Source organism: Nicotiana tabacum, chromosome 20 (assembly GCF_000715075.1).
Source record: "Nicotiana tabacum cultivar K326 chromosome 20, ASM71507v2, whole genome shotgun sequence".
NCBI lineage: Eukaryota > Viridiplantae > Streptophyta > Magnoliopsida > Solanales > Solanaceae > Nicotiana > Nicotiana tabacum.
The window spans coordinates 9,251,507-9,323,595 of NC_134099.1; the positions used below are offsets into that span (position 1 = coordinate 9,251,507).

Below are 72,089 nucleotides of genomic sequence, written 5' to 3' on the forward strand. Positions count from 1 at the left end.
AACCTTAGTTGCAATTACATGATATACCACATAACTCAAAAATTTGTAGCAATAACTTCTAATCACATCAGCTGCACACAACAACCGAATACCGATAGTAAGTCTCTTATCAACTAAAGTCTCATTCCAACAATTTTATATACTACCAATGATGAATAAAACACGTAGAAAGTCAATAACCATTCCTCATATCAACTCTTCATGAAGCCACTCCTCCTTTGGCAAGGACCCTGGGAAATGTCTGAACCGAACATCGATATTATCCTTCCAACATGCCTAAACTGATTCCATTTGTATTCATTTTAGATCCCGACGATCTCATCTAATCTAACAAAACTACTATGGTGACATGACACATCAATACAATCTAAAGCCATAACTCGTGCAACCCGTACACCAATAAGCAACATTCCGAACATCCTCAAATCATGAAAAAAAATGATTCAAAGGAGAGAGCTGAACCACAAACTCACTAGTACCAACACATACAATGATGAGAACTTGTCAGACATCGTAGAAAGAGAACAAACGAATCCAAAACGAATGGTCATACCTCCACATAACTTCGCTGCAATGCTCGACCCTATCCAAACACTGATTCACATGAAATACCTCAAGTCACGATGTGTAACGACTCGACCGGTCGTTTTGAGCTTTTGCACTTTGCTCGCCAGTTCTCGAGCATGACTTGCCCCGTGTGATGCATTATGACTTAGGTAAATCGTTGGTTTTGGTTTTCAGGGAAATCGGAATGAATTTGGAAGAACAGTTCTCAGTTTGTAGCTTGAAATTGGAAATGTTTGACCAAGATTTGACTTGCTTGTATATGATCTCGGATCAAAATTTTTATTATTTAGCTAGCTCCGTTGGGTGATTTGGAACTTAGGAGCATGATCGATATGCATTTTGGAAGTCCATAGAAGGTTTAGGCTTGAATTGGCGAAATTGAGATTTCGGCATTTTTTGGTTGACAGATAAGATTTTGATATAGAGGTCAGAATGAAATTCAAAGAGTTGCAATAGATTACTTGTGTTATTTGGGATGTGTGTGTAAAATTTTAGGTCATTCAGACGTGGTTTGGTTGGGTTTTTGATCAAAAGTGTATTTCGGAAGATTTTGGAAATTTAGGCTTGAATCCGATGTGTTTTGGGTAATTAGATGTTGTTTGAAGTGTTTTGATGATTGGAACAAGTTTGAATGAGGTTTTGGGATGTGTTTGTGCCTTTGGTTGAGGTCCCGGGGGCCTCAGGTGAGTTTCGGGTGGTCATTCGAATCATTTTTGGAGTTTGTAAGTTGTAGAAATTGCAGGTTTACTATTGTAGAGAATTATCTCTTTGCATTTGCGAGTGGAGCCTCGCGTTCGCGTAGAAGGAATTGAGGAAGACCAGAATTCAGCCTTCGTGTTCGCGATAGGGGATTCACGTTCGCGGAAGGTTGGGAAGCAGTGCATCGCCTTCGCGAGATGGTCTTCGCGATCGCGTAGAGTAATTTGGGTCTGAGGGGTTGTAGGTCATTTGTTCATCGCGTTCGCGTAAAGGTGAGCGCGTTCGCGAAGGTGTAGGAGGCAGAAGCATCACATTCGCGATGGGTGTTACGCGTTCGCGTAGGGCAAACGTTGGTCAACGTAAGTTTGTGCTTCGCGAACGCAAGGCATTGACCGCATTCATGAAGAAGGAAGGTCAGACCTGGGCAGAATGTTTTTAATTCATTTCATCCGCGATTTTGGGGCTCATTTCCTCCATAGTTGGTCATTTTGAGAGCTCTTTGAAGGTGGGATTCAAGGGGAAACGTTTGGAGGTAAGAATTTCGGACTTAAAACTCAATTCTGTTGTGAAATCCACCTAGAACAAAATAGGAACTTAAGCTAAAAATAGAAGAACTAGGGCTTAGAATTTTGGACTTTTGATTGGGGATTTGGAGGACCATTTGGGGTCGTATTTGAGAACTTTTGATATGTATGAACTCATGGAGAGATAAAGAACCCATTGATGTAAAGATTTCTGAGTTTCGAGAAGTGGGTCTGACGCTGAGGTTTTGCTAATTTTGGGATTTTTGGTATTTTTTTATTGTTTTTGCTTGGGATTTGTTCCCTTAGTATATTGTGACGTATTCGTTCTGATTTTTGATAGATTCAACACGCGTGGAGGCCGATTCAAGGGGCAAAGGCATCGCGAGCTAGAGATTTAGCCGGTTCGAGGTGAGTAATAATTGTAAATGATGCTCTGAGGGTTCGAAACCTCGAAATGCACATCGTAGTGCTATATTGAGGAGAAACACATGATTGATGATGAGCGTGGAGTCGTGCACTATTGGGGATTGTGACTTGGTCCGTCCCGATTGATGGTTTTACCGTGTATTTGACTGAAACTTATTTGTTATCGTCATGATTTGGGTTGATTGCCATATTTGGACTTTGTGCCAACTATTTGAACCATTCGCGGATTTTTATTACAATTTCTTCACTATTTTGACTTATTAATTGAACTCAGTCATGTTATTTTCCACTGCTTTACTACTCAGCCATTTTTACTCAGTTTTTAGACTTAAATGATATTTTAAATGATGTTTTGGGTTGAGAAATATTGTTTTACTAATGCCCGAGAGACTTGTAAGTATTTTTGACTGAGTAAGGCCGAGGGCCTAGTTGTGAGGAAACACTGATACTGATTTGAGGCCGAGGGCTTGAGATATGTATGCCACGAGGTGGCTTGTTATTCTTGTTTATGAGGCCGAGGGCCTGAGATATATACGCTACGAGGTGGCTTTACTAATATGAGGTTGAGGACCTAGATTTGATGCCACGAGATGGCTTGATATTGAGCTTGGGCCGTAAAGAGCCCCTCCCGGAGTCTGTACACCCCCTGTGAGTGTGGGTACCCATTGTGATGTGAGATATAGCCCGAGGGGATGATATTGTTATATATGATAGCCTGAGGGGCTGGTAATGTTCTATATGATTGCCCGAGGGACTGGTACCATTCTATGTGATTCCCCGAGGGACTGGTACCGTTCTATGTGATTACCCGAGGGGATGGTATTGTTCTGAGATATTGCCCGAGGGGCAAAGTTTTGACATTAAGCCCAAGGGGCGAACCTTTATGTGTTTATCTTTCATAGTTACCTATCGTTTAACTGTTAAACTATGGTATTTGTTCCTGAGGGGTGGATTTCTATGCTTATCTGCACTAACTGTTTTGCATTCATTTGCATAATTGTTGAAAAAGCCATTTTCAAAAAATGGTTTAAACTAAGCTAAGATGTTTAAAGGGATTTTACAGCTTCACTGCTTTCTTACTAGTTTTTGAACTGCTTCTATACAGCATCTTGATTCGCTTTACGTGTTTCTTGCCTTCAGTCTTTATTTACATTTGTTACTCACTGAGTTAGAGTACTCACTTTACTCCCTGCACCCTGCGTGCAGATTCAGGGATTTATACACCCGATAGAGGGGTTTGGCTAATCGGAGGTAGAGTCATTGGAGTTTAGCAAGGTAGTTGCCGACGTTCGCAGCACTGCGTTTCCCTCTCTTCATTTTATTAGTTTGTATTTGTATACTTCAGACTTTCAGTTGTATTTATCACCTAGTAGATGCTCGTGACTTGTGACACCCCGATTAGGGCTGTGTCGGGTTGTATTTCCGCTACTTATTATCCTTAAATCATGTTTAGACTGCTTTTATATTGCTTAACTGTTTTAAAAAGTGAGTTGGGTTTAATTGGTTGGCCTTGTCTTCACGAGAGGTGCCATCACGACCGGGTTCGGGGTTAGGGTCGTGACAAGTTGGTATTAGAGCCTAGGTTACATAGGTCTCACGAGTCATGAGCAGGTTTAGTAGAGTCTCGTGAATCGGTACGAAGATGTCTGTATTTATCCTTGAGAGGCTGCAGAACCTTTAGGAAAACTTCACATTCTTGAATTTTTATCGTGCGTCCTTGATTCAGCTTGAAATGTAACTCTTTGAATTCCTTCCACGCATTCGTATGCGTGCATGAGCGCTCAGTATTAGATGTGCCTTGATGGCTTGTGGTTCCCTGATTGAGGGGCGAGATGTGATCTCTATGAGTTGATGTTGGGCCAGTCTGGAGGACTTGAGGCTGGATCCTTGCCAATGGTTTGAGCACCGAGGTGTCGATTGTGTGAGCAAGTATTTTTGAACTTATATGTTCGGTAGTGTCCTTGTTAGTGGAAGTGACGGCTGGGTGGCTATGTGATGAGTATGTTAGTACTGCGAGATTTATCCATATGATTTGGAAGCCATGAGAAGGGTCTGCTAGAGGATAGAAGAACTATTAGGTGCTTGAATTCCCTTTTGATTCGAGGTATAGCCATGAGTTGTTGGCGTGTGAAGGATCTTTTCATGTTTCCCAGTTGAGAGTGAAGTAAATTTCATATTGCGGTATGAGTTTAGACTCAGGAAGACTAAGTGACTGCGTATAGTTTATGACGGTGGAAGGTATACAGGAATGTTAGTTGGAGGCAAAGCAGGTGGGTTATCTCCTACGAAGTGTTTTGATGTTATGCGATCCCTATGTATCTGTTAGAAGATCTCATTTGCAAGTGAAAGATATGTGTTGTAATTTAAATTGGGTCACTTAAGTGGGTGGGCTTGACCGTTGCGAGAGTGAATGCGAGATTTGCAGGAGAGTTAAAATTCAAGATGATTTGTGTTTTCACAAGTTTACCAAGGATTTGAGTTTAATGTCTCTATGGTATTATGGCAGCAAGAGAGTGTACGCGTTATGAGTTATTGAGTGTTTTTTGACCTATGGATTTGATCCAAGTGGGGGAGTATGCTATGGAGTCATTGATTGCACGGTTATGTGCTATGTTGGTTCCATTTTAAAGCATTTAGGTGAATCAGTTATGGCCTACGGAGATTGAGACTGAGGATGGCTCGAGTAAAGGAAAATTCTTAACAAAGGTTATAAGATGCTTCACAGGTGTGTGAGAATCACGAAATGTCTTGAGTTGTCGTTGGTAAAGGAAGCTCGGTGCATAGGGCAGGAAGTTGCTTGGTTGTAATGGGATGATGTTACATTATGCGGTGTTAAAGTGCCAACGAAGCACGGATTATTCGGTTCGTTTGATCAGTCTAATTGCAGTTTGAATAGAGTGAATGACTCTCGAGAATGGTTCCAATATGTTCAAGATTCTACATGTAACAATGGCGTATTTTAAAGTTGTATATGTGGCTAAGACGGAGTTTTCATTGGAAAATGTCAAGACTTGTGGTGTTTTCTATAATAATTATGAGATTCTATGTATCAGTATCAGGAAGGTAAAGGTAACGGATTTAGATTCGCAAGAAGTTCTTCAGAGTAAAGTATGATAAATGTGGTGTTTTTGGAAATATTTAAGGAGTATTTAGCGGCTTATGAGCCTTAGACAGTGTGGTTTTATACTTGAGTCTCGTGTGGTAAGTCTGGGTTGAGGAATTGTGGTGCTATAGAAAGAAGGAATATCAGGTTGAAGATAAATCAGAAGGAAGCTTGGATAGATGGGATAGCTTGGTAGCAGGCCGGATCAGTACAGTAAGGATATGATTAATTCTTTGGGTGTTTACGAGGTAATGAGTTTCTACGGGTATTTCGCGGCAATGCTCTTGGGTTTAGTGGCATGCATAGGTTGCTTGAGTTAGGAAGATTCAGTCCTGACGGACTTGTTTGCGCAAAGGGGAGTCAGAGAGTTCTTGGTGGTTTCTACCTCGGTTGGAGATGTATATTTTTTGTGGGCATGAGGAGCATGGTATGTATAGTGATTCTCTTCTATATGGGATCAATGCAAAGTTCTTGACTAGTTGAGTATTTGTGGTTCAGAAGGAAGATGAAGTTCTCATGTTATCCTAAGATGATACGATATATGCGGTAGGTTGTGGAGGATTGAGAGTTGTGTGTGGAAGGTTACAGTTCAGTTCTGAATAGGAAAGTCATAAATTCTTAAGCAGCACAGGCAGTTTCAGATGATTAGAGGAATGAGCTTCAGATGATTAGGGGGATGATCTTCAGATGATTAAGGAAGTGGTATTGCTAATTGGGGTGATTTGATGAGGGTATGTATTTCAGAAAAGGCAATGTGATTAAGTTGATGGTGCTTCGGTAGTATTGCAACACTTTCTTATTAGATCGACTGCTGATATTTGAGTTTGCTTGGTGGCACAGGGGAATTTTAGAGTATCTCTCATGGAATGATTGGGTATTTGAGGTGTGGTATGCATTCAGGCGGCAAAATTGGGATCAAGTATGATAATTCGTGTGCTATATGGAGTGGGAGACTGTGAGTTCTCATGTTCAGGCTATGTTGTGGTTGTGGATCGCGTGTATCAGCACTGTTTAGTGACTATCAAGGTTTGGAGACCCGAACAAATTTTTTGTGCTGGGTATGTTAGATTTTGGATATGATATTGGGTTCAGACCAGTTGTCTCTGTGTTGTGTCATTCTGGACTATTATGCTAAGGCGGCGCTGTTGGCTATGCCGGAAAAGCCACGAATTGAGTGGCGAGGTTTGACGGATTATGTCCTATTAGAGTAGTTTTTATATTTTGAAAACCCAGCGGACGGCTGGGAAGGATTGTCTTTCTTATTTGGGCTCTCATGATGGGTGTCAGTGTAGAGGCTCCTCATATTGATTCAGTTCCGGTGGTGAGGGACTTTTCGGATGTGTTTCTTGTGGCAGGGCATGTCGCCGGGCAAGGTTGTTGATTTCGGTATTGATTTGGTACCGGGCACCGTATTATATGGCACCGGCAGAGTTAAGAAGTTAAAGGAACAGCTTCAAGATTTCCTTGATAGAGAGTTCATTGGTAGTCCAATGTGGATGCGTGTTCTAACTTGAGTCAGCTTGGTTGGTGCCAAATTGTATTGTTGAGGGATGTGTTGATTCGATTGTTATTGAGCCTATTAGTAATCTGGGGAGATCTATGAGCTATTTTTCTATGTTGCGACATGTTATGATTTGTTGGTTATAGGCACCTATGGTGCGGTTCTATTGGGGTTTAATAGTATAAGTCGAGTGGGAAGAGAAATTGGTTGTTGCTCGGTAAATGGTGTATCAGCTATGTCCTTTCGGGTTTGTGTGGTGTAGGTTATTTTCTGTACCGTGAGTATGACGATTTGCTTTGGTTCCAGACATCAAATCGTGCATGGTTGTCAATTTCGAGCAAAGTAACTTGAGGTGGTTCATATAGAGCAGTGTTGGATAGGATCGCACATCGCAGCGAAGATTAGTGGAGGTATGACCTTACGGGTTATATTCGTATATTCTGTTCCTATGATGTGAGACGGGTTCTCAGCCTTGAATTGTGGTGGTACTAGTGAACTTGGGGTACAACTCTCTCATTTGAGTCATTTTTCATGGTTTGAGTATGTTCGGACTATTGCTTATTGGTGCGCGTATTGTGCAAGTTGTGGCTTAGGCCTACATTGATATGTCATGTCACTGGAGGAGTGTGTTGGATTAGCGGAGATCGTTGGGATCATTAATGAGTGCGAATGGAGTCGATTTCATCATGTTGGAAGGATAATATCGAGCTTCAGCTCAGAAATTTGTTGTGGTATTTGCCAAAGGAGAAGTGGCTTCATGAATGGTTGATCTGGGAAATGGTTATGGCATACCGCGTGTTTTATTGGTCATTGGCAGTATATGAAAGTGTTGGGATGAGACTTTAGTTGATAAGAGTTTTCTATTGGTATTCGATTGTTGTATGCAACTGCTGTGATTAGAATTTATCGCTACAAGCGTTTAAGTAATATGGTATATCATGTGATTGCACTTGAGACAGAAGATATGGTTTGTTACAGCATGTTCGGACTTATTCACAGTATAAATGTGAGATTCTGATCGTACTGATGATTTTAGATGCAGGAAAGTGGTTCTATGGTTTATGGACTAGGATGAATTATGAAATTTCAGTTATATTGTGTTATCGAACCTATGTGACATAGGGTGACGTGGGATCACCCCTGGGTATGTGCATGGTGAGGTTATTCAGCAATTGGTTGGCTTTTGGAACAACTCCAGGCACGTTCGAGGACGAACGTATATTTAAGTGGGGGAGGATGTAACGACCCGACCGGTCATTTTGAGCTTTTGCACTTTGCTCGCCAGTTCTCGGGCATGACTTGCCCTATGTGATGTATTATGACTTAGGTAAATCATTTTTTTTGGTTTTCAGGGAAATCGGAATGAATTTGGAAGAACAGTTCTCAGTTTGTAGATTGAAATTAAAAAGGTTTGACCAAGATTGACTTGCTTGTATATGATCTCGGATCGGAAGTTTTATGATTTGGCTAGCTCCGTTTGGTGATTTGGGACTTAGGAGCGTGATCGGTATGCCTTTTGAAAGTCCGTGGAAGGCTTATGCTTGAATTGGCGAAATTGAGATTTCGGCATTTTCGGGTTGATATGTGAGATTTTGATATAGAGGTCAGAATGAAATTTCGAGAGTTGTACTAGTTTCGTTGTGCCATTTGGGATGTGTGTGTAAAATTTCAGGTCATTCGGACGTGGTTTGGTTGGGTTTTTGATCAAAAGCGTATTTCGGAAGATTTTGGAAACTTAGGCTTGAATCTGAAGTTGAGCCGAGGGTCTCCCGAAAACAGCCTCCCTACCCTTCCGGGGTAGGGGTGAGGTGTGTGTACATCCTACCCTCCTCAGACCCCACTAGTGGGATTTTACTGGGTATGTTGTTGTTGTTGAGGCTTGAATTCGATGTGTTTTGGGTATTTTAATGTTGTTTAAGGTGTTTTGATGGTTGGAACAAGTTTGAATAAGGTTTTAGGATGTGTTGGTGCCTTTGGTTGAGGTCCCGGGGGCCTCGGGTAAGTTTCGGGTGGTCATTCAGATCATTATTGGAGTTTTAAGTTGCATAAATTGCAGGTTCAGTATTGCAGAGAATTATCTCTTTGCGTTCGCGAGTGGAGCCTCGCGTTCGCGTAGAAGGAATTGAGGAAACCCAGAATTTAGTCTTCACGTTCGCGAGAGGGGATTGACGTTCGCGGAAGGCTAGGAAGCAATGCATCGCATTCGCGAGATAGTCTTCGCGATTGCGTAGAGTAATTTGGGTCTGAGGGGTTCGAGGTCATTTGTTCATCGCGTTCGCGTAGAGGTGAGCGTGTTCACGAAGGTGTAGGAGGCAGAAGCATCGCGTTTGCGATGGGTGTTACGCGTTCGCATAGGGCAAAAGTTGGTCAATGTAAGTTGGTGCTTCGCGAACGCGAGAAATTGACCGCGTTCGCGAAGAAGGAAGGTCAGACCTGGGCAGAATGTTTTTAATTCGTTTCATCCGCGATTTTAGGGCTCATTTCCTCCATAGTTGGTCATTTTGGGAGCTCTTTGAAGGTGATTGAAGAGGGATTCATGGGGAAACGTTTGGAGGTAAGAATTTCGGACTTAAAACTCGATTCTATTGTGAAATCCACCTAGAAAATCATGGGAACTTAAGCTAAAAATAGAAGAACTAGGGCTTGGAATTTTGGACCTTTGATTGGGCATTTGGAGGATCATTAGGGGTCGGATTTGAGAACTTTTGATATGTATGAACTCGTGGAGAGATGAGGAACCCATTGAAGTGAAAATTTTTGAGTTTCGAGAAGTGATCCCGAGGCTCGGGTTTTGCTAATTTTGGGATTTTTGGTATTTTTCGATTGTTTTTGCTTGGGCTTTGCTCCCATAGCATATTGTGATGTATTCGTTCTGATATTGGATAGATTAGATGTGTGTGGAGGCCGATTCGAGGGGCAAAAGCATCGCGAGCTAGAGATTTAGCCGGTTCGAGGTGAGTAATGATTTAGAGCTAGAGATTTAGACAAGAGGGGTTGCTCTAATGGTAAGCAACCCCCACTTCCAACCGAGAGGTTGTGAGTTCGAGTCTCCCCAAGAGCAAGGTGGGAAGTTCTTGGAGGGAAGGATGTCTGGGGTCTATTTGGAAACAGTCTCTCTACTCTAGGGTAAGGTCTGCATACACACTACCCTCCCCAGACCCCACTAAGTGGGATTATACTGGGTTTTTGTTGTTGTTGTTGAGGTGAGTAATGATTGTAAATGATGCTATGAGGGTTCGAAACCCCGAATTGCACATCATAGTGCTATATTGAGGAGAGACACATGCTTGATGACGAGCATGGTGTCGTGCACTATTGGGGATTGTGACTTGGTCCGTCCCGATTGATGGTTTTACCGTGTATTTCACTGAAACTTATTTGTTATCATCATGAATTGGGCTGATTGCCATATTTGGGCTTCGTGCCAACTATTTGAACCCTTCAGGAATTTTTATTACTATTTCCTCACTGTTTTGACTTATTAATTGAACTCAATCATGTTATTTTCCATTGTTTTATTACTCAGCCATTGTTACTCAGTTTTGAGACTTAAATGATATTTTAAATGATGTTTTGGGCTGAGAAATACTGTTTTACAAATGCCCGGGGGCTTGTGAATATTTTTGACTGAGTAAGGCCGAGGGCCTAGTTGTGAGGAAACACTGATACTGATTTGAGGCCGAGGGCCTGAGATATATATGCCACGAGGTGGCTTGTTGATATTGTTTATGAGGCCGAGGGCCTGAGATATATACGCCACGAGGTGGCTTGACTGATTTGAGGCCAAAAGCCTAGATTTGATGCCACGAGATGGCTTGATATTGCGCTTCGGCCATAAGGGTCCCCTTCCGGAGTCTGTACACCCCAATGAGTGCGGGTACCTATTGTGATGTGAGATATAGCCAGAGGGGCAGATATTGTTCTATGTGATAGCCCGAGGGGCTGGTATCGTTCTATGTGATTGCCCGAGGGGCTGGTATTGTTCTGAGATATTGCCCGAGGGGCGGAGTTGTTAACATTGAGCCTGAGGGGCGAAATTTTATGTGTTTATCTTTCATATTTACCTATCATTTACCAGTTAAACTATGGTATTTGTGCCCGAATGGAGGATTTCTATGCTTTACACTAATTGTTTTGAATTCATTTGCGTAACTGTTGAAAAAGCCATTTTTCAAAAAAAAGTTTAAACTGAGCTAAGATGTTTTAAGGGATTTTACAGTTTCACTACTTTCTTACTGGTTTTAGAACTGATTCTATACAACATCTTGATATGCTTTATGTGTTTTCTTGCCTTCAGTCTTTATTTACATTTGTTACTCACTGACTTGGAGTACTCACTTTACTCCCTGCACCTTGCGTGCAGATTTAGGTATTTATACACCCGGTAGCGGGTTTTGGCCGATTGAAGGCAGAGTCATCAGAGTTTAGCAAGGTAGTTGTCAATGTTCGCAACACTACTTTTCCCTCTCTTCATTTCATTAGTCTGTATTTGTATACTTCAGACTTTTAGTTGTATTTATCCCCTAGTAGATGCTCGTGACTTGTAACACCCCAATTTGGGTTGTGTCGGGTTGTATTTCCGCTACATATTATCCTTAAATCATGTTTAGACTGCTTTTATATTGCTTAACTATTTTATAAAGTGAGTTGGGTTTAATTGGCTGGCCTTGTCTTCACGATAGGTGACATCACGACCGGGTTCGGTTAGGGTCGTGACAAGTTGGTATCAGAGCCTAGGTTACATAGGTCTCACGAGTCATGAGCAGGTTTAGCAGAGTCTCGCGGATCGGTACGGAGACGTCTGTATTTATCCTCGAGAGGATGCATAACCTTTAGGAAAACTTCACATTCTTGAATTCTTATCGTGCGTCCTTGATTCAGCTTGAAATATAACTCTTTGAATTCCTTCCACGCGTTCGTATACGCGCATGAGCGCTCAGTATCAGATGTGCCTTGATGACTTGTGGTTCCCTGATCGAGGGGCGAGATGTGATCTCTGTGAGTTGATGTTGGGCCAGTGTGGAGGACTTGAGGCCGGATCCTTGCTTATGGCTTGAGCACCAAGGTGCCGATTGTGTGAGCAAGTATTTTTGAACTTATATGTTCGGTAGTGTCCATGTTAGTGGATGTGACGACTAGGTGGCTATGTGATGAGTATTTTGGTACTGCAAGATGTGTCCATATGATTTGGAAGCGATGAGAAAGGTCTGCGGAAGGATAAAAGAACTATTAGGTGCATGAATTCCATCTCGATTCGAGGTATAGCCCCGAGTTATGGGCGTGTGAAGGATCTTTTCATGTTTCCCAGTTGAGAGTGAAGTAAATTTCATGTTGCGCGGTATGCATTCAAACTCAGGAAGACTAAGTGACTGCGTACAGTTTACGACGAGGTATACAGGAATGTTAGTTGGAGGCAAAGCAGGTGGGTTATCTCCTGCGAAGTGTTCTGAGATTATGTGATCCTTATGTGTCTATTAGAAGATCTCATTTGCAAGTGAAAGTTGAAAGTTATGTGTTGTAATTTAAATTGGGTCGCTTAAGAGAGTGTGCTTGACTGTTGCGAGAGTGAATGCGAGATTTACAGAAGAGTTAAAATTCTAGATGATCTATGTTTTTACAAGGTTACCAAGGATTTGAATTTAATCTCACTATGGTATTATGGCAGCAAGAGAGTGTACGCGTTGTCACACCTCCTTTTTACTTACACCCTGTAGAGGGTATAAATACAAGAGAGTTTTTTCAACTAAAGGACAATCAAAAAGGGATTTGTTTATTTAAAGATTCAGAGTCACCACTTGGGATAATTTATGGTGTCACAAGTCACCGGTTTAAAATCCCTAATCGAGGAAAGTTGACTCTATTTACGGCCTGCGAGCACAGAAATACGGGTAAGGAATTCTGTTAACCCGGGAGAAGGTGTTAGGCACTCCCGAGTTCCGTGGTTCTAGCACGGTCGCTTTGATCATACTTGGCTTTATAAATTGTGCAATTACTCGTTTTAGAATTCATGTGCATCTACCCTTTACCTCTTTTAAATATTTAAAGAGTTAATTCAAGGTTATTTAAAACATATCGCAAGCCATGCCACATGAAATGCACCCGCGGTTCACGACACATTCTATTTAACCTTATTGTAATTAGAGCCGGGTCACATGAAATTAACCCTCGGATATACATGATACTCAATTTATTATTAAGAAAGCTTGTTTGGAGTTGCGCGAACGTATACTCCGAATTGATTTTAGAATCGTAATTATGTTACGCGAACGTATACACAATCACGATGGTATTTTTTATTTATATTAAGACAAGAACGCAAACTTAACCTCAATTCTACTTTACCTCATCTAGAATCCAAGTCCAATTTCTTCACGTTTTGCAAGTTAACTCCCACAAATCCGGTGCTGGGAAGCCTTAAGCAATTGTCTCTTAACGAAGTGGCAAACCCCATCCGAAACAAATTATTTTCTAAGCAACGTGCAAACAAGAATTACTAATAAAGTGAATATTATCAAGACATTCAAAACAAAATAGTGATGTAGTAACCCATACCATCAACGAACAGAGCACTCGAATTCAAACAATTGGTCTATATTCTAAAACATTTAACCCGCAACTCGCTTCATCTCATTTGAGATTTTACAAACTATTTTAACTTGCTAACTTGCCACTCATAAAACTCATCCCATACTGTACGCACTCTCCTTACCCTATCGTTGTTCTCCATTTACTCTCGTACAAATTAATATCTCTAGTTATATATAAGACTGCATACATTACCTTGTTAAAAAAACTTACATATTGGCTTTATAATGATGAAATCTTCTAATAATCTTTCCTCCAAAAGTATGGATGTTACCACCCAGAAGTACAAAGATATCATATTATCACAAGGGCGCGAGGTTCAGCAAATATGAATGGAAGGAAATGAGAAGTCAACCATCCTCAAATCAAAACAATAAAACTTCAACCCAAGCACATCACCAAACAGAGAACGACAGATTAATGGAAACACACTGTTAAACAAAACAGAGTTTAAGAAAATGAGAAATACGATTATCTAGATCTGTAGCTATGCGTTACAGCCTTTTAACACCCCTACAATTAAACACCCAAACACTTTAATTCCGAACTAACAGGAGGAAAAAATGATAGCAATATCTAGTAACACCGTAAGAAAAGAGAAATCGGACATTTGTTCTAATCATTTCACAGGCATCTAATCCACCCAACAATGACACCACAAGGTAAGAGGCAAATCAGAGAAAGAAACGGAGTGACTAATTAATACTAACATCTTCTTAATCACATACACATTCAAACTTGCTGAAACAAAGACTTCATTGAACATTCACATGAATCGATTAAATCTGGAAGAGATAAACCAACGTTGCAAAGATGAACCTGAAGTTTATACGCAGTGAATGAAGCAACAATTACAGCCGGACATCGACGCGGCTTCAAACAGAATCGTCACAAATCGAATCAGATTTTCGGACTTAAACCTTCAACGGCAACCTCCAACGATCTGAACTCAGAAATGGCTCCAAACTTTGATTAATTCCATCGTTCCGAAATCATAAACCCGAAGAAGAAATCTAAAACTTGAAACAAAACTTTTGAAAAAAACTAGTGGAGATGGAGTAAGGGTCTGCAATTTTCAAAGTTCATGCGTGCTTGGGGGGGATGACCAAGGAGATAAATTTCAGAGAGGGGTCTCCTCTTTGCACTGTTGCGGCTAGTTTCGGTTTTCGTTCCTCAAGTGAAGGAGAAGATGAATCCGATAAGGGGGGGTCCGTGTATGATGCGCTGGCTTCTCTTGCCTTTTTTTTGTTTTTCAGCCTTCCCCTCTTTTTTCTTTTTATATTGCAGGTTTTTGGTAGGGTTTTTAGGTTAAGGGGTATGAGCCTAGGAATTATGGGCTTGGCAATTGTGGGCTAGGTCTAAAATTAAGCTAAAAATAGGTTGCTCGAGCCTAAGTTCTATTCTTTCGTTGCGAACGCGATTAAAAATACGGCCCATTTATTAATTATTACTACTATTCAAATAATTATTAAAATAAAACTAACCATTAAAAAAATCTATTTTTGGTATTTTCAAATATCATATTAAAATAAAAAATACAATACTATTGTTGTATATATTTGTTTTTACGATTAAAAATGACTACGAAACATTAATGAACCTATTTTTGTAAATTTTGTTTTCTTGTAATAAAATAGAGTAAAAGAGTCAAAAATTACTTAAAATATCTATATTATGTCTAAATTAAATATTTTAAGCTAATATATAAAAAATCTTGGGGAGGGTCAAAAATCACATGTCTACAGCTGCCCCTCTTTGACTGGAAACGTACAGAGTTTTCAGACAAAGACTGACTATACAGGTTTTTGACCCGACTCTTATTTGGAGAGACTAACTGGTATCTGGGTTGCCTACATGTCCTTGGCTATAAAGAAATCAGGCCATGTGTAGTTCAGAAATGAGTGAGATGACGGAGTATGCCGAGGTGGAGCTCCCGCCGAGGTGTCGTTTCGCCGAGGTTCCGGTCCGCAGTCCTACTATTACATCAAAATCAAAACATGAAAAAGACTAGCTAAGCCTATCAATTATGAGTTACAAGGTTCCTATCTATAAGTCTTCTGAAGCTTGATCTTGAGTCTTGAGTGGTTCTTCATGCAGACTTTAGATTTGAACCTTAACGCTCGCCAGTTGCAGGTGCTAGCTCGCTCTTCTTCAGATTTTCGGACCAAGACCAGACATGTAGTGCTTGTGGCCTTGGTCATGTCTTGAGCAACACACATCCTTCATCAACTTCTGCATTTGGATTACCTTGTTGCCTTTCTCTCTTTTCCTTTATTGACTAACTTCTGTTGATGACTCGCATTCTTGATGCGAGCTTCTTTCGTTACTGACTTGAATTGCATTATGAATTGAATTCCCTTTTTTCCAGATGGGCAACTGATTGCTGAACTTGAACCCTCTTATCTAGTTACTTGATACTGTTTTCCCTTGCACCTTGAACCATTTTCCCCTGAAACTTGAACTGTCTTCCTTCAAAACTACTTTCCCTTGAAACTAGAGTTGTCTTCCTTCGACACTGCTTTCCTTAGAAACTTGAGTTGTCTCCCCTTGTTCTCCAGGTGGGCGCCTGATTACAACAAAATAAACAAAACAAAGAAATTTTTCTGCCCCAGATTGCACTAGGAAGATTTGTGAGTTGTTCACAAAATTGTAAACCACTTGCATAATAGACTAGGAAACTATAAACTAAGCTTGACTAAAGTAAAAACTGACCCTATTCTCTAGGCGGAGCCCCTGACTGCTAACTTGAAATGTATTTCCTACTCTCCAGGCGGGTCTTGACCGCTGAACTTGAAATGTATTCCCTGGTCTCCAGGCGGGCTCCTGACTGCTAAACTTGAATGTATTCCCTGCTCTCCAAGCGGGCTCCTGACTTCAACTTGAAATGTATTCCCTACTCTCCAGGAGGTCTCCTAACTTCAACATAGACAAAACAAAGAATTTGAAAGCTAAAACTTAAATTGTACTCCCTTGTTCTCTAGGCGGGCTCCTGACTGCTAACTTGAAAGTATTCTCTGCTCTCTAGGCGGGCTCATGACTTCAACTTGAAATGTATTCCCTGCTCTCCAGGCGGGCTCCTGACTTCAACATAGACAAAACAAAGAATTTGAAAGCTAAAACTTAAATTGTACTCCCTTATTCTCCAGGCGGGCTCCTGATTTCAACTTGAAAATATTCCCTACTCTCCAAGCGGGCTCCTGACTTCAACTTGAAATGTATTCCCTGCTCTCCAGGCAGGCTCCTGACTTAAACATAGACAAATCAAATAATTTGAAAGCTAAACTTAAATTGTACTCCCTTGTTCTCTAGGTGGGCTCTTGACTGCTAACTTGAAAGTATTCCCTGCTCTCCAGGCGAGCTCCTGACTTCAACTTGAAATGTATTCCCTGCTCTCCAGACGGGCTCCTGACTTCAACATAGACAAAACAAAGAATTTGAAAGCTAAAACTTAAATTGTACTCCCTTGTTCTCCAGGCGGGCTCCTGATTTCAACTTGAAATGTGTTACCTGCTCTCCAGGCGGGATCCTGACTTCAACATAGATAAAACAAAGAATTTGAAAGCTAAAACTTAAATTGTACTCCCTTGTTCTCCATGCGGGCTTCTGACTACTGCGCTTGAAATACTTCTCCCTGTTCTCCAATCGGGTACCTGATTTTAACAAAATAGACAAGAACAAAGAAACTTTTTCTGCCCCAGTTTGGTAACTGGGCACATATCTGAGTGTTAAACTGAATCATATTACCAAATATTACTAAGAATTTGAAAGTTAGGTCCCATTATGCAGGGGGTCCTCACAACTCTTACTAAACGACAATTTTAAATCTAAGTTATATCTTCTACAGATGTGACTTCTACTAAATCTTGCTATCTAAGAGAATCTTTAAACTACTCCTCATTATCCAGGAGGGTCCTGAAAATCAAAAGTCACGTTTTATCTTAAGAGTGACAACTTTTATGGCTGAGTTATACTACCCTACAGCAGAACTTACACTAAATGTTATTATCTAATCGAAATCTTAGAGCTAAGTCCCATTATTCAGGAGGGTCCTGAAAACTCCTAATTGAATCCTATCTCGGACATGCAAACTTCTAAGCTAACTTATATTCTTTTGGGATACATTTATACTAGGTTATGTTATTTCTGAACTTTAAACTAGGTCCCATTTTCCAGGAGGGTCCTGAAAGTTTACGATCATACCTGTTTGGTGACTGCCTTTCTCCACGGAGGGTTTCTCTGAAACAAACAAGTTTTCTTCCCCTGTTTCAAATCAAATAAAAATCTTATCAGTTTAAAAATGTGGTGGTTGGTTTGTGGCCTTGACTTTGAGAGCGGTTGCTCCTTCACTTCTCATGATAACTGATTTCCCCTCGAGGACCTTGCTTGCTTATGGACTAGCCACTTTTTCTGCCATCCTTATCACAGAAAAAGCCCCTTCTCTGTTTTGACCCAGTTCCTTCTATCTGTTGCACTGCTCATAAACTGACATTTACCAACCTTTTTGTGTTTTACCGAAAATACCTTTGATCCGTCCACCTAACACCCTCCATCTGTTGCATCGTGCTCTTGTGTTGACGTGTACTGCACCTTTGTGTTTCTCATGAATTCCAAAGCACGCTAATTTCCATCCACTCAGTACGCATGTTGTTTTTCCTGACTTAAATCACTGGCCCTAGCTTTGAAGTCTATTGTTCCCTCACTTATCACGTCAACTTTGATTTCTTCTTGGAAGACTTTGCTTGTCACTAGTTAACCACTTTCTTTGTCTCATCACAGGGAATACCTTTGACCCGTTCACCCAACATCCTCTATCTGTTGCACTGTTCACGAATTGAAATATACCAAGTCTTTGTATTTCTGATGGACCCCAAAGCATGTTGGTCATTACCAACTCAGTGTGTTTGTTGCTCTTTCCTGACCTATGACACTGTGACGTGCTAGCCAGATCTCGTTTTGTGCAATTGGAAAGCTGGTGGCAAATTTTGAAGTCATTTCTCACTTGTTCTGACCAAACATACTCAGGAAGAGGAAGTAAACAAGACACAAGGAACGGAGTAAAGGACAAGGGAAAGAGGTGATTCCTAACAAGAAAACTACAAAGTAGAAACCTATCAGATGTGGATACCAACTCTAATGACCATGACATGCACATGTGGCCTATTCTATCAAACAAATCTGATGTTCAACTCTTGTTATACCTCTGAACCGTGAAACTAGGCTTCCATGCTCCGATTATCCAATCTAATTCACAATCCTTATTCGACTTGTAGTGCCCGAAGGGTTTTTACCATCAAGCCTCTCTCATTTTGTTCTTCCTCTCAACTTACCGTTGTCATGCCGTGCCCGTGAGGGTTTTAGCCAATAGGACTCTCTCATTTTAAACTTCTCTCAGCTCCTGTCGCCTTACGGTGCCCGTAAGGGTTTTCACCAATAAGACTCTCTCATTTTCATTATTTTTTCCGCTTGGACCAGAGTGTTGCCCTTGATATGAATCACCTCCACTTTCTTGACTTGGAGTCTCTCGAAGACTGATCGGAAGGTCTTTCTTTGGACCGTAACGTGGGCTTTTGGATAGGGTTAAAAAGAAAGGATATCCGAGGCTCAAAACAATTCACATGGGTTCAAAATTACAACTTTTGGAACCAGATTTTTACAACAACCACAACTTCTGCCCCAGTTTCTTGCTTGAGGACTTTTGGATTTTCTTTTGATGGGACTGAACCATGAGGCTGCCTACGTATCCTTTAAAGGAATCAGGTCGAACGTAGTTCATGTCATAAAAATTACTTTGTTGTTGTGTTTTTTTTTTCTTTTCTCTTTCTTCTGTTTTTTTTTATCTTTTTCTTTTTATTGTTTTTCTTCTTCTTTTCTCTTTTCTTCTTTTTTCTTTTTTTTTCTCTTTTTCTTTCTTTCTTTCCCTTTCCTTTTCTTTCTCTCTTTCTTTCTTCCTTTTCTTATCTTTCATGCTTGTGTTTCTGATATTCGCTACTGATTCCGAAAGAGGGGTATGAAAGAAAATAAATAAGGCTCAAAAGGGATGATGAGGGATAAAGTGTTTAGATAGCAGAACAAAATGTCTTCATCATTCAAACCTTCAAAACATGCCAAGTACAAATAGCACAATTAAACAAACCAAGGAAAACATTCGTAACATCTTTTGGTTGCGCCAGACTTGATGATCGTACCAACACATTCGCCTTCTACATTTGTTATATACAAAGTACCATTGGACAACACTCTCACTCTCATTACCACGAACGGCCCCCTACAAATTTGGGGCAAACTTGCTTTTATCTTCAAATTGATGCGGCATGATGCATTTCAATCGGGGTTCTTTATGTTCTATCTGCCCCAGTTTCACACAATTCGGGCTTGAAGTGATCTCAAAATGCCTTTACTTATTTCTCTCAAGTGTCCCTACATCTTCAACATTGTTTCATTGCTTCGTGATTAAAGTGACTTTTAAAACCAGGCTAAGAATTACGCGTGCATATCACGTCACTAGAATCAACAGGAAAAGGACTATAAAAGGAAAAGAGAACTAAACAAAAATGACTAGAAATAATAGAAAATAGAAACTTGCATTAGACAGATGGTGAAAGGGTTTGGATAACAAAATAGACAAACTAGACTGGGGTTACAAACCTAGAACAAACCTACAAAACACTAAGTGAGATAATATGACTAAAAGAACTAGACAAAATAAAGGATAGAAGGATTTGAGTCACAAGACGATGTCCGGATTACAACCCTGCAATAACCCGGACAACAGAAATGACGACAAACTAAACCACCAAAATCTCCTCTCCGGCTGACCAAGAACTGGAGCGTATTTCCAATTACCAAGCATGGAATCTTAGCCACTGAATTCTACATCAGCAATACTAGGACCTTCACAAGTCTTCATCACATTATTCTTAACAAATTGCTTTTGGGTTCCTTTTGCCAGCTCGTTCTTAAGATCAACCCCTAATAGCGCTGAAAGCTTAGTAGCACGTGGACCTCCAAAGCTCCCAGAAGAATTATCACATTCCTTTTCAGAATAAACCATACCCACCATATGTGTCTCATTATGCACAGGCGATGGACTTTGGCTAGTGTCTGCTGCATCTGGATTTTGCACGACAATGCCACCTGCATCAATAAGCTTCTGAATTGCTTTCTTCAGATTCCAACACTTCTCTATGTCATGCCCCGGGGCATCTGAGCAATATGCGCACCTTTGAGAAAAATCAAACTTCTTTGACAGAGGGTTTGACATTTTTATATGAATCGGCTTCAACATGTCCAAGTGCTTCAACTTTTGGAACAAACTAGCATATGATTCTCCAATAGGGGTGAAAGCCTTTTCTTTTTTCAGCAACCTCTCATTCTTAAATGCTTGATTGGGCCGAAAACCTGATTTAGGGGGTTTTGGCAGGCTCGTGAGGGCGGGTAAGACATTTGGGGAAGTGGTGTGGGCCATCGCGGGCCTTGTGGGTGTGGAGCATATGGTAGTGCATTGTGGACAGGGTACTGGGAAAGTGATAGTGCATTGTGGACGGGGTACTGGGAAAGTGATGTACGACTTTGGGAGTTCTGTGGGGAGAAATAGCATTGGGGAGGATTACAAGCATATCCATGAGGCCGACATTGAGGCTGAAAGCGTTTAGCAAGAACGACCACTGGACCCTGTCGTTGGCGGGGCTCACCAACATATTTTCTATCAATGGGAGGACTATCCCGAGCAATTTGTTCATTCCATCTGAGCCAAAAATCCCTAAAATGTTTCTTGGGTTTCTTTTTTATTTGAGATAGGGAGGAGCGGTCTGGGACAACACCTGATCTGTATTAAAAGTATCGAACAAAATCTTGAGTCATGTCACCCAATGTAGGCCACTTACCAACATCTTGACGATTATGCCATTCCAAATCTACCCCAGTCAGGCTCTCACTGAAGTACGCCATCAACAAATCATCTTTCTCGCCAACACTTCTCATTTTACTGCAATAATCCCTCAAATGGGCTACCGGATCCCCACACCCATCATATAATTTAAACTTTGGCACTTTAAACCCCGCAAGCAGACAAACGCCGGGGGACATAGACAATTCTTTGTAATACATGCTACCCTGATCTCTCATTCCTTACTTGTTATTTAAGGATTGTTCTATGCCTTTCGGCCTCCTAGGTATCCCATTTCACCCTTTTCTTCCTATGAACTTTTCATTTTCAACATGAGGTTCATCCCGCGGGACCTGCTTGTATGAGTTAGGAACCTTGTGGGCAACCTTTGAGGGGTACTATTGGGCATCGTAAGCTTTGAGTGGGTGTTCATTGTTGGGGATGGTGGATAAGACAGGAGGACAATTTTTGGGAAAGGTAATTGGAAGATGAGTGACAGAGCTACTAGGGTGGTTGGGAAAGCCATGATAAGCGGGTGGATTTGGAGAGTATGGGGGATCATCTGGCACTGGGACCGGTGTTTGGGTAAGGGTAGCATTTATGAAGCTAGGTGGTGGCGGGGGTGGTGCCTTCCCAGTCATCCAGGCCTGATACATGTCCGCCATGTGTTGTTTTAACATCTTTACCTCTTCAACCAACTCATTGTCCTGTTCAACCGACTGCTTCTAGGCACCAGTATCAACCAACTCAGTTCTGTTGTTGTCTGCCATTGCCTTTTGACTTTGTGTTGTAGAGAAGAGTTACCACTTTAAAAACCACAAACCAACCACCATTCTGCTATGAATATAACAAAATGAAGCCATCACGTTAGCGTTAGGACATTTAACATAAGATAATCTCACTTTATGTGCAATGCACCTAGCCACAGTTATCGGTTCTAAAAGGACTTCGATGGGTACAAAGGTCAGTTGGCATCATCCCAATTTGTTTATTTCAACCTCTCTTTATTTTTTTAGCACTTCTTAGCTCGCTCATTTTCCTTTCCCCTTTTCTTTCTGAGTGTCGCTCTTTTCTATCTTCCCAATTCTCACATCCCATAATTTCACCTCTTTTTTTTTCTTCTTTTTTTCCCCTTTTTCTCTTTTTTTCTTTTAATAATAAAAAAAATAATTTGATTGAACCCTATGTAGGTTGCCTACGTATCATGACGCTGCATGAATCAGATCTTTACGTAGTTCGGGAAGATCGAAAATAAAGTAAACAAACCAACGTTCTCTTTTTTCCCTTTTTTGACAATCTGATGAGAAAGGAGAAATAAAAGAAGCAAACCTCTTTTTGAATTTTTTTTCTTTTTGAAACAAATACTCTGCGGAAATTATTAAGGAACAAACCCTAGAAGAGAATCTTTTTTTGAACTTGCATTTGATATCCCTAAAGAAGGATTTCGAAGCGAGAAATGAACAAGATAAAAGATATTTTTGGATTTTAGTTTTTGATTACCTAAAAGGGAAATTCTAATGATAGACAAAAGATAAAGTATTTTTCTATGTACAATATCCTAAAGTTCTAATGAAAATAAAAAGATTTTTTTTTTATTTTTCACTAATTTCCCAAAGAAACACCTCAAAAGAAAATCTTTTTGGATTTTGGAATTAACACCTTAAAGAAAGCTTTTAAAGAAGTACTAAAATAAAATTCTCTCTTTTTTTTAATTTTGGTCCTAATATACTAAAGGAAACATAAAAACAATTCATTTTAAATCCTAGATATTAATTGCCTAAAGGAAAAACAACCTCGATTTTTTTTTCATTTCTAGAATTAGCATTCTAAAGAAAACTTATAACGGAAATATAAATGCAACATCTCTTTTTTTGGATTTTGAGTTACAACACATTTTTTCAAATATAAAGCAGAAAATACAATAACAAAAGACTTGACATTACTGTACAAAACTAGAAAGTAAAAGACGACATAAAATGAAGAACAGACTCAAAATATAAAAATAAAACAAATCTCCTTAAGCAACTCCTGACTGAGCGATCCTGACCGGATAGTGTCTGTCATGCTCAAACTTCTGTAAATAAATCCACACATGTATGAGAAAACTTTAACCAACACTATGTGAAATAATAATACTCATAATTGGAACTATTTTTGCAAAATGACTTATTTGGCCAAAAGGTGGCTAGAAGTACAAAATTTGGCTAAGACCCCGCAAAGCCAAGAACTTAAGATTTACTAGGAAGACCGAACCCTATGTGGGTTGCCTACGTATCCCGCCCCGAGAGACGAGAATCAGGTTCGCGTAGTTCGAGCAAATTGGATACGGGTGAGAATAATAAAAAAACCCATTAATTCATAGAAATCACATTTTTTCTTGATTTTTCTTGAAAAATGACGAAACATGCAAAATCTCTTTGGATTTTATTTTTCTCTTTTTTTTTTTTATTTTTAAAAAATGATGAAAAAGTACAAAATCTTTTTTTGAATTTTTCATGTTTTTTTTTGTCTTTTTCCTTACAAATGTAACAAAAAAACATAACTAGATCCTACTTGCATTATTTTCACACTTCCCTTCAATTTGTTTTTCTTTCTTCTTTCTTTTTTCATTGTTTTTCCCCCTTTTTTTCTTTTTTTCACTTCTTCATTTACTCTCAGTTATCATTGGTCCGCCAAATGAGCCTTTACCCTTGAATAAATGCAACATGTAGCACATAGGATGCATAAAATGGTCTGTTATTTTGGGTACACCTGTCCTAGACGAACCCAACCCCTATGTTGAGTCCCTTAAGTCAAATGCACATGATGCAAACAAACGTTCCTACCGGGGATCCGGCATGAGGCTGTATTATTCTAGGTTTAAATCCTGGGGTTTTGGTCTAGACTTGGGGTACCTGAGCGGACAATTGGGGCCGAGGAGGGGGCGACGTACCGGGAGCACTGAAGTCTACCCGGCCTTGCTGCTTTCCCAGCCTCATTCTGTTTGGTATAATTTCTATAGAAAAAGCAGGCTACGCGAACGTATGCACTATTTCCAGAAGACTTAGAGGGGTGGCGTAAGAAGACAGTAATATACAATTCAAACAATAATAGAGAAGTAAACAAATGACATTTAGTACAAAAAATTCACAAAATACAGTAATATTAGCAATAAATGAAGCCAAGTGAAAATCATTAACAAACTCGAATTCTTGAACCCTGAACCAGAGATTCTGGGTTTGATCCCCAGCAGAGTCGCCAGAACTATCACACCTCATTTTTACTTACACCCCATAGAGGGTATAAATACAAGGGAGTTTTTCCAATTAAAAGACAATCGAAACGGGATTTCTTTATTTAAAGATTCAGAGTTGCCACTTGGGATAATTTATGGTGTCCCAAGTCACTGGTATAAAATCCCGAATCGAGGAAAGTTGACTCTATTTACGGCCTGCGAGCACAGAAATTCGGGTAAGGAATTCTGTTAACCCGGGAGAAGGTGTTAGGCACTCCCGAGTTCCGTGGTTCTAGCACGGTCACTTTGATCATACTTGGCTTATTAAATTGTTCAATTACTCGTTTTAGAATTCATGTGCATCTACCCTTTACCTCTTTTAAATATTTAAAGAGTTAATTCAAGGTTATTTAAAACATATCGCAAGCTATGCCACATGAAATGCACCCGCGGTTCACGACACATTCTATTTAACCTTATTGTAATTAGAGCCGGGTCACATGAAATTCACCCCCGGATATATAAAGCCATGATACTCAATTTATTATTAAGAAAGCTTGTTTGGAGTTGCGCGAACGCATACTCCGAATTGGTTTTAGAATCGTAATTATGTTACGCGAACGTATACACAATCACGATGGTATTTTTTATTTATATTAAGACAAGAACGCGAACTTAACCTCAATTCTACTTTACCTCATCTAGAATCCAAGTCCAACTTCTTCACGTTTTGCAAGTTAACTCCCACAAATCTGGTGCTGGGAAGCCTTAAGCAATTGTCTCTTAACGAAGTGGCGAAACCCCATCCGAACAAATTATTTGCTAAGCAACATGCAAACAAGAATTACTAATAAAGTGAATATTATCAAGACATTCAAAACAAAATAGTGATGTAGTAACCCATACCATCAACAAACAGAGCACTCGAATTCAAACAATTGGTCAATATTCTAAAACATTTAACCCGCAACTCGCTTCATCTCATTTGAGATTTTACAAACTATTTTAACTTGCTAACTTGCCTCTCATAAAACTCATCCCATCCTATACGCACTCTCCTTACCCTATCATTGTTCTCCATTTACTCTTGTACAAATTAATATCTCTAGTTTTCTATAAGACTGCATACATTACCTTGTTAAAAAAACTTACATATAGGCTTTATAATGATGACATCTTCTAGTAATCTTTCCTCCAAAAGTATGGATGCTACCACCCAAAAGTACAAAGATATCATATTATCATAAGGGTGCGAGGTTCAGCAAATAAGAATGGAAGGAAATGAGAAGTCAACCATCCTCAAATCAAAACAATAAAACTTCAACCCAAGCACATCACCAAACAGAGAACGACAAATTAATGGAAGCACATTGTAAAGCAAAACAAAGTTTAAGAAAATGAGAAATACGATTATCCAGATCTGTAGCTATGCGTTACAGCCTTTTAACACCCCAACAATTAAACACCCAAACACTTTAATTCCGAACTAACAGGAGGAAAAAATGATAGCAATATCTAGTAACACCGTAAGAAAAGAGAAATCGGACATTTGTTCTAATTTCACATGCATCTAATCCACCCAACAATGACACCACAAGGTAAGAGGCAAATCAGAGAAAGAAATGAAGCGACTAATTAATACTAACATCTTCTTAATCACATACACATTCAAACTTGCTGAAACAAAGACTACATTGAACATCCACATGAACCGATTAAATCTGGAAGAGATAAACCAACGTTGCAAAGATGAACCTGAAGTTTATACGCAGTACATGAAGCAACAATTACAGTCGGACATCGACGCGGCTTCAAACAGAATCGTCAAAAATCGAATCAGATTTTCAGACTTAAACCTTCAACGGCAACCTCCAACGATCCGAACTCGGAAATGGCTCCAAACTTCGATTAATTCCATCGTTCTGAAATCAGAAACCCGAAGAAGAAATCTAAAACTTGAAACAAAACTCTTGAAAAAAACTAGTGGAGATGGAGTAAGGGTCTGCAATTTTCAAAGTTCATGCGTGCTTGGGGGGATGACCAAGAAGATGAATTTCAGAGAGGGGTCTCCTCTTTGCATTGTTGCGGCTGGTTCCGGTTTTCATTCCTCCAAGTGAAGGAGAAGATGAATCCGATGAGGGGGGTCCGTGTATGCTGCGCTGGCTTCTCTTGCTTTTTTGTTTTTTAGCCTTCCCCTCTTTTTGTCTTTTTATATTGTAGGTTTTTGGTAGGATTTTTAGGTTAAGGAGTATGAGCCTAGAAATTATGGGCTTGACAATTGTGGGCTAGGTCCAAAATTAAGCCTAAAATGAGTTGCTCGAGCTCAAGTTCTATTCTTTCGTTGCGAACGAGATTAAAAATACGGGCCCATTTATTAATTATTACTACTATTCAAATAATTATTAAAATAAAACTAATCATTAAAACAAATCTATTTTTGGTATTTTCAAATATTATATTAAAATAAAATTACGATACTATTGTTGTATATGTTGTTTTTTAAGATTAAAAATGACTACGAAACATTAGTGAACCTATTTTTGTAAATTTTGTTTTCTTCTAGTAAAATAGAGTAAAAGAGTCAAAAATTACTTAAAATATCTATATTATGCCTAAATTAAATATTTTACGCTAATATATAAAAAATCTTGGGGAGGGTCAAAAATCACATGTCTACACGCGTTATGAGTTATTGAGTGTGTTTTGACCTATGGCTTCAAGCCAAGTAGGGGAGTCTTCTATTGAGTCGTTGATTGCACGGTTATGTGCTATGTCGGTTCCAGTTTGAGACGTTTAGGTGAATCAGTTATGGCCTACGGAGATTGAGACCGATGATGGCTCGAGTAAAGGAATTTTTTAAACAAAGGTTATAAGATGCTTCACAGGTGTGTGAGAATCACGGAATGTCATAAGTTGTCATTGGTAAAGGATGCTCGGTGCATAGGGCAAGAAGTTGCTTGGTTGTAATGGGATGATGTCTCATTCTGCACTGTCAGAGTGCCAACGAGGCACGAATTCAGTTCGTTTGATCAGGCTAATTGCAGTTTGAATAGAGTGAATGACTCTCGAGAATGGTTCCAATGTGTTCAAGATTCTAAATGTAACAATGTCGTATTTTAAAGTTGTATATGTGGCTAAGGACTGAGTTTTCATTGGAAAATATCAAGACTTGTGGTGTTTTCTATAATAATTATGAGATTCTATGTATCAGTACCAGGAAGGTAAAGGTAACAGATTTAGATTCGCAAGAAGTTCTTCAGAGTAAAGTATGTTAAATGTGGTGCTTTTGGAAATATTTAAGGAGTATTTAGCGCTTATGAGCCTTAGACAGTGTGGTTTTATGCTTGGGCTTCGTGTGGTAAGTCTGGGTTGAGGAATTGTGGTGCTACAGCAAGAAGGAATATCAGGTTGAAGATAAACCAGAAGGAAACTCAGATAGATAGGATAGCTTGGTAGCAGGACGGATCGGTACGGTAAGGATATGATTAATTCCTTGAGTGTTTATGAGGTAATAAGTTTCTACGGGTATTTCGCGGCAATGCTCTTGGGTTTAGTGGCATGCATAGGTTGCTTGAGTTAGGAAGATTCAGTCCTGATAGACTTGTTTATGCAAAGGGGAGTCAGAAAGTTCTTGGTGGTTTCTACCTCGGTTGGAGATGTATATTTTCTGTGGGCATGAGGAGCATGGGATGTATAGTGATTTTCTTCTATATGGGATCAATGCAAAGTTCTTGACTAGTTGAGTACGTAGATATTTGTGGTTCAGAAGGAAGATGAAGTTCTCATGTTATCCAAAGATGATACGATATATGCGGTAGGTTGTGGAGGATTGAGAGTTGTGTGTGGAAGGTTACGGTTCAGTTCTGAACAGGAAAGTCATAAATTCTTAAGCAGCACGTGCAGTTTCAGATGATTAGAGGAATGAGCTTCAGATGATTAGGGGGATGATCTTCAGATGATTAAGGAAGTGGTAATGCTAATTGGGGTGATTTGACGAGGGTATGTGTTTCAGAAAAGGCAATGTGATTAAGTTGATGGTGCTTCGGTAGTATTGCATCACTTTCTTATTAGATAAAACTGCTGATATTTGAGTTTGCTTGGTGGCACAGGGGAATTTTAGAGTATCTCTCATGGAATGATTGGGTATTTAAGGTGTGGTATGCATTCGGACGGCGAAATTGGGATCAGGTATGATGATCCGTGTGCTATATGGAGTGGGAGACTGGGAGTTCTCATGTTTAGGCTATGTTGTGGTTGTGGATCGCGTGTATCAGCACTGTTTAGTGACTATCGGGGTTTGGAGACCCGAGCGAATTTTTTGTGCTGGGTATGTTAGATTTTGGATATGATATTGGGTTCAGACCGGTTGTCTCTGTGTTGTGTCATTCTGGACTATTATGCTAAGGAGGCGTTGTTGGCTATGCCGGAAAAGCCACGGATTGAGTGGCGAGGTTTGACGGATTATGTCCTATTAGAGTAGTTTTTATATTTCGAAGACCCAGCGGACGGCTGGGAAGGATTGTCTTTCTTATTTGGGCTCTTGTGATGGGTGTCAGTGTAGAGGCTTCTCATATTGATTCAGTTCCGGTGGTGAGTGACTTTTCGGATGTGTTTCTTGTGGCAGGGCATGTCGTCGGGCAAGGTTGTTGATTTCGGTATTGATTTGGTACTGGGCACCGTATTGTATGGCACCGGCAGAGTTAAGAATTTAAAGGAACAGCTTCAGGATTTCCTTGATAGAGAGTTCATTGGTAGGCCAATGTGGATGCGTGTTCTAACTTGAGTCAGCTTGGTTGGCGCCAAATTGTATTGTTGAGGGATGTGTTGATTCGATTGTTATTGAGCCTATTAGTAATCTGGGGAGATCTATGAGCTATTTTTCTATGTTGCGACATGTTATGATTTGTTGGTTATAGGCACCTATGGTGCGGTTCTATTGGGGTTTAATAGTATAAGTCGAGTGGGAAGAGAAATTGGGTGTTGCTCGGTGAATGGTGTATCGGCTATGTCTTTTCGGGTTTGTGTGGTGTAGGTTATTTTCTCTACCGTGAGTATGACGATTTGCTTTCGTTCCAGACATCAAATCATGCATGGTTGTCAATTTCGAGCAAAGTGACTTGAGGTGGTTCATGTAGAGCAGTGTTGGATAGGATCGCGCATTGCATCGAAGATTAGCGGAGGTATGACCTTGCGGGTTATATTCGTATATTCTGTTCCTATGATGTGAGACGGGTTCTCAGTCTTGAATTGTGGTGGTACTAGTGAACTTGGGGTACAACTCTCTCATTTGAGTCATTTTTCATGGTTTGAGTATGTTCGGACTATTGCTTATTGGTGCGCGTATTGTGCAAGTTGTGGCTTAGGCCTACATTGATATGTCATGTCACTGGAGGAGTGTGTTGGATTAACGGAGATCGTTGGGATCATTAATGAGTGCGAATGGAGTCGATTTCATCATGTTGGAAGGATAATATCGAGCTTCAGCTCAGAAATTTGTTGTGGTATTTGCCAAAGGAGAAGTGGCTTCATGAATGGTTGATCTGGGAAATAGTTATGGCATACCGCATGTTTTATTGGTCATTGGCAGTATATGAAAGTATTGGGATGAGACTTTAGTTGATAAGAGTTTTCTATTGGTATTCGATTGTTGTATGCAACTGCTGTGATTAGAAGTTATCGCTACAAGCATTTGAGTTATGTGGTATATCATATGATTGCACCTGAGACAGCAGATATGGTTTGTTATAGCTTGTTCGCACTTATTCACAGTATAAATGTGAGATTCTGATCGTATTGATGATTTTTGAAGTAGAAAAGTGGTTCTATGGTTTATGGACTAGGATGGATTGTGAAATTTCAGTTATATTGTGTTATTGAACCTATGTGAGATAGGGTGACGTGGGATCACCCCAGGTATGTGCATGGTGAGGTTATTCAGCAATTGGTTGTCTTTTGGAACAACTCTGGGCACGTTCGAGGACGAACATATGTTTAAGTGGGGGAGGATGTAACGACCCGACCGGTCATTTTGAACTTTTGCACTTTGCTCGCCTGTTCTCGAGCATGACTTAACCTGTGTGATATGTTATGACATAGATAAATAGTTGGTTTTGGTTTTCAGGGAAATCTGAATGAATTTGGAAGAACAATTCTCAGTTTGTAGCTTGAAATTAGAAAGGTTGGACCAAGATTTGACTTGCTTTTATATGATCTCGGATCAGAATTTTTATGATTTGGCTAGCTCGTTGGTTGATTTGGGACTTAGGAGCGTGATCGGTATGCATTTTGGAAGTCAGTGGAAGGTTTAGGCTTGAATTGTCGAAATTGAGATTTCGGCATTCTCCGGTTGATAGGTGAGATTTTGATATAAAGGTCGGAATGAAATTTCGAGTGTTGCAGTAGTTCCGTTGTATCATTTTGGATGTGTGTGTAAAATTTCAGGTCATTCGGACGTGGTTTGGTTGGGTTTTTGATCAAAAGCGTATTTCGGAAGATTTTGGAAACTTAGGCTTGAATCCGATGTGTTTTGGGTAATTTGATGTTGTTTGAGGTGTTTTGATGATTGGAACAAGTTTGAATAAGGTTTTAGGATGTGTTGGTGCCTTTGGTTGAGGTCCCAGGGGCCTCGGGTGAGTTTCGGGTGGTCATTCAGATCATTTTTGGAGTTTGTAAGTTGCAGAAATTGCAGGTTCAGTGTTGCAGAGAATTATCTCTTCGTGTTCGCGAGTGGAACCTCGCGTTTGCGTAGAAGGAATTGAGGAAGGCCAGAATTTAGCATTCGTGTTAGTGAGAGGGGATTCGCATTTGCGGAAGACTGGGAAGCAGTGCATCACCTTCACGAGATGGTCTTTGCGATCGTGTAGAGTAATTTGGGTCTGAGGGGTTTGAGGTCATTTGTTTATCGCGTTTGCGTGGAGGTGAGCACGTTTGCGAAGGTGTAGGAGGCAGAAGCATCGCATTCGTGATGGGTGTTACGCGTTCGCATAGGGAAAAAGTTGGTCAACGTAAGTTTGTGCTTCGTGAACGCGAGGGATTGACCGCGTTCCCGAAGAAGGAAGGTCAGACCTGGGCAGAATGTTTTTAATTCGTTTCATCCGCGAGTTTGGGGCTCATTTCCTCCATAGTTGGTCATTTTGAGAGCTCTTTGAAGGTGAATGAAGACGGATTCAAGGGGAAACGTTTGGAGGTAATAATTTCTGACTTAAAACTAGATTCTATTGTGAAATCCACCTTGAAAATCAAGGGAACTTAAGCTAAAATGGAAGAACTAAGGCTTGGAATTTTGGACTTTTGATTGGGGATTTGGAAGACCATTTGGGGTTGGATTGGAGAACGTTTGATATGTATGAACTCATGGAGAGATGAGGAACCCGTTGATGTGAAAATTTCTAAGTTTCGAGAAGTGAGCCAGAGGTTCGGGTTTTGCTAATTTTGGGATTTTTCGATTGTTTTCGCTTGGGCTTTGTTCCCTTAGCATATTGTGACGTATTTGTTTTGATTTTGGATAGATTCGACGCGCGTGGAGGCCAATTTGAGGGGCAAAGGCATCGCGAGCTAGAGATTTAACCGGTTCGAGGTCAGTAATGATTGTAAATGATGCTCTGAGGGTTCGAAACCCCGAATTGCACATCGTAGTGCTATATTGAGAATAGACACACCCTTGATGACGAGTGTGGGGTCGTACACTATTGGGGATTGTGACTTGGTCCGTCCCGGTTGATGGTTTTACCGTGTATTTTACTAAAACTTATTTATTATAATCATGAGTTGGGCCGATTACCATATTTGGGCTTCATGCCAACTAGAACCCTTTGGGAATTTTTATTACTATTTCCTCACTATTTTGACTTATTAATTGAACTCAGTCATGTTATTTTCCATTGTTTTACTACTTAGTCATTTACTCCGTTTTGAGACTTAAATGATATTTTAAATGATGTTTGGGCTGAGAAATACTATTTTACTACTGCCCGAGGGGCTTGTGAGTATTTTTGACTGAGTAAGGCCGAGGGCCTAGTTGTGAGGAAACACTGATACTGATTTGAGGCCGAGGGCCTGAGATATGTACGCCATGAGGTGGCTTGTTGATATTGTTTATGAGGCCGAGGGCCTGAGATATATACGTCACATCTGCTAATATGGTGAAGATGAAGGCCTTGATGGTTATAATATTTGTGCTACATTTCCTTGCACTTAAACGAGTAGCAGGAACATTGATGAACTTCAATTCTACTCGCAAAAGTAATCAGAGCCTCGCACAAAGGAATTTTTACCGTTGGGATGGTGGCATGAGAATGAAAAACAATTTCATGTTCTTTTCGCTATGGTTCGGGACGTGCTGAATGTGCCAATTTCAACTGTTGCATCAGAGAGTGCATTTAGTCAAGCAAGACAACAACTAGGAGACACTCGTCACTCATTGGGAAGCAATGCTTTGGAAGTTTTAGTATGTTTCAGAGATTGGATTAGGATCGGAACGAAGAAATCAAGGACGTAAAGATGTTGATAAACCAGAAGACTTTGAATTTACTCTTTTTTCGTTAATTTAATTGTTGTTAAATGTAAACTTTAATTTGCAAGTTTGAAATAAAAAAAATAACTTGCAAATTATAAGTGTAATTTGTTTTATCTTCGTTGTATTCTATTATCTTAAATTCTTAATGAAATATTCAAATATAAGGATTTTAAAGCCTTTGCATCCTTTATTCAAATACTCTTTTTATAAGATTATTTTTTTGTTTTATATTTTTACTTTATATTAATATAAATTACGATAGTTATACAAAATACAATAAAAAAATTTTAAAATAAATCCGGCCCGAAACAACCCCTTAGACCTGGAACCGTCCCGATTCCATATTTAACCGGATGGGTCCAGACCCATTAAATCCGGTATAGAAAAATCAATAACCGGCCCGGATTGACGATTAACGGTCACTTTTTTTCTCGATCCGGCCTGGCCCGGCCCACTCCTTTGACACCTTTAGCCAAGTTTCAATTATGGGGGTTTAACGGGCTAACCGGGCCGGTCCGGGCCTCCCTTTTTTGGACCCGTATGGATTATGGTCCGGGCCGGTTCCGGGTTGGTTCTTAACGGGTTTAACCGGGTAAAAACTAAACCGTACGGGTTACGGGTTGTGAGGGCCGGGCCGGGTTTAGTGTAATTTTAATTTTGTTTTTTTGAAATTTTGTATAAATATTGTAATAAGTAGTGTATTACAAAGTACTAACATAAAGAATACAAGAAAGATGGGGAAAAATGCACTTATTGCAAGTGCTACTTTTATTTCTTAATTCAAATTTCAAACTTACAAATTGAAAGGTTTACATTTTTTTCAACAGGTAAAATAGTAAATTCAAAGGTTTTGCATTGCCTTAGTAAGTTCATCATAATCAATATGAACCGATTAACCTTCTTCTGGAGTGTTAAATTTTGATGGGTTTCCATGTGTTAATATATCTCCAAGTTCCTCGTCTTCTGGGCTATCAACATCTTCACGTCCTTGATTTCTTCGTTCCGATCTAATGCAATCTCTGAAACATACTAAAACTTCCAAAGCATTGCTTCCCAATGAGTGTCGGGTGTCTCCAAGTTATTGTCTTGCTTGGATAAATGCACTCTCCGATGCAACAGTAGAAATTGGTACATTCAGCACGTCCCGAGCCATAGAGAAAAGAACAGGATATTGCTTTCCATTCTCACGCCACCATCCCAATGGTGAAAATTCCTTTGTGCGAGGCTCTTTTTTCTTCTGCAAGTAGAATAGAAGTTCATCAATGTTCCTGCTACTAGTTTGAGTGTTAGAAAATGCAGAAAAAATATTAAAACTATCAAGGCCTTCTTCATCATCCACAGTAGCAGAAGTGGTACAATGCATAGTTGGATTAACATTGCCTACATTAAGAGCAGCATCATCAATTACATTTGCATAATAATTATATAATTGTTGTAAATATTCATTTAGCTTGTTCATACAAGTATATAAATCTGGGGTTTCAGTTGGTCCAACCTCCATATAAGTATATAAAGCATTCATTAATTGGTGACAATCAGACATCTTAATAGAAGGATTTAAAACAGCACCAATTAAGTAAATCGGAGGAATTGGAAACAAATATTTTTTGAATTTTGCTTGCATTTTTTCAACAACATCCCTATATTTTTCTTTCTTCTTAAATTCAAAGAGTAGAAAAGAAATTTCAGCTATATGTACTAAAGCCATAGTAACAGTAGGGTAATATGCTCCAGAAAACTCAACAATAGCTGTATAAAATTTATGTAAAAATTTAACAACATCATTAATGACCTCCCAAGTACCACTTGTTAGCATACGATTTGGATCAGTACAATGCGCATTAGCAACTTCAGTTATTGGGAATTTATATTTGTAGCAATATTTTAAAAATATATATGTATAATTCCATCTAGTAACAATTTCGTCTGGCATGAATCTGGGTTTAAGGTTATACTGGACACACTTATTCTTAAATTCCTTTATTCTAGATTGTCTATTATTCCCTTGAATAACACCAACTGCTCTTCTAACATGAGTAATCTCAGTCGAAAATAAATCAAGGCCACTTTTAACAATTAAATTATAAACATGACATGCACACCTAACATGAAAAATTTCCTCAAGAGGTGGTTGCAAATGCAGTTTTAATATTGAAATTGCGGCATTATTGTTAGAAGCATTATCAAAAGACATACACAATACTTTTTGCTTGAGATTATAAAATTCAACAACTTCACAAATAGTACTACTTATAAACGTAGCTGTATGACTCTGATCTTCATCATATCTAAAAGCGATAATACGTTTTTGCATACAAGTAGTATCATCTATCCAATGACATGTAATTATCAAATAATCATTTCTATTAACAGCATGGCCAATATTAGAAGTTAGAGAAACTCTACAAGGAAGGTGGCTAAACAAATAACGTATGTATGTTTGATATTGTCCATGAAGTCTAAATATATCAGTTCTACAAGTACTTCTAGGGATACCTTTAAATAAAGGATTGTAAATCCTTTGAATATACATAATAAGATATGATGAAGAAGCAAAAGAAAAAGGTAGATAACCCAAAGCAATCATTTTTGCTAACTCCTCACGATCCTTCATTTTATCATATTTCACTAGACCTCCAGTAGTAGGGTTAAGAGTTGTTTGATTTCCATCACCATCAGCGCCCCATTCTATGGGATGCTCAGTTCTCATATGTCTACTAAGCGTCCCAGTCCCCCCTAAATTTCCTCCAGTCAAATGTTTAAAATCACCTTTACAAAGTTTGCATTTAACTCTATCAGTACCTTCTATTATTTCAAAAATATTCCAAACCTTACTTCTTTTTCTACGATTAGTAGTCGGAGCCACAGGTGGTCTACTTCTAGTGCCACGACCACCACCCCTTGTAGCAACCCCAATACTACCAACTCCAACACTAGTAGGTGTAGCTGGTATCTCATCTTCCATTCCTATTTCATTATCTTCTATTCCAAAATCTTCTTGTAATTGTTCATAATCTATATCTAAATTATCATTAGGCGATGATTCGGAAACATGTGTAAATGATAATGGGTTATTACTATTACTACCAGATGCTGAAGGACTATCTCTTTTTTTATTTCCCCTACCAGTAACTCTTTTACACGCTCTTTTAGCAGCATTAAACATATTGTAAAAGTTAAAGTATAAGCTAAAATTAAATATGCAATTAAAATAGTAAATAAGAGAAAGAGTTGGAGGGAGTGCACCGAATTCGCCAATAAATTGAGCACTTGATTAGGCAATCCCGAGGTTACCACGAGCAACTGTCAAGCAAGTATTTCAATTTTGAACTTCAGTTGTTCAAAGTTCAAACTTCAAATTCCGAATGACAAAACACGATAAATTAAATTCAAGAAAAGAGCTCCAAATAAAATTAGATTGAAAACTTGAATTCTTGCAAATTGGAGAATGAGAGAAATTGAGATTGAGAAATGAGTAATGAGTGAAGAAATGAAGAAGAGAGGGGGGTATTTATAGTTTTAGAGAAGGTTAGTTTTGTAAATTGAAAAAGGGTTAAAAAATTTTAAAAAAAAGGCTATTTGTGCAAATTTTTCCGTTGGCCAACAGACCAAAACATGGTCTGACCGTTGCCAACGGTCTGTGGGGCCCACAAGTCAGAAAAATTTTAAAAAAAACTAGTCGTTTGAACCGGTCCGGTTAACCTGATAAGAGTTACTGTTCACTCTACCGGGTTCAACCGGTTCCGGTTACCCATTTGGGCAAGATGAACCGCGCAAACCCCCCAAACCCACTTACCCAGCCCAGCCCAGCCCCTTTATTACCGGTCCGGGCCGGTTCCGGGTTATACCGGTCTGGACCTGTCCGGAACCGGTCCAATCCAGCCCGTTTAACACCCCTAGTTTCAATATCTGTTTTTGTAAGATAGTTTGTTATTGGCAAGTTGGAAGTGGGATTCTTCCCACATCAGAAGAAAGAAGTTCCGTGCCTGTTATGTGAAACACCTTCGAGACCGACCTTACTCGTACCGTGCCTGTTAGCCTCGGAACTGATCATTATGAAATAGCACTCAACAGGCACGAGATTGACTCAACAGGCACGAGATCCTAAAGTTAATTATTTTTAACAGAAAAATCAAATTTATTTGAATTTTAAATTCAAAGTTCGAATAAATAGTCGTGTCTGTTTGTGAAACAAGACATCTTTTCGGAAAGGGTCTATTGGTTACCTATAAATACACAAGAATTCCAACGAAGTGAAAATAGAAAATCACAAGTGTTATTGCAGGCTTTGTTGTATCCTGAAGAGAATCGTTTTGTATTTTCCCTAAATTAGTATACAGGCGATAACTCTTTAAGGACAGTCGATTTTCACGCCTCAAAGTCAATTTTGTTTATTATTTTCTAACAATCTTAAAGAGTTATACTGCTATGGAGAAATTGATGTCTGTTGTTGAGAATCTGAAGGAGTTCATCAAACTTGATCGCTTTGATGGAACGAACTTTACCCGTTGGAGAGACAAGATGATATTCTTGTTGTCCGCTCTCAATATCTACTATGTTCTTGATTCTGCCTTGCCTCCGATGCCTGAGCCCACAGCAGAAGATTCTGACGTAGTCAAGGAAGAAAGGAAGAAACGAGAACATGATGAATTGTTGTGTCGCGGCCATATTCTGAATACTTTGACAGATCGACTCTATGATCTTTACTGCAATCTGAAGTCGCCAAGAGAGATTTGGACTACTCTATAAACTGCATACCAGAATGAAAAATGAGGTATTGACAAATTCCTGGCTCTACAGTACTTTGAATTTAAAATATTTGATACTAGGCCTATAATGGATCAGATTCATGAACTGCAAATCTTAGTATCAAAACTAAGTGATCTTGAAGTTAAAATTCCTGATGCACTTCAAATAGGTGCTATTCTTTCGAAATTGCCTTCCTCGTGGAATGACTATAGAAAGAAAATCCTACATTCTATGGATAAAATGACTGTGGAACAATTTCGTACTCACATTCAAATTGAAAGTGAGACTCGTGCTCGTGATGCTATTAATCAGCCTTCGAGTTCCACAGTCAATTTTGTCAGTCAGAATGATTCAGGAAGTGGGAACAAACATCTGAAAGTTTCCAAAAAGTCTTCTTTTTAAAAAGAGAAAGAACTTTAGTTGTCATCATTGTGGAAAGAAAGGCCATATGATTCGGGACTGCAGATATAGAAAGGCAGGAATAAATTTCAATGCAGGCAAAACCGAAAAGTCTGGAAAGATTAAAAAATCTGGAAATTCTGAAAAGGCAAACGTAGTGGAAAATTCTGCCCAAGGACTGGATGACATAGTTTCCGCAATGCAAATTGGTATGGTCACAGAGTTGAATGTGGCTACCGCTGCTACAAATACTCAAGACTGGTGGCTAGATTCGGGTGCTACTATTCATGTCTGTTATGACAAGAAGATGTTCAAGACATATGCAGAAGTGCAGGATTCTGAACAAGTCTTGATGGGAAACCATGTTGCGGCAGATGTTGCTGGAAAAGGAAGTATTGAGATTAACTTCACATCTGGCCAGAAGTTGACATTACTGAATGTGTATCATGTTCCTGATATGAAGAAAAACTTAATGTCCGTTGCTTTGCTGTCAAAGAAAGGCTTCAAGATAGTTATTGAGTCTGATCATGTAATAGTGTCTAAGAATGGAGTTTTTGTTGGAAAAGGCTATAACTGTAACGACATGTTCAAATTGAGTATTAATGAAATAAATTATGTTTCTGCTTACATCGTTGAGTCTGATTCTTGTTTATGGCATGCTAGACTAGGACGTTTAAATTTTGGCTCCTTGAATTATATGTCCAAAATGGTTATATCTCATGTAAAACTCAACATATAAAATGTGAAATTTGCATACAAGCAAAGATGACTAAGAAACCATTTCGTAAAGTTGAAAGATCCACAGAACTATTAGATTTAATACATTCAGACTTGTGTGAATTAAATGGAGAATCAACTAGAGGAGGCAAAAGATATTTTATTACTTTTATAGACGACTTCTCTAGATTTACATATATTTAACTATTTAGAACTAAGGACGAAGCTTTTCAAAAGTTTAAAGAATACAAGTCTGTTGTGGAAAATCAAAGGAGTAGGAAAATTAAAATTATTCGAAGTGATAGAGGCGGAGAATATTTTCCTAACGAATTTAATAAGTTCTGTGAAGAGCATGGCCTAATACATCAAATGAGTTCCCCTTATACTCCTCAACAAAATGGGTTAGCGGAAAGAAAAAATAGAACTTTGGTGGTTATGGTTAATGCTATGTTACTTAATGCACATCTGCCACATAATTTATGGGGTGAAGCACTACTAACTGCATGTTATATTTTAAATAGAGTACCTTCAAAAAGTATGCATATTTCGCCTTATGAGCTTTGGAATGGTAGCAAACCAAATTTAAATTATTTTAAAGTGTGGGGGTGTATATCCTATTATAGAGTACCTGACCATCAAAGAACAAAATGGGGTCCTAGAGGAATTAAAAGTGTTTTTGTATGATATGCACAACACTTCAAAGCTTATAGAAAATAGATTTATAAATGACAATGTTGATGAAATGACTGAAATAAATGGAAAACGTATTGATGCAATTGTCGCTTTCTGAAATTATTAAAACTAAGGAAAGAAGTGATGATATGCAGATAGAACCAAGGAAAAACCAAAGAATAAGAAAAGAAAAACATCTTGGTTCTGATTTTATTTCTTCACAATCTATAGTATTTCTTGTTGAAGGAGATAGGACAAATGTTTGTAATCAAATTCCAATTGTATTAAATGTTGAAGAAGACCCAAAGACGTTTCAAGAAGCAATGTCTTCTAGAGACGCTGCTTTTTGGAAAGAGGCCATTAATGATGAAATGGGCTCAATTATATCCAACAATACTTGGGTTTTGGTTGATCTTCCTCTTGAATCAGAACCTATAGGTTGTAAGTGGGTCTTTAGGAGAAAGTACAATACAGATGGTTCTGTCCAAACCTTCAAAGCAAGATTAGTTGCAAAAGGTTTCACTCAAAAGGAAGGCATAGACTATTTTGATACATATGCTCCTGTTGCAAGAATAACATCCATTAGAGTCCTTTTATCCTTGGCCTCTATCTATGATCTTTACGTACATCAAATGGATGTTAAAACAGCCTTTTTAAATGGGAACCTTAGTGAAGAAATATATATGCAACAACCTGAAGGATTTGTTCTTCCGGGAAACGAGAAGAAAGTTTGTAAATTGATAAAGTCTCTTTATGGTCTTAAACAAGCGCCTAAACAGTGGCATGAAAGATTTGATAGTGTAATACTATCAACCGGATTCGTACATAATAATGCAGACAAGTGCATTTACTCTAAATTTACAAAAGAATATGGAGTAATAATTTGTTTATATGTCGATGACATGCTGATTTTTGGTACGAATCTACAAGGAATTACCGAGACCAAGAAGTATCTAACCTCAGTTTTTAAAATGAAGGATTTAAATGAAGTTGATACTATTTTGGGAATCAAGGTCAAAAGAGATAACAAGCAAGTGACTTTGTCACAAGCACATTATATAGATAAAATCCTTACTAAATTCAGTCATTTAGGAATAAAGGGGTATAATACTCCTTATGATTCTAGTGTTAAGCTAACTGCAAATACTGGAAGAGCAGTAGCACAGTTGGAGTATGCAAGTGCGATAGGTAGTATGATGTATGCAATGCATTGCACTAGACCCGACATTGCATTTTCTGTTTGTAAACTTTCAAGGTTTACCAGTAATCCAGGTAATGATCATTGGAAAGCAATAAGTAGAGTACTTGGATATTTAAAATATACAAAGCACTTAGGCATTTGCTATAATGGTTTTCCTAATGTATTAGAGGGATATTCTGATGCAAGTTGGATTACAAGTGTTAATGATAATAAATCCACATCAGGATGGATATTTACTCTAGGCGGTGGAGCCATTAGTTGGGCATCCAAGAAACAAACATGTATTTCCCATTCTACTATGGAATCTGAATTTTTTGCATTAGCAGCTGCTGGAAAAGAAGCAGAATGGCTGAGGAATATGTTACTTGATATAAAGTTGTGGCCACAACCTATGCCAACCATTTTCATATTCTGTGATAGTGAGACTACAATGTGTGTTGCTCACAATAAAATATACAATGGGAAATCGAGACATATAAGCTTGAGACATGCTTATATAAGAGAATTAATTACAAATGGAGCTATAACTATAATATATGTGAGATCAAATAAGAATTTGGCTGATCCACTTACGAAGCCATTAGGTAGAGATGTAGTACAACAAACTTGTGGAGAGATGGGGCTGAGACCCTTAAATTAAATACAAGAAATAGGAACCCCACTTTGAGTTAGTATACACTCTAACAATATAAGTTCAATGTGTAATAATAAGTTACTTGTATTGTTTAAGCACTGATCTCCTCTTTAGGAGCTCTAATTCTATTGTACTACTTACTGTTATGTGAGGAGTTAATGAGTTGTTAAATGCTTGTTATAACAGGGGCATAAAGACAAACTCCAAAGTGCATACTGTTAAATGAAGAGGTTGATTAATCATAATGGAATTATTAATGTCTGGAGTAACAGGGACATAGTAACTAATTCCACCTATATGAATATTGAAGTGGTGCCGCTTCTAGCAAGATTTAAATGGTTGATCTTGTAAATATTTATGAATTCAGGTGAGCACATGGCCGTAAACGTGCTAAAGTGAATACTGGATTTTCTAAGCTACTAGATAACACTGTGTGTGTGGTACTTTCGGTTTTGACACAAGGAGTTGTGGTTCAAATCTTAAGATACCATTAACTTCGTCAAAACTTTAATATACTTACACTAAAGGAAAGTTCAAATCTGTAAAAGATACTTTCAATTATTCACAAGTGTTATGAAGCGAAATAACAAACTAGTGGGGGATTGTAAGATAGTTTGTTATTGGCAAGTTGGAAGTGAGATTCTTCCCACATCGGAAGAAAGAAGTTCCGTGCCTGTTATGTGAAACACCTTCGAGACCGACCTTACTCGTACTGTGCCTGTTAGCCTCGGAACTGATCATTATGAAATAGCACTCAACAGGCACGAGATTGACTCAATAGACACGAGACTGACTCAACAGGCACGAGATTGACTCAACAGACACGAGATCCTAAAGTTAATTATTTTTAACAGAAAAATCAAATTTATTTGAATTTTAAATTCAAAGTTCGAATAAATAGTCGTGTCTGTTTGTGAAACAAGACATCTTTTCTGAAAGGGTCTGTTGGTTGCCTATAAATACACAAGAATTCCAACGAAGTGAAAATAGAAAATCACAAGTGTTATTGCAGGCTTTGTTGTATCCTGAAGAGAATCGTTTTGTATTTTTCCTAAATTAGTATACATGCGATAACTCTTTAAGAACAGTCAATTTTTACGTCTCAAAGCCAATTTTGTTTATTATTTTCTAACAGTTTTTTCCTATTTTGCCGCCCTATAATCATTGTTTATACTACCTACTAGTGCCTACTTTTGTCTTTTACATGAAAAGAAGTGCAAATTTGTGCAATTAAAAATGAACAAAAGACCATTATTAGAGTTAGTAGGATAATACTACTCAATTCATCAGTGTACCATTTAACCATTGTTTATTACTACATCACTTTATTATCTTTCACATTGAAAGGAATGCACTTAGAAACTAGGCAGAAGCCAAACAGATCAACTTTCTTTCTTCAAATTAACCAGTGGATGAGCTCTGCTAAGAGGTGAACTTTTTCTCTTTTTATTTTAGTTAATCTGTGAAAAATAGGAGGGGACACCAAAAAAACAAAGAAAGAAAACAGCAAATTGAAATAAATTATTTTTGCTTTTTAGTTGCAGGAAGTTAGCTGGTTTTTGTTTCTTGTACGTTTGAGTAATTCAATCACTTTACAAAAGGTGTTTTCTGTTGGGGTTTTGAAGTTAAATATCCACCAGTACGAAAGTAAGTTTTACTTACTGTCTTTCTTTAATTCTTTTGTTTACTATTTTATTTTTTTTTCATTTCTTTTTTTTTGGTCCAAAGCTTGAAACTGAAATGGGTGTTTGAATCAACAGCTTGAGTAATGATAGAAGTCAATTGATCTTTCTTCTTTACTCTAAATCTTACTTTTAAATTATTTTCTGTTAGCTCGAGGAAAATCTCAGTGAGGTTGGTAGCTGATCAAACTAGTGAGTTACTGAGTTATTTTAAAAAGAAATTCATGTTATTAATCAGTTAGAACTATTTAACAAATACTATCAAACTAGTGAGTAGAAGTGCATTAATGAAGGACCAAAAGAGAAACACTAAGAGATGTGTTGAGACGGACGGATCCCTTAATCCTTAGCTAGATGTCATGGGTTCGAGTCTTCGAAATGGAAAATTCCTAATAGGGAGTAAGTGCTTCTTTATGTAATGAGCCTTACATGGCGAATCTGGATTAATCAGACAATTGGTACCGGATGCAATTTTTTTTTTTTTTGGGTGAAAGATATGACGCACGTGCATGATTTTGAGTCCTGATACTGGAACTAAAAGGAGGGGTTTTAGAAGAAGAATAAAAGGTCAATCTAATGCACTAATCTTCTGCTATGCGGGATCCGAAAGAGTTGGACAATACTGGGCCTTATGTAGCAGCCTTAGAAGAATAAAAGTTAAAATATCACACACATAATTAAATATATGTATGTCTACATTAAGATCATTTGCCTTTGCATGCATTCTTCGGAGAGAGGAGGTTTTTGTTGGGGGTGGGGAGGGTCATTTTAATTAATATAAGTAAAGCCTAGTAATCATAAATCATGGACACTTTTTAATATGCATGAATATGTTTTTGTCAAGCTATCTGAAGATATTGATTTTATTACTTGGATTTTATCAGGAGTCAACAGTTAGAGAAAACTGAAAAGGTGGAAAATAGATGGCTGAGGAGTGTTTCTGTGTGCTAGTTGCCTTAGACCTTGTGAAGCACAAGCATTTAGATAGTTTGACGGATAATCAATTGAAAAATGTTGTTGATCAGCTAGTACATGTATTTCACTCTCTCGTAGCTGTGGAGATGGCTCACCCTGAAAATGGGATATCTGTACAACTTAGGGCCCTATTTATGGAGGCTCTTCATGAAATTGATACAATATGTTCTCGCATGAATGATCAAGCTGGCGAGACAAGTGACATCATTGGAATGATTTCAAAGTTGCTGAAGATGATTCAACTGGAGAATATTGCTGAACGAATTAAAGCTTCAAAGCCATCAAGATCATCTAGCCTAATCATGATCGAAATGGTGGGGTCTGTCGTAGCTTTGCTTGATTCTTTTAATATTATACTGTGCCTACTTTTAAGGGATCATAATGCTCCTTCCACATTTGTGTTTAAAATGAAGCTGAACTATCTAAAAGCTTTTGTCACGTTAACTGCAAAGCGGTGCATTGGGCATGAGAGGATGCAGGATCTCTTCACCCATGCTGAGGATGTAGCTTATAGTGCACTACACCTATGTTACTTTGTGGCAGCCTACAATATGGAGGAGGATGACGACCTGCAGGCACGTGTGTTAGATTGTGAGTTCTCTAAATTGCTGGAAAGGATAAGTCCTTTTAGGCCTGAACTGAGGCAGATTTATCTGAGCCTCTTGATAGGGTCAAAGTCATCACAATCCGAGACTACAATGAGTGTCAATTTTATATCTGATTTTGTTTATGGTCTCGAAGAGGATCTGGAAGAGCTGCTAAGCCGTGATGCCAGCTTAAAAGTTACCTTTGATGATCGAATTCCATGGCTCCAACAAGGACTTTCTTACCTTTATGGATTTCTCCGCGACATTGTATCAGAACGCATTCCACTCGAGGAATTCAATTCTCTTCAACCACATATCGAAGCTCTGGCCATTGAGGCAGCAATTGTGATCTACTCCTGCTATACTGAGGATATGGACCTGAAGACTACTGAAATAGACCATGTGCTTTTTCTTTTGCAACTGAAGGTTAACCATGTCACAGTAGATGTCCATCTGATTAAGCTATTAAACAGTGAAGCTGCCATAATATCTCCTCTGGGAAATTTGATTGACTATGTTCAAGAAGAGCTGGCGCTCTTGGGAACTTTTCTCATGGTTTTATTGGACCAGTGCAAAGAGCAACCTGAGATAACTGATTTTTTGACCCTCATTCAGTCCGTGACTGACCGAGCATGGTCAGTCATTGATTCTCTTTCTCATTGCTCGGTGCAAGAAAACTTGGCCTGGGAAATTAATCGCCTGCATTTTGAATTGCTTCTTAAGTTCAAGTTTATTAGGGAAGCGAGTAGACAGATGTGTCCCAACATTTCTGCATCGTCGACACTGAACCATCCTACAATAAATCTGCTGAAATTTCTTCCTCTTAACTTTAAGGTCATTGATACTTATTTCAGCATGCTAAAATCCTCAAAGGCACCATCCTCTCAGAGCCCCAAGATGGATGAGATTTTGATAGGGTTTCATGAATATATTCTTGATACTCTGCTGCTGAAGGATGAAACTTATTTGACATTTACTGTTGCCAATGAGATAAAAAAATATTACTATGGGTTGTTGCTCCTGGTAATGTATCTTGTTGACCCGCCAATTCAGAGCATTGGATGGATGAAGCAGAATGATTTCTTGACAGGATTTGGAACTATTGCAATTGACGCTGAATCTGCTATCTATTTAATTTATGAGGATGCTGTGGACAAAAACAAAAGTAGGAAGGTCAATCTTGTTCTTCAGTTTTTGACGCTAACTTTAAAGCTTATCAAGTCGGAGGGAAGGTTGATGGATTTACTAAAGCACAAAGCCACTTTGAAAGCTGAAATTCTTGATCTGATTGAAAGTGCTCATGAAGAGCTTATTTTCCTCAGAGCTTTTCTCATGGATGTTCTCGTGCAACACACAGAGCTTAATGAATTGCATGATCTCTTAATGCATGCTGAAGGGACCGCCGACAAGTTAGGACAAATCATTGGTTCTTGTTATGAAAGTTTCAAGGATGGGAGCAGCACTCAGAAAATGAGCTTTTCATTATCTGATTCGCTACAAGAGATTGAGTCTGTCAAGGTAGAATTCAGAAAAATATGCTTTCATCTTCTGGATACATCACCTTGCAACATGATAGATGGAGAAGGCCTTATTAATTTCTTATTAAATCACCAGGACATGTTTCTCAACTATGATGCTTGTTCAATCTCTTTTCTCAAGAACCAGATCCTAGTAGTCAAAGACAAATCAGAGTACTTGGGCTCTTTTCTTGCAGATATTGTACAGTCCCGCAATATGCATCAAGAACTCAAAAACCTCACGAAACGTGTTCAAGATATAAAGTATGTCTGTCTCTTCCCCATCAGTGATTATAGACCTGCTTGGTATTACATGTTATATCTCTCTGATGTAAAGCAATTGCTCAAGTATATTGAGGCAGAGGTCAAAATGATTTGTCTAAGAGTTCCATATTTGTTAGGTTATAGCTTCCCAAAGACAAATGGGTTAGGATTTCTCAATTGTTTCGTGGGAAAATTGGAGGAGCTGCTACGTTCTAAGCTTCATTCAGTTATCGACTTAAAGCATCAGATTGAATCAGTCAAGGAGGGTTTATTGTGTCTAAGATCACTGACTGACAATCTTGTAGAAAGCTTAGATGAGCGTTATGAATTTTATGGTGTTATAACAAGTGTTACTGAAATGGTATACATGGCAGAGTATGTCATTGACTCGTGCTTGGCCGGTTCTTATCCACTCTGGTACAAAGTTCTTTGGATTTCTGAAGTTGCCAGGAATATTAAGCTTGAATATCAAGTTGTTAGTGAGACTTGTGGAAGAAAGAAGATAGATGTGACAATGCACAAAGTTGCAAAGAGCCCCATAAATCTTGCACCATCTTTATCGGCTAATACCCCAAGAACAAATGAAGAAATGGAAGGTTTTCAGGAGGCAATGGGCAAAATAAAGAAGCAGCTACTTGGAGGATCTTCTCAGCTAGATATTATCTCCATAGTTGGTATGGCTGGAATTGGGAAGACCACACTTGCCGAGAAGATTTACCATGATCTCATAGTTACCTCTCACTTTGATGTTCACGCTAAGTGTCGTGTGACTCAAGTATATTCATGGAAGGAATTGCTGCTTACCATCTTGAATGATGTTCTTCAGCCTGCTGATCGCACTGAAAAAGAAGACAGTGAATTAGCTAACGAGCTGCGTCAAGTTTTGTTAACCAAGAGATTCTTAATTCTCATTGACGATGTGTGGGATAAAACAGCTTGGGATGATTTATACATGTGCTTTAGAGATGCTCATAGTGGGAGTAGAATTATTCTAACGACCCGGCTGACTGACATTGCCATTTATGCTAAATGTCAAAGCAATCCCCATCATCTTCGTTTATTCAGAGATGATGAGAGTTGGACATTATTACAGGAAGAGGTGTTTCAAGGGGAGAGCTGTCCACCTGAACTTGTAGATGTGGGATCTCGAATAGCAAAATGTTGTGGAGGGTTGCCTCTCTTCATTGTGATAGTTGCTGGTGTTCTGAAAGATAAAGAGAACAAACAAGATTTGTGGAAAGAAGTAGAGGAAACTCTAGGTTCGCATGACAGCGGCAGCTCGGAAGAGAGCATGTCTTTAATTGGATTCAGTTATAAGAATTTACCACAACACCTAAAGCCCTGTTTTCTCTATTTTGGAGGATTTTTGAAGGGCAAGGATATTCATGTCTCCAAGTTGACTCGGCTGTGGCAAGCTGAAGGGTTTGTACAAGCAAACAAGGGAAAAAGAACAGAAGATGCCGCACAATATTTTTTTGAAGATCTACTTGGTAGAAATCTAGTAATTGCCATGGAGAAGAGACCCAATGACAAGGTGAAAAAGTGCCGCATTCATGATCTCTTGCACAATTTCTGCTTGGAAAAGGGCAAACAAGAAAATTTCCTCAACCAAATAAATAGGTACATAGAATTATACTGATTTCATCTTATTATGCTTATACCAACTCTCATTGACACGTGTTTTTTTGTTTTGTTCCTTTGTATCTGATTCAGACAGGAGGATATTCTTCCTGAAAAGCCTGAGGACTACAGGTTGTTCATTCATTCTTACCAGGATGAGATTGATTTATGGCGGCCATGTCGCTCGAACGTCCGCTCCTTACAGTTCAAAGTGACAGATCCAGATAACTTGTTATGGCCACGTGACATTTCCTTCATCTTTGAAAGCTTCAAGCTTGTTAAGGTATTGGATTTAGATTCCCTCAACATTGGTGGTACTTTTCCCAGTGAAGTACAGTTTCTAATTCATTTGAGGTACTTCGCTGTTCAAACTGATGCAAATTCAATTCCTTCATTTATTGCTAAGCTATGGAATCTTGAAACTTTTGTGGTAAGAGGATTGGGAGGAGAGGTGATATTACCTTATTCTCTTCTGAAGATGGTCAAATTGAAGCATATTCTTGTAAAACGTCGTGCTTCATTTAGTTTGCACGAGAACATGGGCGAATCACTTGCTAACTCTCAATTAAATGACCTGGAAACCTTTTCCACTCCACGTCTCTCTTATGGTGAAGAGGCAGAGATGATTTTGAAACAGATGCCAAATTTGAGAAAGTTAAGCTGTATATTTTCGGGGACATTTGGTTATTCAGATAAAGTGAAGGGAAGATGTGTTCTTTTCCCCAGATTAGAGTTTCTAAGTCATCTTGAATCCCTCAAGCTGGTTTCCAACAGCTATCCGGCTAAACTTCCGCATGAGTTTAGTTTCCCCTTAAAACTAAGGGAATTGACTTTGTCCAAGTTTCGTCTACCCTGGTCCGCAATTTCTACCATTGGAGAATTGCCTAACTTGGAGATTCTGAAGTTACTTTTCAGAGCTTTTGAAGGGAATCAATGGGAAGTGAAAGATTCAGAGTTCCCTAAATTCAAATACTTAAATTTGGACAATATCAACATTTCACAGTGGTCTGTCTACGATGATGCTTTTCCTATGATTGAACATTTAGTTTTAACCAAGTGTGAGCGGCTTGAGGAAATCCCTTCTCATTTTGGTGATGCTATATCTCTAAAGAGGATTGAGGTAAACAGGTGTTGCTGGTCTGTTGCCAATTCGGCCCTGGAAATTCAAACAACGCATCATGATATGATGGGAAATAATGCGTTGACAGTTACTATATAGCCTCCAGATTGGGCTACAAGATCATCTCCTTGACTCTTATCTGGTATTTTCTTGCCATGTTCATCTGAGTACATTTTCAATTATTCATTTTTCTTTCAACCTGAACATGTTGATTTGTTAGTATTATGGGTTTGATAAGAGAGTAATTAGCTATATTGTTGAATATTAGTGCTAAGATTTTGATTAATATTGGTTTTCCTTTGTTGATCATAATTTATGGAAGAGTACTCACTCAGTCTTTGTCACACCTCCTTTTTGCGCGCCCGCCCCGAAGGGTTAAACGCGCGAGGAAGTTTTTCCAATTTAAGTGACAATATTCGAAATGAGATTATTTATTTAATTCAGAGTCGCCACTTGGGAAAGGTTTGGCTTTTGGTGTCCCAAGTCACCGGTTTATCTTGAATCCCCAAATCGAGGAAATTTTCGACTTTTCCAAATGAAGTCTGCGAACCAGAAATTCTAAGTAAGGAATTCTGTTGACCCGAGGGAAGGTGTTAGGCACCCTCGAATCCCGTGGTTCTAGCACGGTCGCTTAAATTGTTATAATGGCTAAATATCTGATTTAAATACATGTTGTGACTTATGTGCTTTTATTAAGTTTAAACCGCTTTTATTATTATCATTTATTTTTATAGAATTGCAACGTCGTGAAAATGCATCTCGAACCACGTCACAATCAATGCACCTGTGATCGTCGACACATTTTGACTCCGTTGAGATTTGGATTTGGGTCACATCAATGTGCACCCGTGTTTAAGAAGGTTAAATTATTAAAGGTACGCCTAAAGCATCTAGCGTATCGTTATTTTAGGAAGAGGCCGTGAAGGTTCATTAAAAGGCCAAATCCAAAGTCTAGTCAATGGTTATGTATTTTATTGAGGGCCCCGGCGGTTTGTGATTTATTTGGCGAGGCTCGTCTCATTTTTATTTTAAAGGATAAACCTATAGTGACTATATTTTCTATTAAGTTCGTCTCTAAAATAAAAGAAAATCTCTTAATTATTTACATGCTAAAAACGTAACTTATAAGTTATTAGTTTACGGCTAATGCGATTGGAAAATTGCGATCGAGTTTGTATAAAGAAAAACTGCTTTCATTTTTATATTCTATTATTTACTAATGCTGGAACATGAGAGGGATACACAATAATATCAAAACCGATTAACTATTCTTCAAGTAATTTAAACTAGCATTATTAGATGAAGAGATCATACATATGCAGCCTCATTACTCATTAATTAATCGACTACATTTTTATACAAAGAGAGGAAAATTAATATTCAAACACAGATCCAAACAAAAGAATTCAACAGGAACAGGAGCCTGATTAATATTTCATTTTTTCGCTTCAAGCCAAGAGTGTACAAATGTGTACTTGGAAACAGCAGTACAAGAACAAAAGAAGTAGGAGTCAGCAACAGTAATAACGCGGCAACAGCAGGTTCAGCAACACCGCAAAACCAGTAACAACCAGTAGAATAACCCAGTAAAGATTGAAAACTCAGCAGTGCAAAAGTACAATCGCAGTCAAAGCAGAAGAGAGAAAAGATACGAGATGCAGTAGTTTCTGACTTTTGAATAACACTCGAAGAAAAACAAACAGAATTGTTCGAGTGAAAGTTCAAATTGTCTTTCCCTTTTACTATCACAAACTCTCTCAAGTATAAAAGTATGTCAACTCTCAAGTGTAAAAAGAATCTGTCAACTCTCTCTAAAAATCCTCCCAATAATATTCAACCCTTTTTCTCTCCCCCAAAAACCCTCTCTTTTAATGTTAAGAATGACTCTATATATAGCAAGACAAGTCTTCAATTCCCAACCCCAAATTATTCCCCCAATGGCATGCTTTATCCCACTATCAAATGTCTTCTTTATTTTAAAACTTTGTCCCACATTCCTACATTAAACAAATGCCACATTACCAACCCATTACAATATGTCCCCCATGCCTACATTAAACAAGTACAAGATTCCTCCCCATTATGTTTTGTCTTGTCCCCCATTATATTAAACAAGTACATCAAAAATCCCACCCCATTATATTTGTCCCTCATGCTTAACATAAAGAATCAAAATAATGTTCAATTACCAAACTACCCCTCCGACCTTATTGCAATTACAAATCTACCCCTGAATGCAATGCAATTTACCAAATTACCCCCATCAGCTCTAAACACTCAATTAATCATAACTTGACCAAAATATAGTCAAGATGACCAATTTCTCAACAATCTTCAACAACAATTATATGAACACGATGAACAACAACAACTCAAAAACAATGGAATGAATTAACCATATCGGGAACCAATCCTGGTTAATTTAGACCATGAATGTATGAGCAAGAACACAACAATACAAACAACAATATGCATGATTCAAATTAAATCAACAAATCAAAAACAAACATAAACTCACATTAAATCACTGGATTTAAACATGAACTTCAAACAAGGATGAACATGAATTAAATCTGTTTTTAAGCAACAAACATGACGGATTCTAACGACTCAAACAACATTAATATTTTCTGGAAAATACATAACACATGAAACAAATCGAAGAAATAATTAATTAAATTTCAATTTGAATCTAACAAACATTAAACTAACAAATATTCACTTAAACAACAATACAAACATGAAATAAACATGAAAAATAACTAATTAATCATTCATTTGAAATCTGAAAAATTAATTTAACAAACAACACATGAACATGAACTAAAAAATTAATTCAAACGATAAACAAAACAAATATTTGCCGATTTTAGATTCGAAAATATCAAAACAAAATACGGACAAAATAAAACTCGAAAATCTACTAGCCGGATCGAAACGACGAACAAACGACTAAACCAACAACGAACTTGACTACGCAGGGGCTGTTTTGACGAGCGTCGCCCAAAGCTAGAACAAACGACGACCAACACGTCGATGACGCAGTAGCAAACTGGACGATAAAGTGGAAGGCAGAAGCAGTTGGGGGTGTGTGTTTGGTGCTTGCGTGTACGAAGAAGATGAAGGTAGCAACAGCATCGGCGAGGCAGACGACGCAACACCGGAGGTTCGTTTGGACGACGAAGCTGAAAGTAGAAGAAGCAGCTACGAACATCAGCAGCGACGCATCCATGGACGACGAGCTGGAACAGATGCGGCTCGGCCATGGATTCAACAGCGACGAGCTGCTGTTTGGGTTTGTTTGGAGGTGGACGGTGGCGGACAACAGTAGTCCATGGCGGAACTGGAGAAGATGAAGCAACATCTGGTTGACGAGGAGGAGGAAGGTGGTCGACGCAACAAGCAGAAAACTCGAGCTTGAAGCAGCGTCAATGGCGGGAAGGCAGCTCGGGTGGTGGTGTTTGGACGTGAGGGAGTCCGGACTGCGTCCATGGTGGTGGTGTTCGCGGTGGGAAGGTGATGGGTGGTGGACGCAGAAGAAGGGAACTGGTTTGGGCAGCCATGGATGGGGTGTTTTTGGAGTTTGGAGAAGATGAAAGTAAGGAAGGGGGCGGACCATTTTTTAGGGTTTTTTGTCTTGTTTTTCTTTTGTTTTGTATTTTGAATGAAGAGGGGTATTGGGTTAATGGGTTAATGGGGCGGACCGGGTCGATCCGGTCTGAAGTGGACTGGGTCATGGAGAAGGTTGGACAAATGTTTGGGCCTGGGGTTGAATTTTGAAGAAGTGGCCCAATCCGATTTTTCTTTGTATTTTTGTTCTCTTTTCTTCTTTTATTTTCTAAAACTAAATTATAAAAATACTTAAATTATTATTAAGAACTAAATTAAGTTATAAAAGCGCAAATTAACTCCCAATAACAATTAACGCACAATTAAGTAATAATTAAGCATAAAATTGTTCATTTGGACATTAAATGCTAAAAATGCAAAAGATGCCTATTTTTGTAATTTTTTAATTTTTGTAAAACTAATTTAATTACTAACAATTGTAGAATGAAATCCTACATGCAAAACGCGACATATTTTTTATTAATTTAACAAATAAGCAAACACAGACAAATACAAATAATTATCCAAAAATATTACAAAAATACTCAAAATTGCACACCAAGGAAAATTATTTTATTTTGCATTTTTTGGGAGTATTTCTCATATAGGGCAAAAATCACGTGCTTACAGCTGCCCCTCTTTGCCCGAAGACACGAAGGGTTTTCGCGCAAAGATAAAGTGAGCGATTTTTGCCTATCCGAGTATTCCGTGTGAAACATTTTTTTTTGAAAAAGATTTAACCGAACCTCTGCTTCAAAGGTTTCCTACATATCCCTGGCTAAAGGGGAATCAGGTTAATGTAGTTCGGGAAACTTTGGGTAGCTGGGACTACCATGGGATTGCAATGCTTGTTGTTACTGCTGTTGCTGTTGTCACCGCTGCTTTACTGACCGCCTTATTACAACCAAAGAAAAATTGAAACTGAACTAAACACTTATATGCATGTCAACTGCTAGTTACAAGATTCCTATCTATGATTCTTTTGCGACTTGATCTTGGGTCTTAGCTGATTCTGCTTGTAGACTCCGATCTGAATCTTGATGCTTGCAAGTTGTAGGCGCCTATTTATTTCTGCGATACTGAATAGGACGGGGTTGGTAGAACTCGGGACCTTGATCAAACCTTTGAACGATCAGCCTCTCGCCTTTCCGAATATCTCAGCACATCCTCTTTTGTCTTTTCTCCTTTTATTCCGAGTTGAGACTCATCTCGCGGGTCGTTTCGATCCGTGTGGCTCGAGGTTAGACCTGCAGGGAAAACAAACGAACGAAATTTTCTGCCCCAGTTTCACTAGGAAAATTTCGTGAATTATTTGCCAGGAAGCTCATAAAATTGATGAAAGAAGATATGAATGCTCAGTTCAGGGTTGGATCCCTAAGGCTGGCGGGATGGAAATAGTTCAGTTCGGGGTTGGAACACTAATACCGACTAGCTGGGGAGAAGTTCAGTTTAGAGTTGAAACTCTAATGCTGATCAACTGGGGGAATGTTCAGTTTAGGGTTGGGGCCCTAATGCTGACTGAGTGGACATGAGTTCAGTTTTGGGTTTAAAACCCTAATGCCGACTAAATGGAAAAGTTCAGTTTAGGGTTTAAAACCCTAATGTTGACTAAAAGGAAAAGTTCAGTTTAGGGTTTAAAACCCTAATGCTGATTAAAGAAAAAGTTCAGTTTAGGGTTTAAAACCCTAATGCTGATTAAAGGAAAAGTTCAGTTCAGGGTTTAAAACCCTAATGCTGATTAAAGGAAAAGTTCAGTTCAGGGTTTAAAACCCTAATGCTGACTGAAAGGGAAAAGTTCAGTTTAGGGTTTAAAACCCTAATGATGACTGAATGGAAAAAGTTCGGTTTAGGGTTTAAAACCCTAATGCTGACTAAAGGAAAAGTTCAGTTTGGGGTTTAAAACCCTAATGCTGACTAAAGAAAAGAGTTCAGTTTAGGGTTAAAAACCCTAATGCTGACTAAACGGAAAGGTTCAGTTTAGGGTTTAAAACCCTAATGCTGGCTAAATGGAAAAGTTTAGTTTAGGGTTTAAAACCCTAATGCTTACTGAATGGAAAAGTTCAGTTTAGGGTTTAAAACCCTAATGCTGACCAAAGGAAAAAGTTCAGTTTAGGGTTTAAAACCCTAATGCTGACTAAAGGGAAAAGTTCAGTTTAGGGTTTAAAACCCTAATGCTGACTGAAGGGAAGAGTTCAGTTTAGGGTTTAAAATATATTCTATTATTTACTAATGATGGAACATGAGAGGGATACACAATAATATCAAAGCCGATTAACTATTCTTCAAGTAATTTAAACTAGCATTATTATATGAAGAAATCATACATATGCAACATCATTACTCATTAATTAATCGACTACATTTTTATACAAAGAGAGGAAAATTAATATTCAAACACAGATCCAAACAAAAGAATTCAACAGGAACAGGAGCCTGATTAATATTTTATTTTTTCGCTTCAAGCCAAGAGTGTACAAATGTGTACCTGGAAACAGCAGTAAAAGAACAAAAGAAGTAGGAGTCAGCAACAGTAATAACGCGGCAACAACAGGTTCAGCAATACCGCAAAACCAGTAACAACCAGTAGAATAACCCAGTAACAGATTGAAAACTCAGCAGTGCAAAAGTACAATCGCAGTCAAAGCAGAAGAGAGAAAAGATACGAGATGCAGTAGTTTCTGACTTTTGAATAACACTCGAAGAAAAGCAAACAGAATTGTTCGAGTAAAAGTTCAAATTGTCTTTCCCTTTTACTATCACAAACTCTCTCAAGTATAAAAGTATGTCAACTCTCAAGTGTAAAAAGAATCTGTCAACTCTCTCTAAAAATCCTCCCAATAATATTCAACCATTTTTCTCTCCCCCAAAAACCCTCTCTTTTAATGTCAAGAATGAATCTATATATAGCAAGACAAGTCTTCAATTCCCAACCCCAAATTATTCCCCCAATGGCATGTTTTATCCCACTATCAAATGTCTTCTTTATTTTAAAACTTTGTCCCACATGCCTACATTAAACAAATGCCACATTACCAACCCATTACAATATGTCCCCCATGCCTACATTAAACAAGTACAAGATTCCTCCCCATTATGTTTTGTCTTGTCCCCCATTATATTAAACAAGTACATCAAAAACCCCACCCCATTATATTTGTCCATCATGCTTAACATAAAGAATCAAAATAATGTTTAATTACCAAACTACCCCTCCGACCTTATTGCAATTACAAATCTACCCCTGAATGCAATGCAATTTACCAAATTACCCCTATCAGCTCTAAACACTCAATTAATCATAACTTGACCAAAATATAGTCAAGATGACCAATTTCTCAACAATCTTCAACAACAATTATATGAACACGATGAACAACAACAACTCAAAATCAATGGAATAAATTAACCATATCAGGAATCAATCCTGGTTAATTTAGACCATGAATGTATGAGCAAGAACACAACAATACAAACAACAATATGCATGATTCAAATTAAATCAACAAATCAAAAACAAACATAAACTCACATTAAATCACTGGATTTAAACATGAACTTCAAACAAGGATGAACATGAATTAAATATGTTTTTAAGAAACAAACATGACGGATTCTAACGACTCAAACAACATTAATATTTTCTGGAAAATACATAACACATGAAACAAATCGAAGAAATAATTAATTAAATTTCAATTTGAATCTAACAAACATTAAACTAACAAATATTCACTTAAACAACAATACAAACATGAAATAAACATGAAAAATAACTAATTAATCTTTCATTTGAAATCTGAAAAATTAATTTAACAAACAACACATGAACATGAACTAAAAAATTAATTCAAACGATAAACAAAACAAATATTTGCCGATTTTAGATTTGAAAATATCAAAACAAAATACGGACAAAATAAAACTCGAAAATCTACTAACCGGATCGAAACGACGAACAAACGACTAAACCAACAACGAACTTGACTACGCAGGGGCTGTTTTGACGAGCGTCGCCCAAAGCTCGAACAAACGACGACGAACGCGTCGATGATGCAGTAGCAAACTGGACGATGAAGTGGAAGGCAGAAGCAGCTGGGGGGCATGTGTGTTTGGTGCTTGCGTGTACGAAGATGATGAAGGTAGCAACAGCATCGGCGAGGCAGACGACGCAACACCGGAGGTTTGTTTGGACGACGAAGCTGAAAGCAGAAGAAGCAGCTACGAACATCAGCAGCGACACATCCATGGACGACGAGCTGGAACAGATGCGGCTCGGCCATGGATTCAACAACGACGAGCTGTTGTTTGGGTTTGTTTGGAGGTGGACAGTGGCGGACAGCAGTAGTCCATGGCGGAACTGGAGAAGATTAAGCAACAGCTGGTTGACGAGGAGGAGGAAGGTGGTCGACGCAACAAGCAGAAAACTCGAGCTTGAAGCAGCGTCAATGGCGGGAAGGCAGCTCGGGTGGTGGTGTTTGGACGTGAGGGAGTCCGGACTGCGTCCATGGTGGTGGTGTTCGCGGTGGGAAGGTGATGGGTGGTGGACGCAGAAGAAGGGAGCTGGTTTGGGCAGCCATGGATGGGGTGTTTTTGGAGTTTGGAGAAGATGAAAGTAAGGAAGGGGGCGGACCATTTTTTAGGGTTTTTTGTCTTGTTTTTCTTTTGTTTTGTATTTTGAATGAAGAGGGGTATTGGGTTAATGGGTTAATGGGGCGGACCGGGTCGATCCGGTCTGAAGTGGACTGGGTCATGGAGAAGGTTGGACAAATGTTTGGGCCTGGGGTTGAATTTTGAAGAAGTGGCCCAATCCGATTTTTCTTTGTATTTTTGTTCTCTTTTCTTCTTTTATTTTCTAAAACTAAATTATAAAAATACTTAAATTATTATTAAGAACTAAATTAAGTTATAAAAGCGCAAATTAACTCCCAATAACAATTAACGCACAATTAAGTAATAATTAAGCATAAAATTGTTCATTTGGACATTAAATGCTAAAAATGCAAAAGATGCCTATTTTTGTATTTTTTTAATTTTTGTAAAACTAATTTAATTACTAACAATTGTAGAATGAAATCCTACATGCAAAACGCGACATATTTTTTATTAATTTAACAAATAAGCAAACACAGACAAATACAATAATTATCCAAAAATATCACAAAAATACTCAAAATTGCACACCAAGGAAAATTATTTTATTTTGCATTTTTTGGGAGTATTTCTCATATAGGGCAAAAATCACGTGCTTACAGTCTTTGAAGTGTTCGTTGTAGCCTTCTAGATATTACGAAATTTTGTGGAGAAGGAAGCGATTGAGTAAATGTCATCATTGATTTGTGAAGAAACTTGTAATGACTTTATGAGCAAGAGTTCATATATTTTCTTCTGAAATTTGTGTAATTTTTTAGTGATTGTTATTGCCTACAAAACAACTTGCAGTTTAGAAACTTATGTTTTATTTTGAAGCATTTGAATGAATGTCAACATTGATTTGTGATGAAACTCGTAATGACTTTATGAGCAAGAGCTCATTTAAAAAAAAACAGGGCAGCCCGGTGCATGAGCAAGAGCTCATTCTTTTTTCTAAATATTTTGAAAATATTGGAGATGTGAACTGATTGTTATTTTGCAGTTTAGAAATTCATGTTTTTATATCCTTATAAAACAAGCTGTTAGTGTTAGTTATCATGGAGACATATAGTTATTTGGAGAACTGCTATTATTCGTTTGGATGTAACGCACCTAAATATTGTTCTTTAGATTAGGAAACTTAAATATCAACAATTTCCAGGTACTTGTTTTTTGGGTAAATGTTTTAAATTTAATATGTCTAAATAATGCAAGCTATGGACTATTATATCCTAGCTTATGATTGAAAATATTGCATCTATTATTTGATTACTTTGCAGGTATCAAGCATGCATATTACAGATTGATTGGAGCATCGGAATGGAGGTTGATTTTCTTTGTTTTCCCATTTAGCAGGTATTAGGTCCAAGAACTAGGAAATTCTCGTTCTTCTTTTGCCTTTTTTTATTTATTTATGGAGGACTTATTAAAGGAAGGTTTCAAGGTACCCGCTCATTAGTCACTTCCCCTGCATAGTCAACTCTTGTCGGGTTAAAGTATTTGAATTAATCAATTACGCGTATAAATACCTATTTATAGTGGTTTGTTCCTGCATCAACAATAGCTTGAAGCTATAGTTTAAGAGAAGTGACAAGATCGTCAAAAGGGAGGTATTGGAACAACAGTTCCTCTTACATGAATTGTTATCAGTTATCATCTACTAGAAGTAGTCTTTATCTTTTATGTTTATCCTGTTAGTTACACAAGTAGATCTAAAGTTATCCTCTCATTTAGAGTATCTTTCAGTTAGTTTATTTTGATAGTCTTTACGTTGAATAAGTCTCCTAATACAAGGAGTAGTCTTAGATAAACTTGTATATATACTCAGCTTGCTATTTAATACAAAACAAGGTTTTTCCATTATTTCTTAAGTTATTATAGGAGGCACTCAAGGTTTTGACTATACGATTGGTAGGAAAGAATTTCGATTTGAGTATATGCCTTCTTCCTCTATGAATAGGGCGACGTGACACGCAATGGATCGATTAATCAAATAGGAGGTCCTTATGATGGGAAGTATGATTTTGATGGTGTAGAGCAAAGTCTTGAATTATTCCATACAAGTAAAAGAGACTGAACTCTGTTGTAATCTAATAATCACTGGTCAAAGCTTATTAATTGTCAGAGCACTACTTATATCTGTTACTGTTACAATAATTGGGATTCTTAAGTTATGTTGCTTGACTATGGAAATCTAGAACTTCTTTCCTCTTTCAAGGCAAGCGGAATCTTAACTTCTATCTTCAAATTATTAGATTTGAATTATGTGGATCTCAGGTATAATGTCGACCTTTTCGGACTTAAATCTTAAGTTGGTGATTGTCATCTTGTACTTCGTCTTAGTTTTCTCAATATGAGCAATGCATTTCTTCAGTTCCATAAATTGTGTTAGATCTGCAGCTTTCCTTTTATTTGATCACTCAAATTGTGCAGAACAAAGAATAACCAGAAATTACTCTTCTTTTAGTACTTAACTAGTACAGTACCCGCGCGATGCGCGGAAAGTGTTAGAGAAACAAAGTATTAAATATTATTGCGTTATTCTAAAAGATAAATATAAATATTAAGGATAATAGAGGCAATTGGCACAATGACAAATGTAAAGTTATTTCTTTTATATAATGAGAATTAATAAAAAGAGTCGCTTACCTAATCTCTTAATCGAAAAATAGTCAGTGAATATATATATATATATATATATATATATATATATATATATATATATATATATATATATATATATATGTGTGTGTGTGTGTGTGTGTGTGTGTGTGTGTGTGTGTGTGTGTGTGTGTGTGTGTGTGTGTTTGTTTGTGTGGAATTAATGTATAAATTATGCATTTGACTGAAAATAGATAAACAATAAATATTGGCAGCTATTTGTATAAAAATCCGTTTATATATACTATATAAGTACTTGCATAATTTGTGGATTTTGTTAAGTATTGGAAAAAAAATTAAATGTAAAACATTTTTCATAGTATAATTTATGCGTTCATCACAATAAACCATAATTAGCTTTAAAAAATCGTGATTGTACAAATTTATTTAAAAACACAATGGTTCTAATAGGAATGCATTAATTTATATATTGCTACAAAGTTTGATAATTGCTCGATTTCTACTTATAACATTTTTTCATAATGTTGTATTCAGCTCGTTAACAAAGTCAGAAGAAAAAAGATTTTTAAACATTTAATGATTTTATGTGAATAATTATAGTTTTCTTCATGCTTGAATAAATATGCCCCATAGCAACTCCACTCATATAGGAATAAGTTAGTGTTATTCCATTATGTTAATTATTTAATGTAATACTATTATGAAAAAATTATAGTAAAATGAAAGTTACTCATGTAAAGAAATAACAAACTTTGCTTAATTAAACAAATTATAAATAGTTGTACAGAGGAGTCTCCCACTCAGCTTCAAATATAAAAACATACACACAAAAAGGTTTACTTGGCCAAACCTCTTGATAAATTTAATTAAAATACTACCTAAAGGTTGTCCAACTGAATCTATTAATATTGCTAATGCATGCCAATCTGATAGTTTCATCTGATCAATAACATTAAATAGCGCATCTCTAGTAACATGATAATTAGCAATGTCTTCATTTAGTGAAGCCCTAAGTTCGCTAAATTTCTTTTCTTTTTCCCTTCATGCAACCCTTCGATCCCTTAACTTATTTTGTATCGCAACTGGGACATTACAGATGGCTTCAGTCTTTGAGTCAGAATGATTAAAGGAATAAACGCTGCGATGTCGTACCCTTATACGTTCTCCCATTTCTTGAATTTGAGAACTCGCATTTGGACTAATTCGAACATGTCCTTTTTTAGCCATATCTGAAATATGACCAATGAAACAATAAGTAAGGCTACAACATGTCAATGTTATAACATGCTACATGCATATTATTTGAACATATTGATGGATTTAAACAATATTTTGAATAGACATTGTAAGCTGAATGAAGCACAAACATCAATATTGGATTTAAAGCTTCATTGGTTGAGAATTAACAGTTATAAAAACTAAACAAAACTTTGCTAAAGCTATTTCGAATGTTACAGGACATCAGAACACATTGTTAAACAAATCGATCGAGCAATTCTGAAAATTAAAGGCAAAATAAGAATTTCATAAGTTTTAGCAATTCAAGACATGTAACCACTCTGTTCAAAAAAAGAAACAAACGTATTGTAAATAACAGTTGTGTTGCTAATTCTGTTTATTTACCTAAGAAGTATATTATAAGGTAGTATATTAATTACAATATAAGTATTTAGGTACGGAGGCTTATGTAAGTTAGTATATTAATAAGTTGACAACACGAATTTACTTCTACATACTAAATTAAAAAGTGATATAAAGATCATACCATTGTTATCGAGTGAAATTAAGAGAGATGACGCTATCGAGATTTTCCAGAAATAAATTGTACGTAATATCTTTGGAGTTTATCAATTTTCGTTTTTCTGTTACTTGTTCTTCTTTTACCGTCTCCCTTTTCATCAGATTTTATAATATCATGGGAAGATAGTGTGGAAGTGGGTATGGTGTGTAAGTGGGAAAGATTTGTGGATGGAGTTGTTAAGGAGATGGTTGGAATGTGCATTTGTTGTTACTGTAGGAGTGACAGAACGTGGGGGTTAAATGGGTAGAGGTTGTGTGATAGTTTTTTCTGTGGCAATTTCTTTAATTTTTTCCAGCTATTTTTCTGTCTAGTTATTGTCTATCTATAATTAAAAGCAGGGGATAAAAGCCCCTCATTAAGCCAAGTGTCACAATGCAAGCACGACACATGTCACATTCGGACAAGACTCCTACATATTAGGAATAAACTAACGAAGTACAATCTTAATTACATTAGGTATTTTCGATAGAACTTATTCACTCAATTTTTTTCTGCAAAATTCTTCTAAAACCACCGGTAAAGATTGTCTTCGAATTAATTAATTTAAATTTGTTTAAAATCATTAAATGAATGATTTTTTGCATTTATTCCAAAACCGCCGCTGAAGATTCCCTGCGTTTATTTATTAATTTAAATTTGTTTAACAAGCCTTAATTGAATGTGGGTAAAACAATTTGTTTAACAAGCATTAATTGAACATGGGTAAAACAAAAAAACCGTTCAAACTTCCAGTAATATATCTAAATTAAATTTATTTTAATTATTTTTAAACAAACGTGACCGGAATCGTTTTGCTCCACAAAATTTGGTAAACAAATTTTAACTTCAATTAACCCTAAATTTTATCTGCAAAGTCACGTTTTCTCTCTGCAAAGTCACCTTATTTTGAACTGTCAAACCCACGATTTACTATATTGGGTATCAACTGCTCAAAGCTGAAAATATATATTTCTTCCACATGTACAACTGCTTCAATTCTAATGTTCGTTCTTCTACCAAGATTTCAACAAAAATTACGAATTACCCAAAAGATGGCCGCTAACAATGATTTCATCAAGGATATAGCTATATCAAAGATGCAATGGAAGTTGAAAGTTCGCGTTGTCCGTATGTGGGAAAAATCGGATCGTTTTAATCCTGGCTCTATATTCTCCATTGAATTGGTTCTACAAGATGAAAAGGTATTTTTATTATGTTATTGGCTTGCTAATTCCTTTCTGCTATTCGAAATTTAAATGTCAATATCCATAGATTAGTTTTGCTCTTCCAGATTTAAATGTCAATATCCAAACATTTGTTTTGCTTTTCCAGATTTTTATAGGAATATTTCGTTTAGTTCGAACTGTAAAACAAGTTTATTACCAATACTCAGCTTTATATCCCGTATACATGTGGATAATTTGTAGTTGTTGTTTTTCTTTGACAATTGTACGCAATTAATTATTTGTACATCAGGGACATGCTTATGGAATCAGATTGAAGGAAAGAAGACCATATTTGTATTTGTTGACGTTTATAATCTAGAATAAGGTAACACCTTTTGAAAAGGGTGAACCAGATGTGAGGATATTTCCCTGTTCAATTCATTCATCCTTGGATAAGTTACACAGTTAAGTATAAAAAAAAAAGAAACAAAGGAAGAACAGAAAGAAATCAGAAAAAGAAAGTTTAAGAAGAAGTTCTTCATAAAACTCAGTATCACAATCTTCAACTCAAACAGAATTCTCAAAAGGATTTCCCTCTCAATATCCTTTTCGATTTCTTGCCTGATCGCGTATTTGCATGCGCGTTGACATATTTAAGTAATGTCTGCTCCACTGTATCCTTATTTTAACTTTGCTAGATGTCTCGAGTCTACATTGCTAGAAACAGGTGATTTTCTTAAGCATGTTTTATAAACATTTGCATGACTTGCAAATCTGCTTTTTTTTATATTTTTTATAAACATTTACGTGACTTGCAAATCTGTGTTTTTTGTGGAATTAGTGTCACTAATTAAATTGTTTAACTCTACTGAAAAAAGAGGGAAAGTGCTAAGACTGCTAATGCAGCTAGGGGAGTTTAAGGACTCATTTTCAAGGCTAGAAGCCTAGACTAGACTAGAAAGGAGATTGCTTTGGTCTTCAGTCAGCTCTACTAGATGCAGTTGCCCGGAATCCAATGCACTAACTCCTGCTTAAAACTAAAGCTAATATAAATACTAAACTATACAGATTTGTAATATCTTTCCTTTATTGTAATTTCTTTGTAGGGCGATCGTATACATGCTTCTATTGGCAAGTCTGTTTTGCATATTTTCAACAAAAAAAATAATGAGCTTGGATTATATCTTATGGGAAGTTTATCGTCTGCCAAAACAAGGAGAGGATCAACACCACAAAACATAGATTGATGCTGACGTTTACTCAACGGACAACAGTGGCTGAACAATTGATCCACTTTTTCCAATGAATATCTTTGAGCTGCGACTATATCATCAATTGATAAATAAAGTTGTTGTCAACCAGAGTGAATTATTTGGCAATATTTGTGTTTATTTTAATTAATTTTTACATATTTTTTTTAATAGATTGATGTTAATTATTTTTACATCTTTAATATTCTTTAGATGTTATCAGAGAAATTGTCAATTTTAGTGAGGTCCAAACGTAAAAACAAGGTGAAATTACTAGGAAGTATATGGATATCGAACTAGAAGATGATGAGTAAGAATAAACAGACAACCATCTATTAAATACATATTTTTCATAAATACATATACTAAACATTATACACTACTTCTATTTCACAGGAGGAACAAGTTATCTGCTACATTCTGGGAGGAATTTGTTGATCAAGTTATACCTCACCTTTTAAGTTCTAACAACCAGCCTATTATTCTTGTTATGCAACTCATAAAAGCGCATAAATTTCAAGGTAACATGCAACTATTAAATTTCACTTAACTTTTTGAAAGTTATTCATCACATGTTACATATAATTATTTTTTTCCAGATTCATATTCTGTGCGCAACACTTGGAATACATCAAAGTTGTGGATTAATCCTACTTTTCCTCAATTTGAAGAGTTTAAAACACGATTAAATATATTTTAATAATGTATCTACACTCATATCTATCTTTTGATGTATATTTCTAACTGTAATCCTCATTTATACATATAGATTACTTTTTGTTCGAGATAGTTGCTCTGAGAGGCTTACTCAAACCATCTCTCAACAAAGTTTCTCTGTTTCGGATGAGTTACAGAAGGGCATTGCTGAAGTTAAAACAATTGCCCAATTAGTCCAGTCGATGCAAGTGAGTTCACTCTTTTTATCTTCTTTCTTTGATTTTTCAGAAGACCATCTTTTCTATTTGTTTTCTTCTGATATTTAAGCCATTGGTTATCCTATTTTACTGCATTAAAATGCCATTATACAATTATAAAATAATGACTTTTTATATGATTGGTACTCCATGTGCATAAATATGTAGAGTTGAAATAATGTTAGTTGTTATAATATTGGATGAAACACATGTCACTTATGTTTGTTCAATGTAATCGTTGGCCCAGATTGTAGTTTCTTTCTTCATATTAATGCACACAAGGGAAATATCTTGATCTCTTTGCATTCTTAAGACTACCAGCTTTAGCAGTCGAATTAATTTGGGTGGCGCGATCAAACAAATTTTAGATTTAAGAGTCTTTCATCTTTTAAAGACATTGTAGGTAGTCTGAACAGCGCCTGTTGCCATGTCGAGCCCTTTGGTTGCCATTTTTTCTGCCTCTTACTATACATTACTATATGGTACACAAAAAGTTCCAAGCTTGACAAACCTTGAGATCACAACTGTGCCGAAGCCATAGCTTCTACCCATACCAAAGCCTGAAATTCCGGTTATGTCAACGCCTGAAGTACCAATTGTGCCGATGCCTGAGCTGTCAGCTATCCCAATACCTGACTTACCAACTTTGGCAAAACCTTATATCCCAGCTGTGCTAAAGCCCAAGCTTGCTGCTATGCCAAAGGTTGAGATCCCAGCAATGCCAAAACCCGATTTACCAAACAAACCAAAGCCTGACAATGAGTTTCTATTGTGTTCAATATTTTCATCTATTATGTACCACAAGTTTGCGTCCATAATTAAAATGACCTGGTAAGATAATATTTAATACTTTGTTTCTTTTAGAGTAATCTTCATTTTTGCATTTGGGGTTTGGGCATTGATAAATGTTTCCCAATTTATCCACCTTTTTTGACACTTCTTGCAACTGACATAACATCATCCTTTCTCAAGTTCTAAATTTTCTATACTTCCGACAATCCAACAGGGACCTTCCTGTTTAATAAAATAATTAAATTTTAAATCATCACGTATATAGAGAGTATATATGCAAAAAATAATAATATATAATTTGCATACTTTATATTTCAAAAACTATGGTAGTCAACCAATATGTCATCTGAGAGATGATAATATAAAGTATGAAATTCATATATTTGAATGGACTAAGTGCTGAAGAAAAGTGGAATATGTTGTATGTTAAAGGGAAGGGGAAGATTTCACAAAATGTGGGGCAGGGAAAGATCAATCTATACTCTCCGTTTGTGTTTCCATTGAAAAATGGTTATAACTAATAAGATGGAGAATGGTAGTCTAATTTAAAGCAAGTGTTAACAGCAAAAGAACAGATTCATTGATTGGGTAGCAACTAAAAATAGATTGCTCATATAAGAAATATTACGGCAAATGCAGATTACAGTGACGACAACATAGCTTCTTGTTTATGTGATGATCAAACAATTGAAACAATCCAGCATTTATTTGGCAAATGCGTTTGGATATACGGTATTAGTATATGACTATTGAAATGGACAGCTACGCAGCTGCATTATGGTGAACCAAACAATGATCATAAATTCATATAATTTAAATTTTTCATAACGGATCTATTTAATTTATAGCAAGTTCACTACGTAAGTGTGTTCTTATAGAATATAGTGTATCCAATTCAATGTTAATTAATAAATTCAATCGTTGCTTTGTTGAAGTTGATACAACTTTATGTAACTTAATACATAATTTGGCTTTTGTTGACTGAAGTTTCAGTAAGATGAGATTTGGCGTCTTTGTGTACTATATAGTATTATATACTAAGAGGCATAAAAAATGGCAAGCAAAGGGCTCGACATGGCAGGGGAGGCTGTTCAGACTGCCTGGACTGTATTTAATAGATGAAAAACCTAAAAGTTTGTTTAATCGCGCAACGCAAATTAATTCTGATGCTAAAGCTGCTACGACTAAGAATGGCAAGAGCTCAACATACTGACAACGAGGGGTTATTTTGTTGGACAATGTGTGAATTCAGGCCCTATTGTAGAGCTCAGGCTTTGTGATTGCTGTAAGAAGCTCAGTGTTGGAATTGCAGGAACCTATGGCCTTTTTAGGGGAGGAAGTTCTGTTTTTGACAAATTTGAGATCTCAGTCTTTGGCATGGATGTAATCTAAGGCTTTGCCACTGTTGGGATCTCAGCTTTCGGGATCGTTGCTCGTATGAAAGTTGATACAACTTTATGTAACTTAGTACATAATTTGGCTTTTGTTGACTGAAGTTTCAGTAAGATCAGATTTGGCGTCTTTGTGTACCATCAAGTATTATATAGTAAGAGGCATAAAAAATGGCAACTCATTGTCAGCATTCTGCATGACAATAATCCTTCTGCATTCTGGTTGAGGAACTGCCATTTGGCAGTCCATGTGCGCCACCCTAAAGATCGTATTGTACATTGAAAGTAAGATATTGGGGGTAGTTTGTTATCCTACATACTAATATATGTCTTTACATTTTCTTACCAGGTCATTTTAATTATGGACGCAAACTTGTGGTACATAATAGATGAAAATATTGAACACAATAGAAACTCATTGTCAGGCTTTGGTTTGTTTGGTAAATCGGGTTTTGGCATTGCTGGGATCTCAACCTTTGGCATAGCAGCAAGCTTGGGCTTTAGCACAGCTGGGATATAAGGTTTTGCCAAAGTTGGTAAGTCAGGTATTGGGATAGCTGACAGCTCAGGCATCGGCACAATTGGTACTTCAGGCGTTGACATAACCGGAATTTCAGGCTTTGGTATGGGTAGAAGCTATGGCTTCGGCACAGTTGTGATCTCAGGGTTTGTCAAGCTTGGAACTTTTTGTGTACCATATAGTAATATATAGTAAGAGGCAGAAAAAATGGCAACCAAAGGGCTCGACATGGCAACAGGCGCTGTTCAGACTACCTACACTGTCTTTAAAAGATGAAAGACTCTTAAATCTAAAATTTCTTTGATCGCGCCACCCAAATTAATTCGACTGCTAAAGCTGGTAGTCTTAAGAATGCAAAGAGATCAACAAACTGATAAGAGTGGTTAGTGATATTTCCCTTGTGTGCATTAATATGAAGAAAGAAACTACAATCTGGGCCAACGATTACATTGAACAAACATAAGTGACATGTGTTCCATCCAATATTATAACAACTAACATTATTTCAACTCTACATATTTATGCACATGGAGTACCAATCATATAAAAAGTCATTATTTTATAATTGTATAATGGCATTTTACTGCAGTAAAATAGGATAACCACTGACTTAAATATCAGAAGAAAACAAATAGAAAAGATGGTCTTCTGAAAAATCAAAGAAAGAAGATAAAAAGAGTGAACTCACTTGCATCGACTGGACTAATTGCGCAATTGTTTTAACTTCAGCAATGCCCTTCTGTAACTCATCCGAAACAGAGAAACTTTGTTGAGAGATGGTTTGAGTAAGCCTCTCAGAGCAACTATCTCGAACAGAAAGTAATCTATATGTATAAATGAGGATTACAGTTAGAAATATACATCAAAAGATAGATATGAGTGTAGATACATTATTAAAATATATTTAACCGTGTTTTAAACTCTTCAGATTGAGGAAAAGTAGGATTAATCCACAACTTTGATGTATTCCAAGTGTTGCGCACAGAATATGAATCTGGAAAAAAATAATTATATGTAACATGTGATGAATAACTTTCAAAAAGTTAAGTGAAATTTAATAGTTGCATGTTACCTTGAAATTTATGCGCTTTTATGAGCTGCATAACAACAATAATAGGCTGGTTGTTAGAACTTAAAAGGTGAGGTATAACTTGATCAACAAATTCCTCCCAGAATGTAGCAGATAACTTGTTCCTCCTGTGAAATAGAAGTAGTGTATAATGTTTAGTATATGTATTTATGAAAAATATCTATTTAATAGATGGTTGTCTGTTTATTCTTACTCATCATCTTCTAGTTCGATATTCATATACTTCCTAGTAATTTCACCTTGTTTTTGCGTTTGTACCTTACTAAAATTGACAATTTCTCCGATAACATCTAAAGAATATTAAAGATGTAAAAATAATTAGCATCAATCTATTAAAAAAAATATGTAAAAATTAATTAAAATAAACACAAATATTACCAAATAATTCACTCTCGTTGACATCAACTTTATTTATCAATTGATGATATGGTCGCAGCTCAAAGATATTCATTGGAAAAAGTGGATCAATTGTTTCAGCCACTGTTGTCCATTGAGTAAACGTCAGCATCAATCTATGTTTTGTGGTGTTGATCCTCTCCTTGTTTTGGTAGACGACAAATTTCGCCATAAGATATAATCCAAGCTCATTAATTTTTTTGTTGAAAATATGCAAAACAGACTTGCCAATAGAAGCATGTATACGATCGCCCTACAAAGAAATTACAATAAAGTAAAGATATTACAAATCTGTATAGTTTAGTATTTATATTAGCTTTAGTTTTAAACAGTAGAGTTAAAAAATTTAATTAGTGACACTAATTCCACAAAAAAACAGATTTGCAAGTCATGTAAATGTTTATAAAAAATACAAAAAAAAGCAGATTTGCAAGTCATGCAAATGGTTATAAAACATGCTTAAGAAAATCACATGTTTCTAGCAATGTAGACTCGAGACATCTAGCAAAGTTAAAATAAGGATACAGTGGAGCAGACATTACTTAAATATGTCAACGCGCATGCAAATACGCGATCAGGCAAGAAATCGAAAAGGATATTGAGAGGGAAATCCTTTTGAGAATTCTGTTTGAGTTGAAGATTGTGATACAGAGTTTTATGAAGAACTTCTTCTTAAACTTTCTTTTTCTGATTTCTTGCTGTTCTTCCTTTGTTTTTTTTTTATACTTAACTGTGTAACTTATCCAAGGATGAATGAATTGAACAGGGAAATATCCTCACATCTGGTTCACCCTTTTCAAAAGGTGTTACCTTAATCTAGATTATAAGCGTCAACAAATACTAATATGGTCTTCTTTCCTTCAATCTGATTCCATAAGCATGTCCCTGATGTACAAATAATTAATTGCGTGCAATTGTCAAAGAAAAACAACAATTACAAATTATCCACATGTATATGGGATATAAAGCTGAGCATTGGTAATAAACTTGTGTTATAGTTCGAACTAAACGAAGTATTCCTATAAAAATCTGGAAAAGCAAAACAAATGTTTGGATATTGACATTTAAATCTGGAAGAGCAAAACAAATCTATGGATATTGACATTTAAATTTCGAATAGCAGAAAGGAATTAGCAAGCCAATAACATAATAAAAATACCTTTTCATCTTGTAGAACCAATTCAATGGAGATATAGAGCCAGGATTAAAACGATCCGGGTTTTCCCACATACGGACAACACGAACTTTCAACTTCCATTGCATCTTTGATATAGTTATATCCTTGGTGAAATCATTGTTAGCGGCCATCTTTTGGGTAATTCGTAATTTTGTAGAAATCTTGGTAGAAGAACGAACATTAGAATTGAAGCAGTTGTACATGTGGAAGAAATATATATTTTGAGCTTTGAGCAGTTGATACACAATATAGTAAATCGTGGGTTTGACAGTTCAAAATAAGGTGACTTTGCAGAGAGAAAACGTGACTTTGCAGATAAAATTTAGGGTTAATTGAAGTTAAAATTTGTTTACCAAAATTTGTGGAGCAAAACGATTCCGGTCACGTTTGTTTAAAAATAATTAAAATAAATTTAATTTAGATATATTACTGGAAGTTTGAACGGTTTTTTTGTTTTACCCACGTTCAATTAATGCTTGTTATTCAATTAATGCTTGTTTTACCCACGTTCAATTAAGGCTTGTTAAACAAATTTAAATTAATAAATAAATGCAGGGAATCTTCAACGGCGGTTTTGGAATACATGCAACAAATCATTCATTTAATGATTTTAAACAAATTTAAATTAATTAATTCGAAGACAATCTTTACCGGCGGTTTTAGAAGAATTTTGCAAAAAGAATTTGAGTAAATAAGTTCTATCGAAAATATCTAATGTAATTAAGATTGTACTTCGTTAGTTTATTCCTAATATGTAGCAGTCTTGTCCGAATGTGACATGTGTCGTATTTGCATTGTGACACTTGGCTTAATGAGGGATTTTTATCCCCTGCTTTTAATTATAGATAGATTAAGCGGCCGGAGGAAATCCTTATCATATCTATATCTCTAAAAAGCATTTTAGTAAACAGCCGCGGCTGGTCTGTTGACTGTTGCCAATTCAGCCTGAAAATTCAATCTAAAAATAAGTTCAAGGCAGAAAAAGAAGATTCAACAGTAGAAGACAATACATGTACCAGATTGTGTCTTTAGAATTACTGTGGTGTTTTTAGAAACAAAGTTCTGACAAATTGTTATGCTTTTGCAGAATACTTAAGTTTCTTGTTTGAAACAGCAGAACTTTTCTGCTTCAGCGGTAACAGCACTGAACTATGCGCAAGTCTATAAATGGGAGCATCTAAATAGAGGTTGATATTGTCACGACCCTAACCCCGAACCCGGTTGTGATGACGCCTCTCTTGAAGACAAGGTCAACCAATTAAACCCAATTCACTTTTTAAAACAGTTAATTAGCGTAAAAGCAGTCTAAACATGATTTAATAATACTAAGTAGTGGAAAATAGTATGGAAATACAACCTGACACAGCCCTAACCGGGGTTTCACAAGTCATGAGCATCTATATGTCATAATACAGTTATGCTAAAAACCGTAAACTAGTACAAATGTCTGAGAAGGAATAGAAGCAATAAAGGAGTAGAGACACGGAGGCTGCGGATGTCAACAGCTACCTCGTAATCTCCAAACACCCGCCTGAAGCTGGAGGAATCAACACTCGGGAACGGAACCAGCTACGCCTGAATCTGCACACAGGGTCCA

At 37.4% G+C, this 72,089-nt stretch overlaps 1 protein-coding gene and 1 long non-coding RNA gene across 2 annotated transcripts; one reads left to right on the forward strand and one right to left on the reverse strand.

Annotated features, from left to right (window-relative positions):
- Positions 1-23,139: 23,139 nt before the first annotated feature.
- Positions 23,140-26,693, reverse strand: LOC107765307 (uncharacterized). Its single transcript, XR_001643412.2, has 3 exons — positions 26,260-26,693; positions 25,201-25,326; positions 23,140-23,364 (listed from the first exon to the last, which is right to left on the reverse strand). It is a non-coding gene; the product is annotated as an uncharacterized LOC107765307 (long non-coding RNA).
- A 16,000-nt stretch (positions 26,694-42,693) lies between these two features.
- Positions 42,694-49,442, forward strand: LOC107765306 (uncharacterized). Its single transcript, XM_016583934.2, has 4 exons — positions 42,694-42,820; positions 42,936-43,038; positions 43,958-48,036; positions 48,130-49,442. The coding sequence occupies exons 3-4, from the start codon at positions 43,997-43,999 to the stop codon at positions 49,253-49,255; spliced, it is 5,166 nt and encodes a 1,721-aa protein (XP_016439420.2). The 5' UTR covers positions 42,694-42,820; positions 42,936-43,038; positions 43,958-43,996; the 3' UTR covers positions 49,256-49,442.
- Positions 49,443-72,089: the final 22,647 nt, after the last annotated feature.

Bases quoted from the DNA above. Each gene is read 5' to 3' on its own strand.
- LOC107765306 (XM_016583934.2), top strand. From the start codon at position 43,997: ATGGCTGAGGAGTGTTTCTGTGTGCTAGTTGCCTTAGACCTTGTGAAG. The intron at 48,037-48,129 runs GTACATAGAATT...TATCTGATTCAG, and splicing joins TTCCTCAACCAAATAAATAG to ACAGGAGGATATTCTTCCTG.